The 72,089-nt window shown below is 34.6% G+C and overlaps 2 protein-coding genes and 2 pseudogenes across 5 annotated transcripts; 2 read left to right on the top strand and 2 right to left on the bottom strand.

Moving 5' to 3' along the window:
• LOC142637093 (UPF0481 protein At3g47200-like) overlaps positions 1-4,727 on the top strand; it is a 5,959-nt pseudogene extending 1,232 nt beyond the window's left edge.
• Positions 4,728-20,780: 16,053 nt separating this feature from the next.
• LOC142637084 (UPF0481 protein At3g47200-like) lies at positions 20,781-21,971 on the top strand (annotated as a pseudogene).
• A 2,303-nt stretch (positions 21,972-24,274) lies between these two features.
• On the bottom strand, positions 24,275-41,153 carry LOC142620375 (cullin-associated NEDD8-dissociated protein 1). 2 transcript variants are annotated; one of them, XM_075793752.1, is made up of 29 exons: positions 40,881-41,153; positions 39,889-39,965; positions 39,582-39,751; positions 38,003-38,213; positions 36,981-37,146; positions 36,137-36,266; positions 35,587-35,701; positions 34,920-35,077; positions 34,707-34,830; positions 34,527-34,577; positions 34,360-34,442; positions 33,958-34,042; positions 33,777-33,878; positions 33,544-33,642; positions 31,390-31,500; positions 31,225-31,308; positions 31,017-31,157; positions 29,667-29,759; positions 29,411-29,532; positions 29,127-29,289; positions 28,807-29,046; positions 27,861-28,109; positions 27,600-27,776; positions 27,344-27,490; positions 27,095-27,211; positions 26,469-26,637; positions 26,184-26,261; positions 25,962-26,100; positions 24,275-24,797 (listed from the first exon to the last, which is right to left on the bottom strand). In XM_075793752.1, the coding sequence occupies exons 2-29, from the start codon at positions 39,925-39,927 to the stop codon at positions 24,701-24,703; spliced, it is 3,660 nt and encodes a 1,219-aa protein (XP_075649867.1). In that variant the 5' UTR covers positions 39,928-39,965; positions 40,881-41,153; the 3' UTR covers positions 24,275-24,700. The 2 variants fall into 2 exon arrangements, with proteins under 2 accessions (XP_075649867.1, XP_075649872.1); XM_075793757.1 differs by having other exon boundaries at positions 39,889-39,961; positions 40,881-41,048.
• A 1,859-nt stretch (positions 41,154-43,012) lies between these two features.
• LOC142620349 (uncharacterized) lies at positions 43,013-50,101 on the bottom strand. 3 transcript variants are annotated; one of them, XM_075793743.1, is made up of 9 exons: positions 49,864-50,072; positions 47,753-47,821; positions 47,414-47,499; positions 46,982-47,269; positions 46,022-46,104; positions 45,837-45,912; positions 44,003-44,188; positions 43,644-43,772; positions 43,013-43,355 (listed from the first exon to the last, which is right to left on the bottom strand). In XM_075793743.1, the coding sequence occupies exons 4-9, from the start codon at positions 47,096-47,098 to the stop codon at positions 43,191-43,193; spliced, it is 756 nt and encodes a 251-aa protein (XP_075649858.1). In that variant the 5' UTR covers positions 47,099-47,269; positions 47,414-47,499; positions 47,753-47,821; positions 49,864-50,072; the 3' UTR covers positions 43,013-43,190. The 3 variants fall into 3 exon arrangements, with proteins under 3 accessions (XP_075649858.1, XP_075649849.1, XP_075649854.1); XM_075793734.1 differs by lacking the exon at positions 47,414-47,499 and having other exon boundaries at positions 46,982-47,092; positions 49,864-50,101; XM_075793739.1 differs by lacking the exons at positions 47,414-47,499; positions 49,864-50,072 and adding an exon at positions 49,181-49,255 and having other exon boundaries at positions 46,982-47,092.
• Between the last annotated feature and the right edge of the window lie 21,988 nt (positions 50,102-72,089).

Here is a 72,089-nt window from a genome sequence, read left to right as displayed (position 1 = left end):
AATTTGCCAAATGGATGTTTCATTGTCTATATTTTGTTAAACAGCTAGCGTAATCAACTTTTAAGCAACAAATATGAATACTTAGATTCGTATATAGAGTGACAGGGGTACAACGAATTTTAATATATATATATATATACACACACTAGCCTCTAAGCACGCGCATAGGCTCTTTTATTTTTTTGAGAAAAATTAATAATTTGCATTCATTATAATTTGAAATTACTATGTTTTCCAATCATAAAATATCTAGAAGTATGATGAGTATTATGGGTTTGTAGGTGAAATAATTTTTTTATCACACCTCTAGTGTCTTTGCACACGCGTTGCACGTGCTCAAAAGTTCTTCTATTTATTTTTTTTATTTTTTTTTTGAATTAGCATTAAAGATGGGAATTGAGGAAAAGGATGGCTAGACATAAGATAAAATTGTAACTCTAAGATTGCTAAGTGCTAACTGGTTGATGATAATGAGGACTTTAAACTTTAAATTTGTACCTGGGTGGGTTTGTACGTGAGAGTTGTTTTTTTTATTGTTAAATACAATGTAACCAAATGTGTATCTATTTAGTTTTTTTTTTTTTTTAATTTTTGATAGGAAGATAAACATGGGGATGATTTTTTAAAAAAAGGATAAAAAAACAACACTAACTTTGGGTTGTTTTTTTTTTTTTTTTAAGTAAATGTATTGTTGTTTTGAAGAAGTGAGTTAGTGGAAGAGTGTTACTATTTGTAAGAAATTTTTTAGTGCAAGTTAAACATATATTTTTACCCGACTATCCTTTAGTTTTGTCTCTACTTAAACCTAGGGGTGTAGGAGTATTTTGGAACAAAAAAAAAATCCGATCCAAACAAAAAAAGCCCTTTAAATAGTAGTGTGTGTGTGTATAAAAATTTTGGATAAACTTGAAGTTTTTTTTTTTTTTTTTTTTTGATAGGAAGATAAACGTGGGGATGATTTTTTAAAATAAGGATAAAAAAACAACACTAACTTGGGGTTGTTTATTTATTTATTTATTTAAGTAAATGTATTGTTGTTTTAAAGAAGTGGATTAGTGGAAGAGTGTTTCTATTTGTAAGCAATGTTTTAGTGCAAATTAGACATGTATTTTTACCCGACTATCCATTAGTTTTATCTCTACTTAAACCTAGGGGTGTAGGGGTATTTTGAAACAAAAAAAAATCCGATCCAAATAGGGAAAACCTCTTAAATAGTAGTGTGTATATATATATATATATATATATATATATATATAAACCTTATAAGCAAACTATTACATTTTCTTTTAAACACAAACCAAAAAAGTGAATTAAGAAATTGATTGATCATGTTGGAAGTCTTCAATCTTCTATCGTAATTATAAATTGGTAGTACCTTTTCTACTTTCTTTAGATTTAACAGCTAGGGTAAGTGGGAAAAAAAAGTAAAGAAACTATATAATATACACACATTGCATAAATTGACACAGAGACAAGCTGAAAATGTCCATCTACCATATAAAAAATGCATATTAACATATCTACCACTACCGGTATGTTGATGGCTCGTGTCGTTGAAACTAAACAGCATATATACCAATTATGAAAGTCGTGGACATTTTGAGAATTTTCCTATGGTATACCTAGTCTGTAATCGTGCCTATGCAATGTATCATGATTTAATAAAAAATAATAATACATAAATTAAACAGCATCACTATATCATGATTAATAATACTTTTTTTTTGTTTCAAGAAAAAAAGTTACAGTAAGTTATTTAAGTTAAATAATTACTTCTTTCAAGTTTCTTCAAACATATATTAAAAGACTACAATAAATGACATCAGAGCTACGATTAAGCCTCCATTGTCAACTGGGTGCCGCATCTACAAGGTTCCATATCACCTTCGCAAATTGAACGAAGAAGCCTACACTCCTCATGTTATTTCAATTGGTCCCATTCACCACGACAAAAAATGATTTCAAACAATGGAAAAGCATAAAGCAAGATACTTTGAGAGCTTCATGCAAAGAGCTAAGATAAATTTGAAGAAGTTAGAAAGCAGTATAAGGGAGATGGAAGATAGCATTCAGTGTTGCTATGTAGAGACCTTTAATCTTACAAGTGGTGATTTTGTGAAACTGATCAGGTTGGTTGCAAGCTTCGTTCTTGAGCTATTCTTGAGATATTATGAGGAAAAATGGGGAGCTAACGATTCTATGTTCGTGGAAGCATGGCTATTAGATGTGGTGTGGCATGAGTTGTTATTACTTGAAAACCAGCTTCGATGTACGGAGCCATTCATTGACTAGGGGCAGTTCCCCCCCCCCCCCCCCACCCCAATTTTTTTTTTAAATAATATAATTATATAACTATATATTTAGATACTAATTTTAGCAATTTCGTTCAATAAAATTACATTCCGTCTCCCTTATTGATCAGTATAAAAGAAATGGTATAGCTACAAACTTTTTTACAATATTTTTACAGACTATTGAGATTGCAAATTCTTACTAGTTAATTTGCATTTGGATCCACCACTTACATCACTTTTTTATTTACTAATAACCACTAATCACAATCAAAATTTGTAGATCTAGTATTTTCCTCCTTTTAAAGTCCATAAAAAAATAGATCTAAAATCTAACAAGCCCAAAATATCAGCCCAACCACAAAAATTACCCATAGGCAATAGCAAAGCTAAAAAATAAATAATAAAAATAAAAATAAAAAATAAAATTGAGACTAATCAACCAATTTTACCAAAAACAAACAATTTAGCCCTTTAAAAAACTTTAAACAAAATAATTTTATCCTTACCAACAAAAGACACACTCTACACACATAAATAATAATAATAATGAAAGAAAACTTTTGCCGACTAAGCAATAGAGCCAAAAGCTAAAGCCACTGCATATAGCTAACTATAAAACTGTGCCCCCTAACTTTAAGTCCTAGCTCCATCCCTGCCAGCTTCCATTCTTTGTTTTTGAAAAACTATACCAACTTGTCTTTCCCAATAACTCAAACTCCCCATCTTTAAATGAACTTACTGATAGGTCAAAAATGTATAAACCCCTTGTGATGGATTAAGTTGATTAATTAGTCAAGTTATTAATTAATAAAATTAACAAGCAAAATGCGTGGTATCACAAACAAATCACCAATTAAACTAAGTATGCAGCGGAAATTAAATGACACAATGATTTGTTTAAGAATGGGGAAAACCTACACGGCAAAAACCCCATCGGATGATTTTAAGGTCACCACTCCCGAAATTCCACTATTATCACAACAAGCGGTTACAAATAAAAGAATCTCAAGTACCTTACCAACCTACAGTTGAACCCTTACCCCAATACTCAATTGGACTTGTTCTGTAGTGACAATTTCTCCTTTCAATGCACGGCTCCCAAGTACGTGACTACCCAATTGCGCAAATCCCAGTACACGACTTCAATCACCAACTAAAGAAGATTATTGGTTGCAAAGTTCTTCAATTCATCCACACAATGAAGATCAAGAAGATGCTTGGTTACAAAACCCTACGGTGCACATTACACAGCAACTTCTTCACAAGAGAGATGAATTAGGGTAAGAACTTTGTCTCTGGTCACAACTTGCTTGAACAAGGATTTCTCAATGCTTGTACAACTTGTGTACTCTTTGACGGCCCTTAAAACAATCATTTTATATGTCTAGGGTTAGAAGAAAAGAAGGCTCAAAGACACATCCACAGATTGGAATCAAAACAAAACTCAAAATCTATTTTTCTTAAACCTAGACAAATAGGGGTGCCGAGATGCTGTCGAGCCACGGGGCTGGAACAGCTCTTTAACACATGCTAGCTGTCGAGTTTTAATGAACTTGCACTTTTCAACTTGTTTCTTGGACAGACTTGATGATTTCAACACTTGATCTTAATACACAATTTCTTGAAGTATAAAACTCATCCTTAATCTAATCAATCACAAGTAAAGTGCGTTTTGTCAAAAAATTAGCCAATTACATAAAAAGAATGACATATGTTCTAAACAAGTGAAACACATATGTCCTAACACTTACTTTTAACTTCTTTAAGACCCTGAATGCTCAGAACAAAAACACCAATGTGGAAATCCAACACTTCACCAATTTGCTTAGATTCTTTCATCTACCTCCAACCAGCAAGCTACCATATAGAGACCTTAAACTGACTTTTCCTAAGTACTCTGCAACACAGCTCCGTGAGGCAGGTGTAACGTTTAAGGTGATTTCAAGAAAATGTGCTCTGAACTTTGATTTCAAAAATGGAATGCTGAAAATTCCCCATTTAAAATTCCAGGATACTACGGAAGCTCTTATTCGAAACATTATGGCATTAGAGCAATGTGATCATAGAAGACACGCATACATTACGGATTTCTATTTAATATTGGATCATCTTATCAACACTAGCAAAGATGTAGATTTACTTAGCAATGAGGGAATCATTGATAATAGGTTAGGCGACAGCAATGCAGTGACATCTATGACATCTATTATTAACAATCTTAAGAAAGGAATCTTCAGGAGAGATATGAACTCTGATTACTACAATCTTTGTGACGATTTGAATGAATTCTTTGAGAAACCATGGCACAGATGGAAGGTGACATTTTTAAAACATGAATATTGTAGCACTCCTTGGGGAACGGCTTCTACCATCGCTGCTATCTTTCTTTTGGTGCTCACTTTAATAATATGCTCTATCATCCAAGTAGATTAGGTTCAATGCCTGTGTAATTCTGATGGTTGCTTGATTGTTGCTGTAGTGCTATAATGGATATGTAATTTCCAAGTAAGCGTTCAAGCCTTTTGTATTATATATTTGGTTGAGCATAGCTCGCAGTTATCTATCTTTTTTTCTTGTTTTGAATCTAGATTTCCTAATTCTCTCTTCCTTCTGCTTCCAACTTCATCAATTGCTTAGTGATAAAACTTTTATTCCTTTGTTATTATTGTCAATGCAATTATACTCACATAAGTGTTACAAGGTTGACTCTAATACCATTGGTAACACCATAAGTCCTTCAAGCCCAAAGAGTTGCTTCAATGTCATTATCATAATCCAAGTAAAGTGTTAGCCACATTTATGTTGAAAGACCAATATGACCATTCCAATTGCAATTGAAACTCCTCATAGTCACTTAAATAGTCCAATTGAACCTAGTAAACACCTTATATTGAATTTAGCATATACTCGTGCAATACAATGGGGAAGGGGTGCCCAAGAGTTATAAACTTCTCTCTCTCTCCATCAGTAGTCGACCCAGGAAAACCAAACCTTTAAAAAACCTGGGAATTATTTAACCTAGCTATCCTTAAGGTAAAAACAAAAAAAAAACAAATTCACTATGAAAGAATTGAAGTTTGTACAATAGAACTTAGATCACTAACATTCTATTGCTACCTCGAGTATAAAACTTACTACCACGATCCTATGATAGCTCCGAGTCCATAAACTGCTTCTTTCCTAGGCCATTGCAACACAAGCACCCACACTTGTGACTTTGAGACTCCACTTAAAGGTTTAGCAACACAAACTCTCTTGTTTGTGACTCCAAGACCACCCTTGAAGGTTTAGATCATCAACACCTTTGATGACTAGAGATGGCAGCAACTTCTACAACACCGGATCTTGAGATTCTTCAATAAATAATACTGATAGAAGGCATGAGAGAGTTTTTTGGGTACAAAACCCTAGATACAAAGGAGGCACACTTTTCTCTCTCTAAAAAGCTTTTTTTTTAAAATATCCTTAGGGTTTCCTTTATATACTAGAAGAAGTAGATCTGAAACCCTAATCCTTTTTAGGCTTAAACTGCTTTTGGGCCGAACTTAAAATTTTACGGATATGTGTTTCGATCAGTCGAGCCTATCTTTCGATCAATTGAACCAGGCAATTTCTGAACTCTTCTTTCTACAGCTTGTATATTCTTGAATCTTGACTTGTATCACCTTGAGCATTGTCTAATAATACCTATAGACTCTAGAATCTATATCTAGACAAGTTTGTGTTCACTATTTGTCAATTGTTCTAAACTTTTAGAACCTAACAATCTCCCCATTTGGCAATTCGTGACAAAACTCACATGCAAAATGAAACGCTCAAATACAAGAACAACCCAATACAATAAAATGCCTAATTACATCACAAATTCCAATCTAAGACTCCTAACCTAGAAGTTCCAAGAAGAGGTAGAAGATCTTGATCAGAATATACCTATCTTTCCTGAAACACTCAGAAGAACATATCAACGCATGTGTGGAAAGAAAGACATATAAACAATATGAATCAGTAAAAAAAAAGTAAATTCTAACTCTCCTCCTAAGTTAGATACATCAAAAATTTTATTTTCTCCCCCTTTCAAAAATAATTTCATCTCCCCCAAAACAAAACATTTTAAAAACCTTTTGCCAAATTCCATCTATTTCTCCCCCTTTTTGTCACGTATTGACAAAGACAACCCAATCAAAGAGCAAACAGAAAACATACACAACAAAAGATAAGAGGAAATAGAGAATCAAGGAAACAACTCCCCCTTATGATCAACATAGGTTTTAAAAACATCTTTCTCCCCCTATAAAAATAGAAAAAACAAAACATATTTTGGGAAAAAAAAAAGTGTTGGGAAAATTTAGGAGGTGGGGATAAATAAAAAGACACAAACCAAACTCAAAAAAAATTGAGGTTACACATGAACACAAATACTCTCTCTTTCAATAAATGCAAACTTGACACTATGTGACCCATAAACAAATGGTGTTTGAACTCAAATCAAACAGAAAAAATATTTTCACATTACTATCCATCATATCTCTTTAGAAAAATATATATTTTCTACAGTTCACACATAAAAATAGTATATACTAAAAAGTACATAACTCAAAAATTAATCAATTAATTTTTAAATCAAGTTGAGTACCCAATTTAGCAAAGTGTATTTATGCTATGTGTGAAAACAATGAGAGGTATGACTGCAAAAACTGCAAGATGGATACAGAAAACAATGGAATGCACGTGAATCCTAAACACAATTGATGCATGAAAAAAAATTGGTCAAATACTTAAAAACTGAAAATTTTTCAATTTCGATTAGTTGAAAATTGATCGAGTATCAATCGAGTCAGGCAGAAAGTAATGATTAAATATCAAGGGATTTTCGATCAGTCGAAAATCACATTTGATTGGTCGAAATTCTAAAAATTTGATTTTTTTTTTTTTTTTTTTGAATAACAATAGAAGATTGTGCAAAAACTACTCAAACCAAGGAATTTCATGAAAGAAATGCATGAGAATGAGTTTAAATGTAATAGGCCAAGAATGTATTGACCCATTGTGATGAATTAACCAATTAATTAGCTAAGTTGATTAATTAATCAGATTAACATACAATATGTGTGGTAGCATAAACAAATCACCAACTGAAATAAAATGTTGTGGAAAATAAAGTTGAAACGGTGATTTGTTTACGAATAGGAAAAACCTCTAAGGTAAAAACCCCACCGGGTGATTTTAAGGTCACCACTCTCGAGAATTCTCTATTATCACAACAAGTGGTTACAAGTAAAGGAATCCCAGTAGCTTATACCAACCTATAGTTGAACCCTTACCCTAATACCCAATTGGACTTATTCTGTAGTGACAATCTCTCATTTTAATACACGGCTCCCAGTACGTGACTAACCAATCGATACGCGAATCCCAGTACGTGACTTACTCACCAACTTGAGAAAGATGTTGGCTGCAAAGTTCTTCAGTTCATCACACAATGAAAATCACAAAGCTCCTTGGTCATAAAACCCAACGGTGTACAAACACAGCAGCTTCTTCAATTTGCATTCACAATTTGCTTCATGTTCTCTATTCACAATTTGCATGGTCTCCATCTTAATGCACCAACTTTACTCACCAACTTAATGCACGGTCTCCATTCACAATTTGCATGAACAAGACTTTGCTTCACACTTGCGCAACCTTTGGCGGCCCTTAAAATAGTCCTTATATATGTTTAGAATTATGAGAAACAAAAGCTCCAACATCTATTCATGAATTGGATGAAAATCAGAACTGAAAATCTATTTTTCATAAATCTTAATAGATAGGCTATCTATCAAACAGCTGTCAAGCATCGGGCTGAAACAGCTTTTTTAAACCTTGATAAATACTAACTATCGAGATATCTGTCGATATTTAAAAATCCAGCACTTCTTCACTTGATTCTTGGACAGACTTGCATGGCTTTAACACTTGAACTTGAAACCTTGTTCCATGAAGTATTAAACACGTCCTAGATCTACCCAATTACAAGTAAAGTGTGTTTTGTCAAAGGATTAACCAATTCTATATTGACATATATTCCTAACATGATTCACATGTCCTAACAAAATGTTTTTCAAAAACATGAATTTTCAACCCAGAACTTTAAAACAAAGTTTTTTAATCAACAAAAACATAATTTTTGCCAACCCTTAAACATATTTTGCATCAAACATCATAGAAAACATAATCTTGGATGGCCAAACTAGATTCTCACACAATTCCATGTACAAAGTTTAGCAAAGAATAACTTGTGAAGTGTGTGCAACTAGTAAAAGCATGAGATCCATATGGGATGATTTGTAGATAGTAATCAAGCACAATTTCTACATTATTCATCACATAAATTTGAAAGTGACTATCATCTAAAGAGTTACATCATATAACTCTCACATCTCCTAAAAAAAAAAAGCTTGCAGCCATGCATTTTTTTTTTTTTTTAATTTTGCCTTATCATATTTTTTTTTTATTTTTAAGCATATTTTCTTTTTCAACTTTTTCTTTTCTTTTAAAGGCAACACCTTATGATTTTTTATGTGCAAGTGCTACACTTTCTCGAGCACAAAAACTTTTTAGATGCATTAAGGCGTTCATGATTGGCTAGTAAACAGCAGTGAGATGGTTATCTATGCATTTTTCTTAGGATTTTTTAGTCCTTACAATCAAAGACATGTGACTTCAAAATCACGATCATATTATCAAAAACTATAAATAACTCACACACAACATGTACTATATAGCTAATACTAGCAAAGTGCAGAAAAATAAGCTCATCCAAGCTAACCAACGTACACAGGCATGGTATGCAAAGATAAAATGGTCAATCTTAAATACACATTTATGATGTGTAATACAAAATAAAAAACAAAATCTTTTTGGATTTTCAAAAAAAATATTTTATGATAAAAAATAAAAGGCACACATTATGCTTAATGAATAAAATGCAAAAATAATGCATGACAGTGCTAAACTAAGTTATAGAGGGTACACAAACAAGAAATATCAATTTCTTAATTAATCCAAGAGTATATGTACAAACTAGCACATACTCATACAAAATCGTATTTATCTCAAAATAATCATGCACTTAGTTGAGCAATACATACTATTTAAGTTTCTCCACAATGTCAAGCATGTTTTAAATCAAGAGAGAGATATCATAATTCATGTAATCCTCAAGAAAAATAAAACTAGACACAAAATAAAATATATTTTTCTTTTTGAAATTTTTCAATGTTTTTGGATTTTTTTAATAAAAAAAAAAACAAAACAACCAAAAACAGAAACAAAACATGTCCACAAACAATTGAAAGAATTAAAATTAGAGACACGTAAACAACACTCACCTTAGCAAGCCTTTTCTCACCCATATAGCACGAGTCCTTGACTTTGTAGGTGAAAATCCATGAGAAGCAGAGTGTATTTGAGAAATTACACCAATCTTCTAAGAAAGACTGAAATCCTACAAATTCCTTTCACAAGCCTCAAAAAGATCAATTGAAACAATAGTGTCCTTTTTATTCAAAACATTACAATCAAAAACAGTAAGACACTTAAAATTATCCATGATAACAGGGATCAAGGATTAACTCTAGGTATAATAATTTAAATCAAGAGCTAACCCACTCTGATACCACTTGTTAAGTTTTTAGACCCCTGTAAACTAGATTGTTTAACCTAATTAATTAACCAAGTGAATTCCTAAGTTTATTATTCAGATCTAGGTTTAAACAAAATTGCTAGGACATATGTAATTGATGTTAGAAACATGTCATTTAGAATTGGCTAATCCTTTGACAAAACGCAACTAACTTGTAATTGGGTAAATTTAGGATGTGTTTAATACTTCATGGAATAAGAGTTCAAGTCCAAGTACTGAAGCCATGCAAATATGTCCAAGAAACAAGTGAAGAAGTGCTGGATTTTAAAACTCGACAGCTAGCTCGACAAATAGCATCTATCGAGGTTTAAAAGGCTGCTTTAGACCGATGCTCTACAACTGCTCGATAGATACCCTATCTATCGAGATTTATGAAAATCAGTTTTTCAAATCTGATTTCACTCCAATCTGTGTGTTCATGTTTAGGCTTTCTTTTCTCACAACCTTAAACATATATAAGGATTATTTTAAGGGCCGTCAAAGGTTACACAAGTATAGAGCAAAGTTTTGTTCATGTAAATTGTGACCGGAGATAAAATCTTCTCTAGTTCATCTTTCTCTTGAAGAAGCTACTGCGTTTGTACGCCATTGAGTTTTGTGACCAAAGAGCTTCGTGATCTTCATCGTGTTGATGAACCGAAGAACTTTCCAGCCAACACCCTTCTCAATTTTGTGATTAAGTGATGTAATGAGATCCGTGCATCGATTGATTAGTCACGTACTTCGAGCCGTGCATTAAAAAGGAGAGATTGTCACTACAAAACAAGTCTAATTATGTATTGGGGTAAGGGTTCAACTGTAGGTTAGTATAAGGTACTAAGATTCCTTTACTTGTAACCGCTTGTTCTGATAATAGTAGATTCTTGGGAGTGGTGACCTTAAATTCACCTAGTGGAGTTTCACCTCGATGGTTTTTCCCAATCGTAAACAAATCACCGTATCAACTTTATTTTCCACTGCATATTAACTTAGTTGGTAATTTATTTGTGATACCACGATTATTGCATGTAATTGGATTAATTAATTAACTTAGCTAATTAATTTATTAATTTATCACAAAGAGTCAATGCATTATTGGTCTATCAAGTGGTATCAGAGCAGGCACACTCTGATTAGGGTTAATCTTTGCTATGTGATCCATTGACTCCAGTTTATCATGGATAGAGGGCAGTCTCTTATTATACTTCCTTTATTTGATGGCACTAACTATACATATTGGAAAGTACGCATGAAAACTTTCTTGCAGTCATTAGATGAAAAAGGGTGGCAAGCTGTGGAGATAGGCTGGACCAAGCCAAAGGAAGCGCCAGCCGATTGGGATGATGCTAAGACCAAAGCGGCTAACTTCAACAGTAGGGTATTGAACGCGTTATTTAGTGCAGTCACAAATGAAGAGTTTAAGAAAATATCCTCTCCTGAAACTGCCAAGGTAGCTTGGACCATTCTCGAAACAACCTATGAGGGAACCAAGGCTGTCAATGATTTGAAGTTTCAGAGGCTCACTACAAGCTTCCAAGAGATCAAGATGAAGGGGGATGAGTCGTTTGATGAGTTCTATGCCAAGCTCAAGGACATAGTGAACTCAGTCTTTAATCTTGGGGAAACCATTACCGAACCCAAGATTGTTAGAAATGTGCTCAAATCTCTACCTGAGATATATCATGCCAAGACCACCTCAATTGAAGAATCGAAGGATATCTGCCACTGTCAATCCTGCTGAGGGGATTGTTGAAGATGTGGATGAAGAAGAGGACTTGATGGAGTCTAAATTTGAAATGATTGATGAAAAAGATGACATCCACACAGCCTATGCAAAATTATACAAGGTCTACAAAAAGCATGAGAAGTTGTATAGGTTGGCCACCAAGAAGCTCAGTGATGTGGAGCTTAAACGAGAAGAAATCTCCACAAAGTTTGATAAGCAAATCAGACCATTGGAACATTGAGATTTGAGAATAATTTCTTGGCTAAGAAGACCAAAAAGCTTGAGGCAGAACTGTTCCAAGTCAAAGCTCAGCTAGAAAGGACTTCAAGTGCAAAGCTTAATGAGATGCTCAACCTTCAAAAATCTGCTTCTGATCGAACCGGTTTAGGGTATGATTTCTCTTCTTCCAATAATGCTTCCTCTTGTACTACTGCTTTTGTTTCTCCTGCTAACAATATTGAATCTGAGAACACTGATGTCAAAACTGTTTTAGCTAGTGAGAACATAGACAATGATAAATCTATCTTAGGAGCACCCCCTAAGCTTGTTAAGAAAGAGACTAAAAACCCTAGGTCTAAGAAGGGCAATACCCAAAAGTCTAAATAGAAGAAGCAGCATCTTTATCATCACTATGGAGCAACCGAACATACTCGACCAAATTATTATAAGTAGTTAGCCACTCAACAAAGCAACAATATGATCTCATCAAGAAACTAGAATCAATCTTCATCCTCTCTTGCTCCTTTTGGAGATCTACTCAAAGCCCTCATATTCCTTTCGAACTTGAACGGTTGCAATTCTTCCCCCTCTCTGCCAGTTCAAGGATTCGCTAAAAGGAAAAGATCTTCCAAGGTGTGGAAGGAAAAAGGCTCGAAGTGATTTTGTCACTTTTCTCTCTCTCCTTCTATTTTTTATTGCATTACTTGTGTTTTGCTTTCTTATTTTGAATCAGTCTAGTTTTTATACTATGCTTTTGTTTAACATGTTTTTGTTTGTTTGGTTTTTTTTTCATAAAAATTAAAAAAAAAATTGAAAAATCAGAAAAATACAAAAATAGTATGTTTGTGTACATTGGTACTTGTATACCTTGAATGGCCAATGAAACAAAGTTTTCTAAACTATGTATCTTTGTAGCTTAGATGAGCATCTCTATGCACAACTAAGCAAGTGAGATTTATTGCTCGTGTTTGTGATGAGTAAGATTAAGTAATCTCTTATACTTAACACTCATATCACTCTTTTTGATAGGAAAGACTAGAAAATCCTAAGAGAAAAGCATAAATAACCATCTCACCACTATTGCCTGACAATCATAAAATGACATTTGTATGCTTCGGCATAACAAAAGTGCAATGTCAAAAGCTTAACATCATTGGGTATTTCTTTTCTCTCCTTTATATGCCCATACATGATATGCTTAAAAAAAATATGCAAAGAAAATAAAAACAAAAAGAATCAATATGCTTTATATATGACTGCAAGCATGTCTCTTAGGAAATGTGGAAGTTATAAGATGTACCTCAAAGGTGATAGTCCCCATCAAGCAGTTATGATTGTGTGTGAGTTTAATTGATTTGCTCATATCTCAAATCTTCATAACATGCAGACAATTATGCAATCTTGTGATGTTTTTCACACACAACACGCAATATTCTTTGCTACTTTTGATACATGTGCAGGTACAATGTGATTTGACCATCATAAGGAATACATGTGTTAATATATGCCCACTAAACTGTCTTGACTTATTTTTGAAATATAAAATTGGTTAGAATTGTTTAGTATGTGTGTTTTGGATCTATATGCTTGACATTTTTCTTGTTGAGAGATATTTTTGAAAGTTTAAAATGTTGTTTGGATCCTAGATTAAGTAGTATGTTTAATTGCATTCATGTTTGTGTTTTTTTCTCCTTGAAAAACTATTTGTGAGCAATCTCGACAGCTTCTCAATACCTTTCAACAGCTAGGCTATCTATCGAGCTCTTGATCTTCCTTTCCCAAAAGATGCTAACACAATTTCGATCCACCAAAGTTTTTGAGAATTTGTCTCAATAGCTTCTCGATAGCTTATCCATTGAGAAAGTTTCTGTCTCCTTGATAGCTTCTCGATCCATCGAGGTTCTTTTGTTGTGGACACCTCTGGATAGCTCCTCGTTTGCTCTTTCTGTCACATTTTAATGACACCTCTTGATACCTGCCTATCCATCGAGTTGTGTATTTGTCTATATATAGGGTCAGCATGAATTTCTCTCATTTCTCCCCGATCTCTCTCGACAAAACTTGCCTCCTCACCTTCCCAAACTCATCTCTCTCTCTCTTTAAACTTCAGACCCAAAAGCTTTTCGACCTAAAGATCTTCTTTTTCCTCTAGTGTGATCCCATTTCACTCATCTTATCATGCATTTCATCTTTTTGACCTAACTTTTGGGATGTTTTTTGAAAATTTTGGGGGTTTTCAAATTGATGAGTTTTTCACAAAATTTTAGGGTTGGTTTTTGTTTAAATGAGTTTAAATCATCATGCATTGCATCAAATTGCATTTTAACAATGTTTCATGCATTTTAGAGGTGTGTTTACTTTATGAGCCTTTAGGAAGCGTGTTTTGCGCTTCCCATGTCTGTGTTTCCAGCGTTTTTTTCTTTCTTTCTTTCTCTTCAGCTGAGCACCTCTTACACTGTTCATTGTCCACAAACAGTGCATTTAGGCATGTGAACAGTAAAAATTTTGTGAAAAGTAACTTTTTTTATTATTTTCAATTTTCAGCAAAATAAGCGGTATCCAAATAGACCTTTTGTTGAAAGCTTGTGTGCTGGTAGGTTTGGTTTGGGCTGAGCCTATGGTGCTTTTATTGTTGCATGTCACATGCTTATGCATTTTTCATGCATACGTACCTTCCTTTTTCTATCTTTTAATATTAATTGTGTTGGTGCTTTTCTGCTTGTCTCTCTCTCTCTCTCTCAGTATGCATCATGGCACCTAAACGTAAGTCCACTCCATCCTAGAATCCTCTTCATTCCGAGGGCATCTTCTTCTGATTCTACCCCTTCTCATCTTCGGTTCCGTGATGAGAAAGCCTCAAGGACTTCTTGGAGAACTTTTCTCGACGAGGCATTCTTTCGGAACGCCAAGTCATCTTATCAGATTTTTCCGATACTAACCTTACCACTGTCATCTACAGGAGTTCTACTCCAATATGCACAGATTCGATTATTTAGTACCTCATTTTTTCACTCACGTTCGAGGCACACGCATTGTGGTCACTCTGGATCTTGTATCCGAGGTGCTTCACATCCCGAGGGTAACGCATCCTAACTACCCCGGCTGTGATCTTTTTAAGACTGTGTCTAAAGACGAGCTCACGTCTCTATTTTGTGAGACTCTTTCTTTTTGGGGTGGTCATTAGAACACCCGTTGCTCGGCTTTCGCTAAAGGTCCAAGGTTCCTTAACATGGTGATAACATTCGTTCTCCATCCATTGTCTTACTATAATTCTATCACAGAGCCTCGTACTCAATTTTTGTTATCCCTCTTAGAGGATCTTTCTATTGATTTTTCCTCTCACTTCATTCTTTCCCTTGTTGAAGTATATAGAGATACGACGACCCGTGATAAGTTTATCTTTCCTTCAGCTATCACGAGGATCCTTCGCCACTTTTCTGTCTCATTTCCCATTTCAGATCCTTTCTTTGTCATGTGTGTTATTAATGAGGCGACTGTTAGATGAAGTGAGGCCCAGCTTTGACCAAAGTGGCCACAGACCGAGACAGCGACTCCTTCAGCTTCTTCACCTCCATCCACATCTGCCCTTTCTTCTTCCGCGGATAGTGTGACCCTCGAGTCGATTATGGCACAACTTCAGCACATGGATGCTCGCCTTGACACACTTAGCGATGAGTTGTGTCAGGTGAACACCCATGTTGGTTGTATTGCACGACGACAAGCTCGTCTTGGTGGCTTTGTTGAGTCTCCCTCTCCTTCTCCAAAGACTTCTGAGGATGAGGACGATGGTGGTGACTCCGATGGTGATGAGGATGATGGTGCTAGCTCTTCTGGTGACGAGGAGATGATTGCTTCTCAATGACTTACCCTTTGTCATTCGTCACAAAAAGGGAAAGTAGTTTTAGGTATGAGAGTAGTCATGTACTTAGAAGGAGAGTTAGTATAGGAGATTTTTGTTAGGGGGAGTGTTTTTGTTTTTTTGAGGGATGTAGTGAGGACTAATGTATCTTTTTTTTTCTTCTCTTTATCTTTTAGATACTTTGTTCTTGTACCTTTAGTCTTATGACCACTTTGTGATGGCAAACCTTGTACTCATTATTGATATATATATATATATATTGAGATTGTTAACCTATTTCTTCATGTGTTGTTTCTTTTCTCTCTTTATGCACATGCTTCTTATTATTTGTATGCAATCTTTTATTTCTACTTCACACTAAGATGTCGTAATGAGTTTTGTTTAAAGTGTTTCAGAAATACAAGTTGTCAAAATCTTTTTTGCTATGAACTCTCTTTTTGCAAATTTTTTCAAGATTTTGTGTTAGGATAGATTTTATTGTTTTCAAGAGTATGAGTTGAGTGATTTATGACTTCTCTCATATGTTTATTTGTTTGTTGTGGTTTTGTCACTAATTGCCAAAGCGGAGATTTTTAGGACATATGTGATTAATGTTAGGAATATATGTCATTTAGAATTGGCTAATCCTTTGACAAAACGCACTTTACTTGTAATTGGGTAGATCTAGGATGTGTTTAATAGTTCATGGAACAAGAGCTCAAGTCCAAGTATTGAAACCATGCAAATCTGTCCAAGAAACAAGTGAAGAAGTGCTGGATTTTAAAGCTCGATAGCTAGCTCAACAGATAGCATCTATCGAGGTTTAAAAGGCTGCTTTAGCCCAATACTCGACAACTGCTCGATAGATACCCTATCTATCGAGATTTATGAAAATCAGTTTTTCAAATTTGATTTCACTCCAATCTGTGTGTACAAGTTTAGGCTTTCTTTTCTCACAACTCTAAACATATATAAGGATTATTTTAAGGGCCGTCAAAGGTTGCGCGAGTATAGAGCAAAGTTTTGTTCGTGCAAATTGTGACCGGAGACAGAATTTGCCCTAGTTCATCTTTCTCTTGAAGAAGCTATTGCGTTTGTATGCCGTTGGGTTTTGTGACCAAGGAGTTTCATGATCTTCATCATATTGATGAACTAAAGAACTTTGCAGCCAACGTCCTTCTCAAGTTGGTAATTAAGTCGCGTACTGGGATCCATGCATCAATTGGTTAGTCACGTACTAGGAGCCGTGCATTAAAAATGAGAGATTGTCACTACAGATAAGTTCAATTGTGTATTGGGGTAAGGGTTCAATTGTAGGTTGGTATAAGGTACTGTGATTCATTTACTTGTAACTGCTTGTTGTGATAATAGTAGATTCTCAGGAGTGGTGACCTTAAATTCACCCGATGAGGTTTTGCCTCGGTGGTTTTTCCCATTCGTAAACAAATCACCGTGTCAACTTTATTTTCTGCTGCATATTAACTTAGTTGGTGATTTGTATGTACTACCACGCTTATTGCATGTAATTGAATTAATTAATTAACTTAGCTAATTAATTGATTAATTTATCACAAGTGATCAATACATTATTGGCCTATCAAAAATAATCATATAATGCAAAGCAGTAGAAAAGTAAATAACACAACGATATAATGACCTAGGAAAACTAAATTAGTAAAAAACCTGGGGGAGGATTTAACCTAACTATCCTCAAAGTAAAAAATAAAAAAAAATAAAAAAAACAAATTCACTATGAAAGAATTGAAGTTTGTACAATAAAACTTAGACCACTAACATTCTATTGCTACCTCGAGTAGAAAACTTACTACCACGACCACATGATAGCTTCGAGTCCATAGACTACTTCTTTCCTAGGCCTTTGTAACACAAACACCCACACTTGTGACTTTGAGACACCACTCAAAGGTTTAGCAACACAAACTCTCCTATTTGTGACTCTAAGACCACCCTTGAAGGTTTAGATCATCAACACCTTTGATGACTAGAGAAAGCAGCAACTTCTACAACACCGGATCTTGAGATTCTTTAAGGAATAACACCAGTAGAAGATATGAGAGAGCTTTTTGGGTACAAAACCCTAGACACAAAGGAGGCACACTCTTCTCTCTATGAAAAGGCCTTTTTTTTATTAAAAAAAAAAAACGTCCTTAGGGTTTCCTTTATATACTATAAGAAGTAGATCTAAAACCCTAATCCTTTTTAGGCTTGAACTGTTGTTGGGCTGAACTTAAAATTCTGCAAATACGTGTTTTGATCGGTCAAGCCTGTCTTTCGATCGGTCGAGCTTGTCTTTCGATCGATCGAACTAGGCAGTTTCTAAACTCTTCTTTCTGCAACTTGTATATTCTGAATCCTGACTTGTATCACCTTAAGCATTATCTAATAATACCTATAGACTTTAGGATCTATATCTAGACAAGTTTGTATTCATGATTTGCCAATTGTTCTAAACTTTTAGAACCTAACAGATGGTAATATAATGACCTGAAAAAACCAATGAAATCAACTGTTTCAAGGTAAAAACCTGGAGAGGATTTAACCTAACTATCCTCAAGGTAAACAAATCCACTATGATAGAATGGAAGATTACAATAGATTTTCTCCCTAAAATCTAAAGCTACCTCTTGTAGAACTTACTAACACAACCATGTGCAACTCCAAATCCACGGACTCTTCTATCTTAAATTTGTTGCATACGACAAACACCCACCTTTGTGGCTTTGAGATCCCAAAAGGTTGTCGATAGTTGGTTGACCCAACTACACTCCTCACAATGTGAATATAGGACCAATAGGTGTTTCAAGATGATGACATCTAGGGTAGAGTTGATCTTAGGAAGGCAGAAGCGAGAGAGCACCGTTTTGGCAATGCAATTTGCTGCATTTTTTTTTTTTTCCTATGAAAACAATGCAATTTGCTGATTTTTTACCACTCCCAGTAAAAGTACATAAAAATAGGGATGTTTAAGGTAAAACCATAAAACCTTGACGGATGATGCCTTATATTTATAATGCACATTCCCCTAAGAATGACCGATCTAGTATAAACTATTTACATTGTTTGGATTCATGCGAGATAACTTTTTTTTCTTGAGACAAAAGGGTAAACTATTAACAACGTTTCAATCACCATCTACCACCATCTACTCTTCATTTAACAACGTTTCAATCACATGGTGCGAGACAACTTTTATTACAAGGAAAAAGACCAGTGTAACATGACTTGAATTATGTTAAAGACTACAACTTTTGTACCACAACTTACATAATACTATTCTGAGATACAGTTAACAACTCAAAAATGCACTAGCTTTAGGAAGCTTTCCATATAAAGTTTAAAATTTTCTTTCTTTTTTTTATTTAATTATATACTTCAATAATTATAAGAAATGAGATTTAAACCATGAACATCTCCACTAAAAACATCATAAAAAATGCTGGTTGAGCTTTAAAGCTCTTACCAATGAAGCTTAGTATTACTTAATATACAAAGACCTGAGAAAATGTGACGTAAAGTTAAAGGATAAGAGCTTACGTAATATTATTAGACTTAGTTGCAGTTGCAGTAGTAGACTTATTTATTATATATATCCTCATCGATTTATTTGATAGTTTGCAATTTACAAGGCTCATTCTTTCAGCTGCTACACAATTAACTGAGGTAGTTTTCGTAACACTTCCTATATATTCAAGTTACATTGTCTTTCTAGATTGAAAAGTTTGTGTAATTTAACCTCTTTTTTATATTTTATTTAACCCCTCGTTTTGTAACCAGATTTATGTTGTGTGCGTGTGTTACCATTTGGACACCAACATTTGAGAAAGTCATTATTTAAAATGTTGATGCATTTTTTTGGTTGTCTCAGATAATTATAAGCATTTTAATTATTATGTCTACTTTTAAACACAAACAAAAAAAAGGGCAACTAAGAAATTGATTTATCATGTTTGAAGTCTTCTATATATCTTCTATAATAATATTGGTAGTACCTTTTCTACTTTCTTTAGATTTAATTGGAAAGTGAAAAAAAAATATAGTAACAAAAAAAAAAAAAATATATATATATATATATGTATATATTGAATTAATTAACAAAGAGACAGACTGAAAATAAATGTCTATCTACTATTAACATATCTATCAGTATATTGATGACTCTAGTAGTTGAAACTAATTGTCTATTTCTATCCAGTTTATTTGGTTAGTTTTTAGTTTTTATGTACAACTTTTTAAAATTTCACTTTTTAAAAAAATCAATACACTTTCAATAAAAAGTTAAATAAGTTGATGCTAGATGCACACTAAACAGCATACCAATTCAAAAATTCATAAACATTTTGAGAATTTTCATTATACGTATCCTATAAAATCTTTCCTATGTGATACCTAGCCGGTGTATATATATATGTATGTATATATGGTCATGTCAAGTTACATTTACTATTATTTTAAGCAATATTACACCACATAACACTTTTTTATTCAATTAATAATTTGAAAATCTCTTTGTTAGATTACTTCTTCTCTATTTTCTTGGCACGGATGACAAATTTCATCTCAATACGATGTTATTTTCTATACAATCCATAAACTATTTTTTACATATAATTTTTATTAAAAAAAATTTGAAAATTTTACATTATATAAATGAGAGTGTTATTAATCTTAGATTATCTTGAAATCTATTATGCCTGAAGGGTATAAGAGGAAAATGCAATTCAATAATGAATTTATTAAAATTCGTATTCAATACAAATCAAAACTACATTAGATGTAACTTAAACTCTATGTTTGTATTTAAGCTTATACGATTATATATACTATCAGTCCTGCTTATGCAATGTATGAGTTAATAAAAAATCATACATAAATGAAAAGGAAACAGTAATATCCTGATTATTAATACTTGTTTTCATTTCAAAAAAAAAAGTTACAGTAAGTTATTTAAGTTAAACAATTACTTCTTTCAAGTTTCTTCAAACATGTATTAATAGACTGATAAATGACATCAGAGCCATGTTTAAGCTTCCATTGTCAACTGGGTGCCGCATCTACAACGTTCCATATCACCTTCGCAAATTGAACGAAGAAGCCTACACTCCTCATGTTATTTCAATTGGTCCCACTCACCACGACAAAACAAGATTTCAAACCATGGAAAAGCATAAAGCAAGATACTTCGAGAGCTTCGTGCAACGAGCTAAGATCAACTTGAAGAACTTAGAAAACAGTATAAGGGAGATGGAAGATAGCATTCAGCGTCGCTATGTAGAGACTGTTCATCTTAAAAGTGATGATTTTCTGAAACTGATCAAGTTGGATGCAAGCTTCATTCTTGGGCTATTCTTTAGATTTTATGAGGAAAGATGGGAAAATGACGATCCTATGATTGTGGAAGCATGGCTATTAGATGTGGTGAGGCATGAGTTGTTATTACTAGAAAACCAGCTTCCATTCTTTGTTATTGAGAAACTATACCAACTTACCATTCCCAATTACTCAAATTTCCCATCTTTAATTCAGCTTGCTTTTTACTTCTTTAAGTCCCTGAACATTCATAATAAAGCCCCACATGTGGAAATACAATACTTCACCGATTTGCTTAGGTTCTTTCAACTACCTCCACCCAACAAGCTTCTACCTTACAGAGAAACTAAAATGGTTTTTCCTAAGTACTCTGCAACACAGCTGCGTGAAGCAGGAGTAACATTTAAGGTGGCTCCAAGCAAATGCGTTCTGGACTTAAATTTCAAAAAAGGGGTGTTGGAAATCCCACTCTTAAAATTCCTGGATTGTACAGAAGCTCTTATTCGAAACACTATGGCATTAGAGCAATGTGATTATAGAAGAGATGCATGCATTACGGATTTCTATTTCATATTGGATCATCTTATTAATACTACAAAAGATGTGGATTTACTTAGTGATGAGGGAATCATTGTCAATAGGCTGGGCGACAGTAATGCAGTGACATCTATGATTAACAATCTCAGCAAAGGAATCTTCAGGAGAAGTATGAACTCTGATTACTGCAAACTCTGTGAAGCTTTGAATGCATTTTATGAGGTAGAATGGCACAGATAGAACGCCATACTAAAAAATCAATATTTTAGCACTCCTTGGGTAACGGCTTCTGCCATTGCTGCTATTATTCTTTTGGTGCTCACTTTGATACAAACAATATGCTCCATCATCCAAGTAGTTTAGGTTCAACGCCTGTGTAATTCGGATGGTTGTTTGATTGTTGATGTAGTGCTATAATGGATATGTAATTTCCAAGTAAGCATTCAAGAGTAGCCATTGGAAGATTAAAGTCAGTTGGAAATATGTGGTCTTAGTTATTTATTCTTTTATCTTGAAAATAAACTTTGTAGGAATTAAGTCGTGTTATGTGTGTCTCGTAATTTTATTTGTCTTGTGAGTTGTTTTTTCTGCTGTTGGAAGTTATGTCACGATGGGAGTAGTTGTTTCTTAAGATTTTATATATGCTAGAAATGTGGGATTCCAAATCAAGCCTTTTGTATTATATATGGTTGAGCGTAGCTCCCAGTTATCTATCTTTTTATCTTATTATGCCTCTAGAATTTAAATTTCCTAATTCTCTCTTCCATCTGCTTCCAACCGCATCAATTGCTTAGTGATGAAACTTTTATTCCTTTGTTATTATTGTCAATGCAATTGATCTTGCATTTGTAAAATATACGTCTATATTAATACCTCAATACAACTAATCAAGTTGCAATTAGAACACGCCGTAATCGCTTAAATAGCCTAATTCGACCTAGTAAATATCTTATACATACAGAATTTAGCAAGCACTCAACACAAAACAATAGTAAAGAAATGTCCAAGAGTTATAAACTTCTTTATCTCTCCGTCTCTAGTCAATATGGAACACCACCATGTTTCCGCACACATTTACCCTCACAAGCGTTAGCCATAGCTACCATTAAGGCACTGGAGGTGTAGACATGTAGTACCATGTGCCCCTGTCTATAAGCATGACTACAGTCTACTTGTGACATGGTTGTGTCGTGTGTGTGTGGGGACAGGGGGCATAAGGGCAGCATGCCGGCTTGGCAAGTATGTCCACAATATTTTATTTGTATTTGAAAAAATAAAAAATGAATGTATTGTTAATTTGTTATGCTACTTTTTTAAGCAATGTATATAATGAAATGAAAATGAAATAGAAGAATCGTTCTATTCCTTCTCAAGGCAACTCTTCCCTTAGCTAAGGCCTCTAAATAAAAAAGTGCCTCTTATATAATGAAATGATATATATATATATGTGTGTGTGCGCGCACGAAGTTTAGATTTATTTCCATACTTAAAATTTTTTTAAAAGTTATACAAATAGAAGAAAATATTCAAAATAATGTATTAAAATATATTTTTAAAACTAAAATGAATTATACAAATAGTATTTACTAAATTTAATTGACAATACTTGTTATAGTTATTTTTATGTATTTTTTTAAGTAAATAAAATAGATATTAATTGGATTAGTTTGAGGAACAGGTTTTCAGCAAAACTTGAAAACAAAAGGTGAAGTAATTAATAATTTGCATATCAAAACATAAAAAAATAAATTAAAATAGAAATTACTCAAAAAAAACATTAAAAAATTTAATTTTAAATAGGCAACTTATTTATATATATACACACACACATTATTGAATAAATATTTAAATATAAGAAAATGCCTTACTAAAAGTTATTAATTTAAACCTCAATTTATATTAATTTACCATATTCCTTCCTACGAAACTCATATTTCTTAAAAAATTCCATTCCATTTATTAATTTCCCCTCAAATAAATTGTCATGTCACTCCTATATGGATATCCATTCCATTTAAAACTATTACCCCAATTCTTTTATTTTGCTGCCTAAATAAAAATATTTATAAAAAAAAAAAGTAAAATGCTTTGAGACCCTGACCCTGTAATCTGTGGGGTAGTTGCACTTAGATAACCTGTACTTCCAAATTTAGCCAAATTAATACCTAAACTATATGCCTTCCCGTAGGAAGCCGCAATTTGCATAACAAATTGGGCCTGGAGAAATGGGCTTACAGGCATAACTCAGCCATGACTGAGCTAGGCCATGGTTGAGAGTAGAACCAGAGGCCCTGATTACGTTCTCTCAATTAAGTATCGCCCAAAATTTTCATTTATGTTCTCTATTTTTATATTCTACAAAACTGTAGAAACTCATTCACTATTTAAAATGGGAGCATTCAAGTAATTTCTATAAAGAGCTTAATTACGACAGTTTGATATGTATATTAAATGTCTATTTTGGTTGCAATTAGTTCCTAGTAATCCGATTTTTGCTAATTTATTTACTTAAATGGACATGTTGAATAATATATAAATCCAATATACTGCTCGGTGAGAATGCTAAAAAAGCAGCACAAACTGCTTTCTCATTAAAAAAAAAAATAATGGTAGAGCATTTCAAATTAAGAAATGAACCAAACTTGTAGAAGCTGATAGCAACAACATTAGAGAAGGGGTTATAAGTTCATTCATTATAGCTACAAATGACAATAATCGTATGTAAGTTGACAATCAAGCTCAAGAGACAAAAATATCTATTGGATTGCATTTCCATATCTGTTCATCAATACAAGTAATTGTATACTCAACTTTACTCTGCCTCAAATGCAAACAAATATTCTGCATTTTCAACCCAAATCATGGGGCCTGGGGGAAGAGTAATGGTCAAGCCATCATATAACCAAATGACAGATGCATAGCCTATACATGTCTTCCCTGTAAGAACATGGTGACATGATCCTTACCACTTCAAACCTTTGCTGACCAAAATAGCTTATCTTCTACGCATCATTGGAGCAATTTTCTATTCCAACATTCCTTGCAGGGAAACTCCGATATAACACTATGACAGCTAGGTCTTGATATGTCCATCACTCATTCTTAATGGAATAGTACTTGTCCCATAGCGTAGGAGATTTTGATATTTCAGTCATAAGGTTCTTGAACTTGAGGCTGCAATCTCCTCCACTGCAGAATAAAATAATATAGTAGAAGCATTAGAAGAGATTCATTCATAAGACACTCACATATTCAGGGGCATAAACAAGAGAGAGGTGTAGGCAAAAGAAGGAAGGCCTGCGCTTATCATTGATGTCAAATAATGAAAGTTATATTAACTCCATCCACAAGATTAAGGATGAGACAGGCTACTCAAAGTGGAGTCTCAATTCTCACTTCCCAACTTACTGTTGCATCAAAGGTTTTTTATTTATTTGACTGATAAGTTTCACACGCACCAAGTGAGTCATGAACTCATAACCTCACCCTCCAATCAATTGTAATGGGAGAAGGCTCATTGGCCTTGCATCCAAGCAATGTAATAGCCAACTTAACCACAAGTTTTATTACAAACCCAGCTACTTACACTATCACGATATCTAGATTGTCAACTGACTCTCCCTAAGGCACTACAGCATGGTGCAAAGTCCAATTCACAAGTTGACAATCAACAGGTTGAAAAAAGTCACTTAGGTAAGAGTATTAAAAAGACGCAGGGGGCAGGTGGGTTCTTCAGGAGGATGAAATCTCCACTAAACATGATGGGAAGTATATATATTAAGCTTCTTGGATAAAGTGGCAAGAGAAAACAGCCCCCAAAAAATCTTCCCAAAAAATGGATGAACTAAAGAAGAAAAGACAAATTGAAGCATTAGACAAATCAGTATTGCAAAACCCTGCCCCCCAAAAATCTTCTCCCCGCAAAAAATAATAATAATGAAGAAGAAAGACAAATCAAGTGTATGAGCCAGTCCAAGTTATCAATAAAAGACATTCTTGAGCTTTATTTCAAAAAAGCTTTTCTCTAAACTTGTCTATATAGTAGAAATCTTAATTCAAGCAGTGTGAAAATTACAAACAAATGAACCCTCTGTGAAATGGATCAATTAAGGCAAATATATTGATTAAACAACCCTTTCCTCCCTTAGGCTCAGAATTTTGGCCTACAAAGCTGAGTTTGAACAAGATTCTAGTTCACATGGCCTCTATGACCACCCCCAACTTTAAAATAAAGGACAGTATTACCTAATCATAATAAGGGGTTAAACTACCTGAAAAATTAGAAATGGATAAGAAAACCACACAACAAATAGGACACCAAATAAAGTAACCCAATAAAGTAAAGAACTAAACCTTATGCGATTCAACGATGCAATTGCTCTAAGAGCACTGCGAATCATGTCTTCATTACGATCTACTTCTTGCTTGACAGCGTCTTGCTTTGGCTTAAAATTGATAGTCTTCTGCAGAGGATCGACCAGTGAATCCAACACTGAAGAGTACAAAACTAACATTAGATAGAAAGTCCAAAGCTCAGCTAAATCTTAGATAAGAAAAATCAATGAAATCACTAACCAGCCAATACAGCAGACGGACACTTATCCGCAAGTTTTGAAAGGATAAGGTGGCAAGGCATTTTGACATCATAATGATCTGAAAGAGAATCCAAATTAGTTGTTGAAGCAATAAAAACCATGAACACCATTACGTTACCAATCACAGCATTTAATTTGAAAGATAAAATCTAAAAGCATTAGAAAGTTGAATCTAACATCACTGTCCAACACAAGTCTAACTGAATATGAAAGGTACACTAAGTGAGAATAAAAAATTATAGGCAAGAGAAAAAAACCAACTCACCATCCAGACCAGATTTCAGGTATGGAACAATAAAAGATGAAGGATTCACTTGGTCAAGACAACTATCAAGCAATGTGTCCACACATTCAAAAGCAGCCTTTCTCAACTCAAGTCCATCATCCACAATGTGCTTGAAAGGACCAAGATCAACTGTCCTTATTAATTCTTGCTGCGCCAGAAATTTAAAAACAGAACACCATGTCAATACATCAATATATCACTGGTGAACAATAGATATACAAACAAGAGTAAGAAAGAAAGGGAGAGGAGCACAGACTAATTGGAAATAAAAATAAAAATAAAAAAGGAACGAAATGTCCAAGCCACATTAATACGTTCAGTCATAGGTCTACACATGAAAGCCCAATAATAAATCACAATAAAATGGAAGTACAACAGTTAAGCGAACTAAAACATTAGTATAGCCAAAGCATTTTTAATGGAATGAAGATGTGTACTAACTGCACCAAATAAGTTCCAAATACAAATCCAGCGAGCAACTAACTAGTCAATAATAAATAAAATCCTTTACCCCAAATCATATGCACAGGAATTATCAATAACATACTACTTCAGATTACGGAAAAGAATCGTTTAATATGTACAATGTCAAAATCTGAAGTTACCTTAACAATTGTCTGATCATAAAGAAGCGGCAATAATTCTGGAAGAAGCCCCTTGATTAGGTTTGGCTTATTGTGAGCAAACGTGCTTAAAGCCAACACTGCTGCACGCCTAACATGCTGCACGCCCATGAAAAATCAGTAATTATATGGTTCAAAGCCCAAACCAACCCACTACAACCCAGAGAGAATGAAGGAAAGTTATAAGGTATTTTAAAGAGGAATGATGAGATGCCAAGGTATGAGACTCACCCGGTCATGATCCTTTATAAGCATCAAGAATGATGAGATCTCAGGGTATATAATCTCGTCTATCTTCTCAGGCCTCTCAACTATAGAATATTTTACAGCAATGACAACCGTAGCTCTAGTGAATGCAGTTGGACTGGTTGTTCGTACCTATAGGAAATTAAGAGTATAAAACAAACACACAGACCCCCATCAAATGTAAAAATAAGGAATTCATCAAAACTTGAGGAGAAGTCAACAAATTCATTTGATTAAATACCTTAAGTGCTGGAACAAGTTTTGAAGGTTCAATAAGTGCAATTTTCCCCAGACACTCAGCTACAACATTACGAACACCCTCTTCATCACTTTCACAGTGGTTGAATAGTAATTTAAGAATCTTCTCAACACTAGAATCCTGGAATTCTGCTTTATCTACAGATTGTCGTACAATTACCTGCAACATGAGATAAACAGAAATTAGAACAATGTATAGGAAGGTATCCAGCTCCAAGCTATACTGGTAATTTAGGGCACACACCTCCTTCAAGGAATGAAGCAAAAGATATTGTTTCTTCTGCTGATTATCAATTTGGTCCAAGATAAAAGGCAGATACTTGGACAGATTACCAACAGCAATATTTCCAAGAGCATAGGAGGCTGCAGACTTTATCTCTTCAAAAGGAGATTGAAACGATTCAATAACAATATTCTCAATATGTGCATGCGAGCTTAGATCTTTCCTTCTCCCAATTTCGCCAAGACATAGCAAGGCAAGGTGCTGCTTAGCCTAAAAAGGAATAACGACAGTGATTGTAATTGGCAGAAAACAAAAAAGATTAAAAAATTAGTCTAGTGAAGTAAAATCAGAATATGAAAGAAAGTGGGGGGAGGGCCAAGGGAGGAGGCAGGAGAACATGAAAGATTTATTTAGAGTTTATTACTCGACTACAGTCTTCATTGTATTACAAATGGTTGCATGCACATGCACCAAACACAAGCCACCTGTCATTCCAACGCAGTTTAAAAACTGAAATCTTGAAAATGTGATCAAATCTCATAGAACCAGGCAAACATGATGCACAAGTCTGGTACTAAAAATGAGATAAAAGAATCCAGCATTCCATTTGATTTCGATACACGTGTTTGTGTACATGCATGTGCATATGCATAAATGCATGGAATACAGATTTACAAAGATAAAACCAGCCTACCCAATAAACCACATTGTATTTTACACATTAATTCTTTTAAGAAAATTTCATTATCATTAATACGTCTTTACATTTCTATCTAATCAAACATCACATGAACTCCATAAACTTCAAGCAACCGCAACAGAAGACTGACTCAGTCAAAAAAAAAATCTTGAACAGAGAATCTACAATGGAATAATCATCAGTCAATATCTAACATCCAACAATGACGTCATTTCAGGTATAACATTGACATACAAATGATGCCAACACCTAGAAAAAAGAACTTACTGAATTGGAACTGCTGTCATCTTTCAGGATTTCAGTAAGCATTTCAACAGTCGATGAGCATTTCTGATCACCAGCAGCAAGGCAGAGAACAGCCACACATTGCGCAATTGAATACAAAGCCTGTTTTGCAACGCCTCCCGACTGTGGAGATGGTTTAGCGCTTGAAAGAAGAGATTCTAGTAAGACATCAAAACTAGTGTTTGCTGAATAAACTAATGCAGCAAAAAAGCTTTGCAAAGCCTGCAATTACAAGAAGGAAGGTTTTTAACAAGCATATATTCTGGATCAAAATGCAAGTCCAAAAATGCAGATTGACATACCAAAAGGGCTTGCCCCTGTAGCAATGAGCTTTTGATTAATGTTAGTGCTTGTGGAAGAACTTTGTTTCTAACAGCCAAACCAACACTTGGGCTTGACCTCCTGTCAGCCATTAGGGTGCAACATAGTTCCAGGGCAAGAGCCGTCATATGCAAGTCTGAATCACTGGAATATAGATTATTGAGAATCAGCAGGATTAGAATGTAATCAACATGGGTACGAACCATACCTGACTTTGAAATAAAAGAGAGTGGGGGGCTAAAAAGGTGAAGCAACAAGAGAAAACCTTATCAGAGATGAAAGTTCCACAATGATAATTTCATAAGCAGATGGACCAATTTTATCACCATAAGCAACTATCAGGGAATTCAGGGTTCCCAATGTAGCCTGCCTCAAAGCCCGATTAGCCTGTTTTCCAAAACAAACAAAAAAGTTCAGAAATTCATTCAGCAGATGTTGAGTGATTCTTAAAAATCATTGCAAGAAATTGAGCGTCATTAAAAATATCATTAAGAAGACAGCAAACAAAATAATCTTCATACCTTCCGTAGAAATGCCGTCAATTCTGCAATTACATGCTCCAAAACACATGACAAATCTATTTGAAGTGGAGAGGCAGCAATGACAGCAAATGCCTGGATACAAAACACATCAAGTCTTTAGATTACCATAATCCAGTGACGGGCATGTGCACACACAAACATGAACCACACATCCACATATATTATAAATGACTACCTAGTGTGATGCACAGATCTGATAATCAACTATATAGATAGAAATACTGTTCAGTTGAACATTTGAGTCTGACAAATAGATTGCTCAGACAGCTTCCCATATTCAGCCCCAATCCCACTGACACACATGCACACACACAAATGGTAGTCAGAAAATAGGACATGGAACTTTTGCTCCTTTTCCAACTTGACTCCAATTCTAACATTATTTAGCACAACAACCATTCAGAAGTTTAGGCATAACTTACATTTCTTTTTTCGTTTTTCATCAGTAGCATAACACTTACATTTCTAACATTTAAATAGTGCATCTAATAAATGCAAATGAAGTTGACCAACAAATACGAACTCATTACATGTTGTGGGCAGTTAGAAATGTCAAGGAAATGCATCCAACTATAGATTCTGAGCTCATTTGGGACAAAAAAGGCTTCATTACATATATATATATATATATATAGAGAGAGAGAGAGAGAGAGAGAGAGAGAGAGAGAGATACAAAGGTTGTGGATTGGTGTTATATGCGCAAGTGTAATAGTGAAACTGTTGACAATCTCTTCCTTCATTGTCCGGTTGCTATGAATCTGTGGGCTATGAGCCTAGGTTTATTTGGAGTATGTTGGGTTATGCCAAAGTCTATTGTTGACCTTCTTGCTTCTTGGCAAGGTTAGTTTGGTCGCCATCATAATGGATATGTATGGATTGTTGTTCCTTATTGTTTGGTGTGGTGTATTTGGAAGTAAAGAAATGGTAGGTGCTTTGAAGATAGTGAGCATTCTTTGCCTAATCTAAAGTTATTCTTTTTTAGAACCTTAATGGACTGGTTGTCAGCGTGGAGAAACCAATCCTTTTCTTCAATTTTGGATTTACTTGATTTATGTAATTTTCGTATTTGATCCATATCCATGTACACTTGAGTGTCTCTTTTTTTATATCAATAAATCTTTGTTACTTATCAAAAAAAAAAAAGGTTGTCTACCAACCACTTCAAATTGCCTAGACTCACAAAAGCAAGAGCCTAGTGCATTGAGTACAACCTTTTTAGATAATAAAGCTCAAACAAGTGACACTGACATAGACAAGCAACTGCATATGCACATGCACAAAATCCAGCTAAAAGACCTTAAATACGTACAACATATGCAACAAACCAACCTTCACAGCTGTAAGCCGGGTTATCTCATTTCCCATCCGATCAACAAGTACAGGAAGGCATGCAGGCAACTCTGTGCTGAGGTTATCACCAAATGTTGCCACAACAAGTCCCATGCAAGAGATAGCACACTCCTTAACCTCCTGCAAAAGAAGACACATGAGACAATCGAAACATTCAAGGAGAACTCCTATTAGAAATTCCACTGACCTGATCTTGATCTTGGTTTGTCAAGCGTGACATTATAGCATTGTAAATGGGATGAACATATGCTTTAAAATCAAAACCGAAACCCTACATAATAAAAAAAACCATTCAAAGATTAGAAGATGACCAAACAAGATCCCAAAGTGTAAGAGTGAATAAGAAAGTCACCTCAATATCTGGCCGCACAACACGGACAAGTTCCCCACATACTTTTAATGCCTCAGCTGTAACTTTATAATAACGCTCACCAACAGCAGATAAAACAGGACCAGAAAGGGCCTGCAATAACATAGTTTAAAATGTAAATGAACCAGACAGTACAATCAGTGTTTTCTATTTTTGTGTACTCATCAAGACGATACACATAACAGTGGTCATACTGATTGCATGAAACATGTTAACAGAGAATTACTCAAGAAACATGTTACAGGAAAGTGTATTTTAACATAGCAAAAAACACTAACACCACTACAAGTAAGAATATGACACATACGATAGAAAAGGAAATCAAGTGTCTCAAACTGATCGAGGACTGCATGACATAGCATAACCCTTTCACTTTCTTCTAAGCACTGACTTCCAAAGGAAACCAAATTGCATATATTCGTCATTGTGAATCTCCCCTATGTACAAAGAGGATTCCTAAAATGAAGATGGCCCTTCTTTTTTTTACACAAGTGCAATGAAGGTTAAGATGTATGTCATAGTACATGAACATGGACTGAGATGGGGCCTCTTTTTTTAAATTATAATTTGCAAAGCTTCACTTTGGTTTGCAAACAAAACCTCTTCTACAAATGATACACTGGCAAGTAAGAAGGTCTACGTACGATGGAAAAGATAATCAAGTGGCTCAAACTGAGACAACTACTTAAAAAACAAACAGGGAAAATTGTAAACAAATGTAGGAATTATTTTTCCATAAGGTATTAAATTCTAAATGCAATCGAATTAAAGAGATTGATCACACATTGATCATCATGTGTGCAAGTAGGATACCAAGAATGAAGATGATGAAGGGGTTATTATAAAAATATGGATTGAGATCAGCCTCTCTTAGAAAAAAATGGAACTTTGTTTTGAACATACAATTTGGACTTTAGCTAAAATCTCTAATAAGGTCTCCAGAAAATATGAACACAAATATTGTATCTGTACAATGGTGAGTAACTTATGGCAGGAAATCATCAAATCAAATATAGATCTCCGATTTGGAAAAATGTTGAGGAGGCAGTAAAAATCAGTCTTATCACAAAAAATCCAAAATTCAATGATTGGACAAATAAGTAATATCGCTCTTAAGATATATGATACTCAAACCCCACCAAACACACTTAAGCATCAACTACTGATTAAACCTAGAATGAAGATGGAGGGAGGCCCAATTACAAGAACATGGACTGAAATCATTCTCTTTTTTAAAAAGATAAACTTTGATTTGAGGAATCAACACATACAATTTCGACTTCAGCTAGCAAAATCTCTAATAACATTACCAAAAAATGAGTTCACAAAAAATTGTAGCCAGACAATTGGTCGTAAGTAGGAACTTCTGGCAGAAAATCATCAAATCCAACATCAATCTCTGATTTTGATAGATGTCTAAAAAAGATAACTTTGATTTGAGGAATCAACACATACAGTTTAAACTTTGGCCATCAAATTCTCTAACAAGGTCACCAGAAAATATGTTCACAAAGATTGTAGCCAGAAATACGTTCAGAAAATCATCACATCATACATAGATCTCCAATTTTGACAGATGTTACGGAGGCAGTAAAAATCAAATTATATTATCCAAAAAAATCAAATTTCAATGGTTGGCCAAACGAGGAATATTGCTCTGAAACCATAACATACTCAAACCCCACCAAACAACACCCTTAAAGCATCAACTACTGATTAAACCCTTTTTTTCCAGTGGGGGGTGGATTTTGGTTTCTGGATACTGTTTACATTTCAGACAATGTACCCAAAAATTGAATAGGCCCATATTATTAACTCTCGCCCTGAGAACACGCAAGTAAGTAGAGTGGGAGAGGCAAAAAAAAAAAGGTCTTCATTGTGTAGCATTGACCTACCAAGTCTCAGTTGAGTCAGTCCATCCTAGCCCCTTAAAATAATACAGAATAGAGGCAAAAAAAATAGGTCTTCATTGTGTAGCATTGATCTACCAAGTCTCAGTCAAATCAGTACATCATAGCCCCTTAAAATAATACAGAATAGAATCACCTCTATTCAACATCAGAATACAGGAAAACAAATGATTCTTTTCTCATGCTCACGTAAGACAATTAAAACACACACGGCAATTGCTAATACCTTAATGTGAGGGTGGAACACAGGAGGAGAATGTGAAGCTAAAACCAATCGAGTAAATATAAGAGCTTCAATCTTCAAATTCGAGGTAGAGGATTTATCCTGGAAATGAATAAAGAAGAAACATTAGGGAAATGGAAAATTTCAGTATCAAGGAAAAAAATAAACAAGTTTCAATACACTTTCAACAGCAGGCTATTTACTCTTTTTGGATAAATAACAGGCTATTTACTCACACTTAATGCTTTTTCAATTCCTGGAATTAGTGATCCAATGTGCTCAGCAAGGCAGTCTGGCAAGACAACCACAAGTTCCTTCAAAACAGAAAATGCCCCAACCTGCAAACAGACAAAATGAATGCTATCAAGACTAATGGGTCCATTAACTATGATCCACAATGATATCAGCAATTTCTACCTTTGTCTTGATGGATTTCTCACGTAACTGCCTATTTATAGATTTAACAATCTTTGGCACTTCCTGCTTCAATAACCATCTTGGACTGGACAAAATTTCAAAATTTAGCATTAGTTTTTTATTGATAACATTTGCAGTAATGCTATCAAGTAAAAGCAATTACCACAAACAGAAATCAAACAAGTATTGAAGGAAAAAAAATGCCATGGCTTAAAAAAAACACAACCACTAAACGAACAAGGCCTTCAACATAAAACTCTAAAATAATTAACTATTTTCTCTACATCAGAGAAGTTAAATAAATAAAATAAATAAATAGAAGAAGAAGCCAGTGAGCAAAATGAAAAGGCTGGAAGTGGTTCTTTAACATTTGACACTAGAAGAACATAAAAATTAACTTGCCTCAATTCATTCATGTCATTCTGCCCTTTTGTCACATTTCCAGTTTGACGCAACAGCTCAATGAATGTATTGAAGACATCCATCTGCAACATTACAATTTACAATATTAGATAACCAACAACATAATTAGTAATTAAATATCCAACAATAATCCATTGAAGCTATACCTTCACATTTTCTTCCCTCTCTTTAAATCTATCAATCAATTTTGGACAAGCCTGCACAAAAAAGAATCAAATGTATTATGAATTATATGACTAACAAGACTCAAAACTATATTAGAAATTAAGATCAAAACGATGAACGATTTCCTGCATTTCTGAACAAATTTATAATTTTAAAGATACCTCCTCATATAGCTTTGAGAGCAGTTCAGGACGAGATACGATTAATGCTGCTAAGCATTTGGCTGCTGCTCGTCGGACCTTCCAGCTGACATCCTCATCATCTGTGTATTCATTTGCACTCTCGCTACAATAAATATAGTGACCACACATAATTAAACAAATCTATCCACAAAATGTCATGTATTAACTCAAATAAATCAGAGCAAAACATACTCATCTTCCTCCTCCTCATGACTCTCATCATCAGTATCCTCCTCCATGTTATCAGTGAAGTTTGGATCATAACTTAGATACTCCAGGGAAAGGCGAAGAATTTCATCACAATACGAAGAAATATCCCTAGGACACCTGAGCAAAAAACTTTCCAGTGCCTGCAATCAAAATTCAACATATATGAGAAGAATCACAGGAGGAAAATATCAAAAACAAATATACCTTCCGTCCTGATTTAAATGCCTTGCTTTCTTTTGGGATGTCCAAAAAATAGTTGAACACTTTCTAAAAATAAAATTTCCTACTTCTTCAATTCCCATAGTACCCTTACCTTCTCTTGAAAAGCAAACAATATTTTCATTTGTAGTCATGCCACCTCTAATTAGACATTTTAGAAAAACAGTATTTTACCTTCTATAAAAAAATGGTGTTTTTTTTCTTTTTGTGTAAGTTTGTTTTGGCAAGGGAGTGGAGGAAGGGAGAAGAATTATATTGCAATTTCAAGACAAGGCATTTAAACAGGGAGGTACCAAACAAGATCATACACTCTACATACTTATCAAAAAAAGAAAAAAAAGAAATATCATACACTCTACATGTATTTGCAGTAATCTAAACAAAATGAAAAATCTCAAAAGAGAATAAACAAAAAAATATCAGACAGTACCTGCAAGCTATACTCACGAAGCTCCTCATCATTCTCCGATGCACTTGTGCAGTAGTTAATCAGCACTGGAACAGTGTCAACAAGATGAGGTCCAAAACGATATCCAACAGCACGACTGAGACACCATGGTTGATTAATAACACGTCAGAAAAAGATCATTTTTCATAAGTAATGTGAGAATAATAATAATAATAATGAGGTGGAAGGCTAAATAAAGAGTTCCATTTTTATTTCAAAGGAGAGTGACGCATCGCATAAATGTAGGCTAATGCAGCCAAGGTTCGTGCTTTCATATATAATTATGAATTTAAGGAATTTCAAAAAAGAATATACTTCGTTACTCCATATAGGGAATTGTGGCCCATCCCAACATCATAAGTATCTTGTCAAGTTTTTTTTTACCCCACAAAGTGCAGCTTTGCAGCAAAGAAACAAACAGTTGACATGCCATAAGTACTGAGCCTCAAACTCACCAAGGAAAACAGCAAAAAAAATGTCCTTTTTAATTTTTTGGAAAATAATTATGTAGAGAACACATTATAAAGCTCACCTCAAAGCACCGATCATCTGAATGTTTGTACGGGTCAGTTCTGATTTTGTGCTCTTATTTCTCAAGTTCCGAACAACTTCATCTGTAGCCTTAGCCAACAAATCCTCTGACAGACTAGAAGCAAGAGATGCTGAAGACAAAAAAATGCTGCATGAAATCTTTTGTACCCTTTGGGGAAAAAAATTGTAACAAATTATATTTTTCCAAAGGGAATGGACTGGACTGGCATCACATTAGTTATACACAATTCTAGGCTATTCCAACATAGTCAAAAGAAATAGTTATTATATGCCCTGAGTATTATCTTTGTAAATAGGACAATAACGTATGTTAGTACATTGTATTGTTTGCCTGCATACCTACAAATCTTTAGCTTCTTTAGCTTTAAAAGGAATTGACAATACGAATAATATGCTGTTCACAGTTCATTTAAAATACAAACACACACCCAAAAAAAAAAAGATATGGGAATGGATTTCAAACAAAGGTGTACCATTTCTACTTTCCACTTTCCATAATAAAGTGGAAAGAGAACTTTCCACATTAAAGGTCACAAATTGCAACAGCCACAGTATCTCCAATTGAATATTCTAGTGGCACTCCATCAAATCAAAAGCCATGTTCAATTGCATTTTCAGACTCCAGACACAATGAAAATCAAAACTAGAAAACCTATTTTCTAAAATTGACCAAAATGACCAGCTGAGTTATGACTGGTGAGAAAGGTTTAAGTCCAGTCACAGTCTTCAATATAAAGCAACAGAAAAACAAAAACATTGAACAAACACCACCTCAAAGTAAAAATTAATACACACAATCAATGGAACTAATTAATAAAGCTTACCAATACAAGACACAGTCTTCTTTCTGACACTGGCTTGATTTGAATTCAACTGGGACAGAAGAGCACTTAAAAGCAGTCCGTGGTCAGCTGCCATTAGATTACCAAATTTATGGAGAACATCACATAAAATATCAAGACATTCACATTTGATCTCAGTGCTTTTTCCCTAATAAGAAGATGGAGGCACAAAGTTAGCAGGAAGCCTACAATTTATCAATGAAAATGATACAGAAAGAAATAAATAAAATACCAAAATGATAGCATAGGGGATATAACATAAAATAAATCGTACATTGCCTTTGAGGAGCCATATTATATAACTGAACCAAACCAAAAAGATAGAAAATGGGGAAGCCAAGATGTTATCCCAATTCAATTTTCTCTTCATTTCAATGCTTTCAGCTACTTTCCTTTTTCTGAGTTTTTAATGTTGGCATACTCTGTTCTATTGAGTGATGCGTTCTTATCTTCTTTTCAAGTTACACTGTTCATTAATATGTACAAGATCTGCTGACCAACTAAGCACGTTAAAATTATTTAAGTCTTTTCAGATGCATTCCATTTTTTTAGGTAAATAAATTCGTTAAAAAAGAAGTGCAATCCCAATACACAGGATGTGTACTGTAACAGCACAAGGATGCATTCCTTTTTCTGAGTTTGTAGTGTTGTCATACTCTTCTATGTTATTCCTGAGTGAAGTGTTCAAATCTTATTTTCAAGTTTCACAATTTTTTAACATTGTACACGATCTGCTGACTTACCTAAGCACATTATTCTTGGTATACATTATTTCATTTCCTAATTAAAATTACTTGATTCCCTTTGTCAAGGGTATTCACCTTTTTTTTATTGATAAGTAACACACGTATTCAGAGGGTCTTGAACCCACAACGGGAGAATGAGCCATTTGAACTACAGCTATTGGCATAAAAGGTTATTCAGCAGATAAGAACAAATTTTTCATTTCAAATCCAAAATCTCCCATTTGATAAGGAAGTGACATTTAAATTTTAGTTACTCACTGGACCAGTAATTCCTTTTATCAATTGTGGAGTGACTGCAATAAGAATAGACTGTGCAAGAGATTGTGTAGAAACTTCAGCAACTATTGTCTTCAAAGCTATGCTAGCAATGTCACGATGCTGATCCTTCCCATTTAGCAGTTTATCACAAAGTTTATTAGCTATCTCCACAACTTGTGCCTCGCTGACCTTCTTGACCAAGGGAGCAAGACTGCAACACCACACACCAACAAGAAATATATATCAAGTAAAGAAATGAACAACAGAAGTACTGATGTTATTGCATCTCTTTACACAACTCTTTTTCTACATATTTTCCCACCACTTGCAAACAAGGTAAATAGGGAAAGGGGGCCAGTGGGATTCAAACCCTAGTGCCCAGGCACCACAAGAGGTGCTGGAACCACTTGGTTATCCCTCAAAACCTTTCACTTGCATATACTTTACACATAATCAGTCGGACTAATAACATAATTCCTACTAAGGTTTTCATTATGCATGCCTTGCTTGAAAAAATAAGGAATTAATTTCATAACAAAATTGGAAACCCCACAATTGCACCCAATCACCAGAATACCACTTTAGAACTTCATAGAAAATGAATTGTGGCTATCTACAATTATAACTCTACAGATCTTTAAATCAAAACTGTTGCATATTTAAAATACTACAGTGAATACCACCATCTTCAACTAAGTACATGCATCAACACATGGCAACAATAAGAGTTCAGCAGGTTAAAGTTCAACAATTTCATCAAAACTAACAAATACTCTTCATGCAAAGCAATATTAATGAACAGGGTACGTGGCTACCTCCCACTGTGAATGAAGATCGTATGCGATGGAAGTTGACAAAGAATAGGGATTTTGTTGTCCGATCGTTTTACAATAAGTTAAGAAGCCCATTGCCCATTACTTTTCCTTGGAAAGGTGTATGGAAGGTTAAGGCTCCTCGATGTGTCTCCTTCTCTGTGTGGACTGCTGTGTGGGATAAGATTCTTATAGGTGATAATTTGAGGGGTAGAGGGATGGTTTTTGCTGACCGGTGCATTATGTGTCGTTGTAATGGAGAGACGGTGGATCACCTGTTACTTCATTGTGGTAAGGCTCATAGGTTGTGGAGTTTGGTGTTTAGATCTTTTGGGATTTCGTGGGTCTTGCCAAGAACGGTTGCAGATACTCTCTTTGGTTGGTGGAATACATTCCTTAGCTCTCTTCTTTGTATTTAGTATCTTTACCTTTGTTTTTTCTCTCTTCTTTATGTAAGGCAGTGTTCTTGAATATATATCTTTATTACTTATCCAAAAAAAAAAAGTACTTCTAACACAAGAAGACAGAAACTAGGATGTTAAGAAACCTATCATCACCCATGCATTTAGTACAAAAAAGAAACACACCACCAATAGAAACACTGAATATGACGGTCAAGGAAAAGATGCTATCATTTTATTTTTTGATAAGTGAAAAAATAATAATGATACTATCATTAAAATATAGAATTATTGAAACAAACATCATGCAGCTAAGCAAGAGCATCTCTGATCAAGTAAAAGGGGGATCCGCAACAAGTCCAATACCATTTCACAGCCAATCCTGAAACATCGCCAGCCGCATCATCAAGCTGTTGAATGATTATATTTGACAACTTTATCTCCAGATCAGCATCCGCTTTAAAACTCGGTTTGTTTAACTCATTTAGCAAATCTGATGTCGCCATATATCTATAATCTTTATCCTTTCCCGTCATCTGCAAATGAACACAAAGCAGCCAACACATATCAGGTAAAATACTTGGTCCACATATGTTTTCCCTTGCACAAGAAATTAACTCAAATGAGTCATCACACAGAGAACTACAAAAACAGAAGCTCAAAAACATCATACCTTTTCTAGTATACTGGTCATCACTAAATTCGTCGCCATCTCGGCGAGACAAAATCAAGGTGTTGTATGGTACCTAACTGACAAATACCAAATCTCTGTGAGGGGAACAGAAAATATGAAACCAGCAAACACAAATTTAAATGTGCATATGCAAAACAGAATTCAAAAGTCGAAACGAAATATCTTCAAGAATTCCTGAACTCCAAGAATGAAACCCATTAGCAAAAACAGCAACAAAAAAAAAAATTCAAATTCAAAAATAGCAAATGCCTCCTTAAACACAACACACAAATCTACATATAACATACACTCATGGTTGAATCACTAGCACGCAAACAAAATCACATAATAATCCAATACCAGCTACGAAACTTTTTTTAATAATTCATAAATGCCAAGAAGAGGAACAAACATAAGCCAAATCATCAAACTAAAGCTAACCCAAACCACACATACATTCACATAAACATATCATCAACTGCAATGTGAACCTAGCCAAACAATGTGAGAACCTACAATTCTACATTAGATTAAACCCTAAAAAACCTTCGTTTTTTTCAAATACTATCAGAAACCCCAGAATTCAAAACAAACCCTACACCAACCAATACATACACACGTATATAACGTATCATCAAGTACAACGTAAATTCAAAATTATTAAACCAAAAAAAAGAAGAGAAATTAGACGATCCTAAACCCAACTCAAACAATGTGAGAATCTACATTAGATTAAACACCGAAAACCTAAATGAAAATCGTACATAGCTTTTCACAACAAAAAACCCTAAGAAACTTTCGTTGATTTTGCAATCACGATAAAGTTAAGAGTGAATTGCAGTATTATGAACCCTAAAAATCAAAGAAGGAACGAAACACAGAGGAAAATGAAGCGAATCGAATCGGAGACTTCAAAGACATTGAAGAACAAGAAAAGGAAAAAAAAAAAAAGTTCAGGAGAGGAATGGAGTTTGAAATCGAATGCAACGTACCTGAGATTGTAGCAGTCAGAGACTGTGAAAATCACACACACAGAGATACAGACTCTCTCTCTCTCTCTCTCTCTCTTTTTCTCTCACTCTCGTTCGCTCTCTCTCTCTGGCTCTGTGTGTTTGGGTTTGAGTGGTAATAGTGATAAAAAAGAAAAGCTGAAATGGAGTGAAGGAGAAAGCTAAAACCCTATATTTATGTTAAGGTGTTTCGTGTAACATAGGGAACTTATCTAATATCTATGTCTAATTGCTCATGTCACCCAAACCCGTTAGAGTGAGTAATAAGGTTACCTTAAAGATTATATAAAAATAAAAATAAAATAAAATAAAAAAGCTATCTTTATTAATATAAATAAATAAATAAATAAAAATAATAATAAGTAAGAAGGTTACCACATACTATTGAAGCTCATGAGTGGGGTGGTATTAGCTCGAAGTTCTCATTATAAATAACTAAGTTGGGCTGGCTTAAGCCTGGAATTTAAAATATCTTTATGTCTAATCCACATGTGGAGATGCTCACACAACCGCATAGAAAATGCACCATTTTTTCTTCAACAAGTTTTTTAAAAAAATAAAATAAAATTGTATGTGAGCAAACATAGTTGGGTTATTATGGACGGCCTTCAATTCACTCTTCTTTGGAATTGGAGGTAGGGCATAGCATATTCTCATGTACTTTGCATGTGTATTTAATTTGGGCTTATATTTTTTATATTTTGTAAGGAAAGATTTTAATTGAGAAATTTTTTATTTTTTTGTGAATTTAGATGTTCGTGAATATGGCCAGATAGATTTTTAAGCAAAAATAAACTAATGAAAATAACTTATCAATCCATGTAAACATCTCTATTGTTAGGCATCTTGTCAATCACTTGACTACAATTCATTAATGGATCCACCTTTAAAATACATAGACAAAACAACATCTAATATCGAAAAGTTGCACCCATATGATACCTTATTTTCATTTGTTTATTAAGTTTTAAAAATAAACTATACAAAAGTACAGGTGTATCTATAAGAAAAATAGACTTAAAAAATTGTAAATAAGCCAAATAAGTAGGAAAAAAAAACTCCCCCAAATAAGGTAGAGAGAGGAGTAGGTAGATATTTTATGTGATGGCTATCAATGAACCAAAACTGAAACACTAGATATTTTAGTGGTAATTAACTCTTTTAGGGTTCTTTTGACACATCCATGTTGACCGACTTCAAGGGAAAAATGGATATTTTTGAATAATTTTTACATAAAAGAATGTGAGGCATGTATGCATTTTGAGGAAAAATAATTTTTTGTTAGGCCACTTGAATAATGAAAAACGCTTTTGCTGAGGTAAATGGATTTGTGGTTTTGGTTAGACAAAAACAGTATCAATTAAATCAAGAAGAATAAAAGTTTTTTTTTTTTAGGAAAATAAGAATAGAAGATGAATCATGAATTGGGTCTATGGAGGAGAAGTATCCATGGGTCAAGAATGAGTATAATCTTCTAGATCCTTCGACATTAATATGAAATTGATGATTGAAAGTGACTTTGGGGATATTTAGGGAGTCAAATCGTGTAATAAAAAACCATTAATAGGAAGTATTTAGTCGATGTAGGATTGTTTTAAGGTTAAATCCATAAAATTTTTACATAGTAACCAGCTAACCATGCCATTTCCCTTGTTTGCAGATGGCCAAATCTCACATCACAATGAAACATATATAATTTTTCAACAAATTACCTAAATATGATTACTGCAAACTGGGCAGTCGTTTTTTGAATATTCATTGAATTAATGAAAGAACGTAAGGTATAATTTTGTTGAATTAAATTTAAGTTATGAAATAAAACTTCTTATTTTACTAATGAATTTTAGTATTTAGCTAGTCCCTTTTGGAAAATTTGTAGCTCCGCCACTGCCCACGCCCAAACCAAAATCCTGTGACCCCTGCACAGGATGCAATGTCCTATGAGTGGCCTTAACTTTTCATCTCAACCGTTCCATCAGAGAAGAAAAAATACTTAACATTTCATCTCGGCCATACAATACCAGGGGTGTGGCACAGGATATGATCCCACAGACACAATCAATAACAGCAACAACCAGGAGAGAAGAAGAGATTTGTCACATACAAACACCAAATTTAGAAAGCAGTCTTTTTCTTCTTCTTTTTTGTGATAAGTACAGTTTGACCCCATGCTAAGCTTGAATTTCAAAATATAAATATAAGAAGAAAAGCTTAACACCATGCGTTTAAAGACTCTTGACTGTTCGGTCATGAGCTAGGTCTTGCAGATACAGCGAAACTAGGAACTCTAACCTATTCATCAGCACCATCAACAGTCGCTCCCTTGAGATGCAAGTGTTTTTCCCTTTTTTGGAACTCGGTCAAACCCTTTCCACTTCCTGTCACACCAACCTTGCCTTGTGGGTCTTCTGGAGACTTGAAGATGCTTTCCCGCTTGCGACCCGAAAAGAAACCAATCTGACAATGCAAGGAGGGAATTGAAGGTTAGGGTAAAAAGAACAATATAAACACTAAAACAAAATATAAGATACATGCTCAAACTTCCAAATTTGTGGGAAGGAATCAGTGTGTGAAATTGTACATAATAGTGGGAGTTGGGGGATCATTCAGAAGATAAAGGAACATGCAGTTCAATAAATATAAAAGGTCCACTGATGCATATTGCAACAGACAACAACAGACAAAGCCATTGGTCCCAAAATTTGATATTGCAACATATCAAATGCAAAATCTGTCCAAATGTACCTTCTTAGTCTTGCCTTTGGTTGTCTGGAACTGCTGCCAAGCATTCTGCCGCTTATTCTGTGTGACTTCAAGTTGCTCCATCCGCACCTTTGACTTAAAAGCATGTATCTTCTTACGCTTGGCGACTTTCTGTAAATATTATAATTAGCAATCAAATCATCACAGCATCAGAACATGATTGGGGGATGAAAAAAAAAAACTACACATATCTTAAGCATTCTACCATAACTATTGACAAGATTGTTTAAGCTTATCTATAGCTAGAAACTACAAATTTCAGAATGAGCAAAAACAATTGGTAACTCCAGTTATATTGGATATCCACTGTTCTTTAATAGTACGTTGCATACACAACTTACCACATCCTCTGGGTCATCAGGCTCTATTCGAAGCTTTGCGGGTAAACTCCGCGACTGGAAATCCATGGAAGCAGCCAGTGCAATCTTCCGTTTTATAGCTTGCTTGGTAGCTTCAGCCACTCTCTCAGCTTCTGCCAAAGTATTGACAACTCCTTCTTGAATTGGCCTTACATTGTCAGGATCCACCTAGAAATAGCAACTGTCAGTGATAACCAATGCTGCTGATATCTAATTCTAACCCACTCAGAATGAATATATGACTAACAAATTGCAGGCAAATGATCGAAGCAATAAGAATAGACTTGGTTTGCAATGGCAAAGTGAAGTCATAATCTGTAAAAGGGATTTATAATCTCAGGCATTTAGATAATGTTGATAATGATTTTTTTTTAGTCTATCCTTTTTAAGTATTATAAGGGACAATAACCCATTGTTTTGTAAAATCAATTTTTAAGAGAAATTAGCCCCCTTTTTTGGATTGGGTGATTGTAAAAGGACGAGTTATTCAATGCATACATATCAAACAATCCAAATGGCTAGTGACATCCCACCCATGGAAATTTAACATCTAGAATCCTCCAATTTGCAAAGAGTTACTTTAGCAAATGGCACATGTATCTTCTCAGTTCTCAGCAGTTGGCATATTTGTTTCTATCCAAATTTTATCACAGTTGAATGTTTATTTTTATTATTTGAGGAAGTTATCTTCTTAACGTTTGCAAAATCCTCTCCTCCATTACAACTATTCTTCATTTTGTTTCACATCTTCTAAAATTGTACGTTTAAATATATATATATATATATATATATATATATATATATATATATATATATATATATAAATGGGTGGGCCACTGATGTTACTAGTGTAAAAGCATTACCAGCTATAATCCTCCATATGTTCTAAATTTATCAGCATAAAAAAGGTTTGTTGTACAACTAGTTGGCCAAGATAAAGAAGTTGTAATGCTGGTTGTGGCATGATACAGCTAAGTGATTATAATAGTTGATGACGATATGGCTAAAGTGAAGATGGAATTGGAAAAAAAGGTAACAGTACACTGCTGTGGTTCACAAGGTAAAATTGCATTACTGAGTAACAAGGGAAAATTCCATGTACAGGGTAAATAGTAAAAAGAAAGCTAAAAAGAGGAAAAGAAGAGGTAATAGTTAAGGCAAGATGAGTAAAATAAAGTGCCAGTTAACTTAGCTGATAAAAATTTCACTGTGTCATTCAAAACACTTGGGATCCATTTTTCTCTTCCCTAGGGAGGGAAGAATATAAGGAATGAGGACTGAGGAGGGCTGTCCTCAAACTGTGTAGCCCATGGGACCAAGTCACGTGTTGAATGAACCAAAGAGGGGAAGAGGAAGAGGAAGAGGGACAGGGGTGGGTGGGTATTAATGGCAGCAAGCAGCTAAACTCTGAATTCCCATGACAGTAGCCTCTAAAATTTGTTTAACATTTGAAGGCACTTGATGCATGTTTAATAGCAACTTTCAAATAAAGATATAGGATATTAAGGATGACATTTGGACAATTAATATACTAGGATAAATGATCTAGAGCTAGCAAACAACTTTAATGTTTTGCAGTAAAATTATACATCTCCATCGTAAGTATGAAAATATGTGCACGGTCAAAAAGGTAAGCTTTACTTCTCCTGATAAACAATTGAAACAACAAATGTAAATGCTAACAATACCTGAACAATGTAAACTTTATAAACAAAATACATGCAGCAACCTATAAAAACTTGATGAGGATAGAAGAAGATGATGCATTAAGTAACAAGGAGTTAATGATTCAAAAATGTGGCTACAGAAATCATACCTCTTCTTTATTCCCCCATCCATCATAACTAACGAAATAGCCATTTGGAGAATACGCCTCAATTGTTGCTTCATACCTGAACATTCAACTAATCAAATACAGAAAGACAAAGGTAAAACAAATGGAATAAATATATTTTTTTTGAAATTCAGAATCTCTACTTTTTTTTTCATTTTGTCACATACCATTCCCCATCTTCACTCCAAACAGCTTGAACTTTTGTGCCAATGGGAAACTTTCCTTGATGATCCAACATGCTTTCTGAGTCCTACATGGGGAAAACACAAAAGAACCCATATGATCACCAGAGAAAGTGAGAAAGCTCCAACATTACCAAAAACACACAATTCGGTTACGAAAGTAAATAAAGGGTAGTACAGGTCAACACAAAGTGATAGATGAGAATATATATGACACTATCCTCAGATGCAATGGCAAAATGATGCAAGGACACCACTCTGTAGCCACACACCAGCCAAACTGCACAGTCTGTTACAATTACAACTACAAAATTGAAAAGTGATGACAGATAAAATGTCCCATCTAAGACATGGCAAATGACATGACAAGTCTGACACAACATGACATGCAAGACACCATGTTACATCATCATTCATATAAGTAAAAATTGTGAAAACAGAAACCAACCACCCCCAAGAACCAAAATGCCAATCCAAGCAACAGGCGAACCATAAAGCTTGCAGAAGAATTAAGACTAATAAACAAACAACCGTTCATATAGTTTCTGAATTCAATGGTGAGGCACCGATATTCTAATTTCTAAATAGTATAGATGTTGAAACTATTGTCCGATGCTATGCAATAGTCTTGGGCTGCCAACTGCAAGTGTGCAGATTCAAATTCATGAGTAGGACCTTACTTACGACTTGGGTGGCTTGGATTGGCATGTTGGTTCTTGGGCTTGTTTAAAAGGATGAGGCCATATCCATGGCAACCCTTTTAGGACCCTTCTTACGATTTTTTTTTCATAGCTGTCAAGCATGACTTCTGCCTTCAAGAGGATACAAGATTTGCAACCCAAGACAACCAAACACAGTTTTTTGGCCAAGTAACCAAACACACACACACACACACACACACACACACACACACACACACACACACAAAAAAGGATGTGGAATTACCATTTTGGAATGAGGCAAACTTGGAGATGCCCTACCACTAGTCCCAATATCTGATCCTGAAATATCATTTTGCTTTGCAGTTGCAAGAAGTTCTTCCGTCAAAGCAATCACCTGCATCCACACAACTTTAGCCCTTACTCAAAATTTAAACAACAAAAAATGCATATCCATATTATCAGTAACACCATAAGGACAAATCAACGTCATTCGAACTTATAATCTCAGTGTGAACATCTGAAATGAGGTGATAGAGAGAGAGCAGACTGGCCATCACAACACATAGCACACCTGCACAAGAACCAAGATAGAAGTGATGTGCATCTTGATGAAGTTCTCAATTTTCACATATAGATCCAAATAACTTTCTGATTCTCCATAGAGTTCCCATTTCTGGAGTGTACGAACTTTATTTAACATAATAACCATCCTCACCTTTTTAGTCAAGAAACGAAAAAAAAACCTCCATAGGTGCCATTAGAAGTTAACTGATGTTGCTTGTTTGAGCAACATTTTGATTCCTTCAAAAGAGAGAAGGGAGAGATAAAAGAAAGAAAGTTGCATAGAAACTAGATATCCAATTAAAATTATATGGAATTGGTTATGTGACTAGAAGTAATTTACAAGGGGCTGACTCTGTTTCTCAAGACAATCATTCAAAAAGGGACACACCAAGGATAAGATTATAAGAATCATATGTGTATTTCCAATAAAAATTTATAAGGGATAGAAAATGAAAAAATTGAAAGAGAACAATCATAAGCAAAGAAACACCTCTTTAAGCTCCCTTTCCATGTCTACATATTCAGAGTTTCCAGGATCATCAACCAAAAGCTCTCTGACCTGTTCCACAGAAGACAGAAAGTCATTACGCAAAAATAACATACGGGCTATGGGCAACAATGTATAGAAAAATTCAGCCCTCAACCCACAGCATATGTTTAGATTATATGAAAAAGAAGCTTACAAACTGGGTAAGTGGGCTTTAGGGAAGAGAGAAAAGAAGAATAGGAAACAACTTATTCTCATATTAAATTTTGTTATTACACCTTTGAATATTTCTGTTAACATAAGTATCCTTTTTTCCCTCTCCTGATAACCAATAATTAATTAAGGAAAGCCAAGGGAGGACCATTTTTTTTTTTGACAGGTAAGAAAGAAAATATTATTAAAAAAGGAATAAGGAAGGACCAATTATACTCAAGAATGGAGTACAAGAAGATTTAAGATTTAACAAATTAATTCAAGGAACAGAAATATTGGAGGCAACGGACTTTAGTTGCCATTCCATTGGCATCTTGAAGAGAATTCAAATGTACTCAACTCCATAACACTTCACCTGTGCAGATTTATTTAAACAAGTAGTGTTTGGGAAGGAAATGTTAATAACAGAAAAGAAGTGAGGAGGGGGGAGGAGTCAATTTTCCCCTCTGCTGCCTAACCCATCATGTTAACTGTAAAATTGTTACTCCAAAACACACACACACACACACACACACACAGAAACGCAGACAGGGAAGGGATTGAAAAATAGAAAGAAGGTGGAATTGTATCCAGAATAGAAACCAACGATGTAAAGAATGTTGTTGGGCTACTATCATTAAGTTTCCCTTAACATCTACTGTCTATGAAGATGAGAGGAGAGACCAGAAGGCTCTGCCAATTACCGTGAAATTAGACGAGCTCATCTTAAAATTTATAAAATGTAAATCTTCACCGTATAATGGTCTGTCTCTATATTAAGAACAAATGGAGAGAGAATATCCTAATACTCTCCTACAACTCCATCACTCTCTAAAAGTCCCCAGATGATTGCTTATATTGGCCAACATCATTTTCTGCAACCATAAATTGCTGCCTGGTAAATATCCTTTTTTTTTTTTTTTAATTCTACAGGTTCTTCAACATTCATCTTTTTACTACTTAGTTTTTAATATGTAAACAATCTAATTAAGAAAATGCAAAAGGGGGTGCAACCCCCAATTAGCAACCCTAGTACACGGGACATATACAAAGGAAAATCATTTATTGCATAATTTATATCACTATAATGCATCAAAAGATAAGTCTAGGATACAAAGGAACTCGTAAAAACTATTTGTCAATAAGCTTTAACTCAAATGCCACTTATTCCCTCCATAAAGAATAGGATGCAGGACAGGGTTCCAAGTTCAAGACCAACTGGGCATGCATGAAACTTACCAATAAAAAGGACAGCTAGTCAAGATGTCACAACTCACGACACGCAAGCAAACTTTCCCCAAAAGCAACTTTGTCTTCCAAATCAAAGGCAGATGATTTTGCAGCAGTGACAAGGTTAATTGTTCCATTTCAAACACACACGCACACGCGCGCGCGCACACACACACACGAAACAGTTGAGTTATACACAGTCACATTGAACTTCAAATACCATAACTAACAAAACACAGTTAGAGTCACTCCAACATCAAATTAACCATCAATCACTTCGTCAAACATTTCACTCATTTTTTTTTTCTTGCTATATAACAAAATACAAGCATATATGTGTATGTATATATACTTCCTTAAATTTTACAAAAATTCAAAATTCATACAAATCCAACTGTCATAATTGTTTTAAATTTTCACTAGACTCAGTTTGTATTTTTATCAACCACAGTATATATAACATCAAATTTCAATTGTTTTAGTTATTCTTCCAGTTTCTCAGCTACCAAACAAAGTATAAGAAAAACCCCAATTCAGAAACTAGGGTTTTTACTTCACCATCCCCAAAAAATTAATTGCAAAATAATATATAAAAAAACAAAACGAAAACCCTAATTCGACTAAAAATTGATAAACCCTAAAGCATGAAACGAACTTAATAGTGAAAAATAAATAAATAAAATAAAAATTACCTGATGAAGCTGATCTTTGTAGGTGGCAAGATTTGAGGCTAGCTCTTCTATACTTACCTCTTCTCCTTGCATTTTTTTCTTTTCAAATTTTCAAAATTTTTATTAATTTTATTTCAAAATTCAAAGAGTTTTTCGAACAGTGAGAGAGAGAGAGAGAGAGAGAGAAGATTTGTACAGAGAAACGCAGAGTTTAGAGAACAGAGAATTTCGAAGAAGAACGATATGTTCTGCTCTGTTTGGGTCTTTTGGGAGTTTGGACTTTTAGAGTTTAGGCGCAACAACTGGGCCGGACTTGGGCTCAGCCTATGGACCATTTAGGGATATCCATTAGCCTGGGAAACCCAACCCACCCGACCGACCCGAAGGCTTGCGAATGGGTTCGAACAAGTGGCCGGGTCGAAAAGCATGTCTTGAGAAAAATCGATTATTCGGGTGGGTGTCAGGCAACCCGACTAGCCCAGCCCATCCAAATGTTGTAATAATTTTTTTATATATACAATTCGATAGCTACAACATTGGAAGAGAAGAGATTTGAATCTTGATTCTCTTGATAAAGGACATCAAATTATGCCACCGAACTAGTATAAAACTATTGGTAATATATTAACATGTGTTTTTTTTTTTTTTTCTATTGGGTGTCTTATAAACTTATATGCCCCATCTACGTCACAGTCACACCCTCTGGTTCTCAAAAATGTCAAATGAAGTGTGTTTCATCTTGATTTTTATGTTTGTTTAAATTTTCTCATTGGTGTTTTGAATACGGTTTTGTTTTGTTATTGAGAAAATAGAAAGGAATAAGAGAATATTTGTATCTGTATATATTAAGAGGATTTAGAAAGTTAGTTATTGTTTTTTTTACTGCCAAAAATATTCCTAAATTAATTAACCAACAACTTCAAAACGGGGTTAAAATAGTAAATTAACAAAAGAAAGTTAGTTATTGCTTTTTTTTGCTGTCAACCCCTACCTCAAACTTTAAAATGGGGTTAAAATAACAAATTGACAAAAATAATAAATTCCTACTTCTAAGTTGAAATGTCTTCCTACTTCTAATAAATTCCTACTTCTACATTGATATAAATTCCTACTTCTACTCAATAGCTAAAAAAACTCTTCATTCATACTTCTACGTTAATATAAATTCCTACTTCTACAGTTCTATTCACGTATACTCCCCACGTATTTACCTTCCCCACATTTTCTGAATAGAATTTCTCATAAAATAAAAAAGGTGTAAAGAAAAGTGATGATTGATTATTCTAACCAATTTTTATCAAGCCTTAAACGTGTAGGTGTAAGGAATTTTTAAGTTTTTAATTATCTAAAATTTTAAAATTTAGTTAAGGAGTAACCGAGTAAGAGAGATTTCTAAACAATTTTAAAAGTTTTATTTTATTAAAAAAATAAAAGAAAATATAAGGATTAGAAGTTGAGTATTTTAAATTTTAAATAGTTAATGGATGTCTTTCCTATGCACAAAATAAAAAAAAAACAAACGAACTTTCATGTTTATCTTAATCTATAAAAAAAAATTAGTGTTTGCTATTTATTCATAGAATATTTAAAGTCCATCTATTACTTCTTCTTTTTTTTCAAATTGTTGCAAATCCGTATAATATTCTATTATGTACCATCAGATTTTTATAAAGTACTACAAAATACTTATTAGATTTTCATCACACCCTAGGTTTTTTTTTTTTTGTGATTCAAAAGTAATCCCAAATTATAATAGATGTAAATTATTAAAATTTACTCAAAAAATAAAAAAGCCTCTGAGTGCTCAGAGACTAGTATATATTATTTGAGTGTTGTGGGATTTTATACCGTACGAAGCATACTTTTTCTTTTTATTGTGCATTAGATTGTTACTATGAAAAACAACTTTCTAATTTCTTTTATTAGATTGTATTTTCTATCAATACTCTTTTTGGGTGATAAAACCTGTAACAACTTCCATTTTTCACGTATCCAATAAACTTACATTCCCTAGTCTTCCCTATAAATTTATCTCTAAATGTTTTTCCTGTATTCATTGATGAGCTTTACAACCCCAAACTCTCAAATTTAACAGATTGGGTTTGTGAATTCGAAAGGTGTAAGCTTCTTTATGTTGGTTCTGACTCTATCCCCATATTAATGTGGTTGTACTTGTAGACAAGGCTTCTCCCCAGAAAGTGAAGGGTAGATTTGTGTCATTACCACTGGAATCCTAGTGCGTCTTTTAGCAATATCAGATATTGCTGAGGCTTAAGGCATGGTTGGACTGCCATCCACACTTCCAATAGAAGTTGGACAAGTTAGGCATGGTTCTCCCTCCAACATGATCAACTTTTCTTCATTGATTTGTGAGGCTTCATAAAGTTAATATTATTGACTATTGAGAACAATTTAATAAACATAAAATTTTGGATAAAGTGGTATTTTTATATATAATATTAATCTTTATATGTTATATTGAGAACTTAATTGGACTCTCCCATGTGTTTTTTTTTTTTAGAGAGACTCTCCCATGTGTTATCTTCCCAATAATATATAATCTTGAACAGTTGAACCTATCAACAAATAGCCATGAGAAATTTAAAGAGACAAATATTGACAAGAAACACGTGACTTACAAATAACTAAAAGATTTAGCTCAAGTTGTACTGGCAGGCTAGCCAACCTTATCATATATTGCCAATGGTTCCAAAAACTTTAACTATTTTTTTTAAATGATTAATTTACTTATTTGAGCCATAATTTTAATTCTCCTCCTTTCGTGTGGATCCATAGTCCCCTTTAATAAGGGAGGTCTAACACATAGAATTTTTAACTTTTTATCATCAATCTATCTATCTATCTATCTAATATATTTTTTTGAGAATTTATGTATATAATATATTTTTTCTTTTTTAAAGTGTAGCACTTAGTATTGCTATGCTCATATTGAACCATTTCAGTGCATTTGGTCCATGTTTGTCAATTTCAGTCTTATTCGGTCTACTTTGGTATATTTCTATCCAATTCGGTCCACTCTTTTAATGCTGTCGATCTCAGTCCACTATAGCCTAGTTCAGTTCAGTTTGGTGCATTAAGTCCAGTTCGGTCCACTTTAGTCCAGTTTGGGCATTTGGTTTAGTTTAGTCCACTTAGTCCACTTCAGTTCACTTCAGTAATGCTTTGGGAGGAAATGTTTGTGTGAAAATAGGAACTGTTGTTGTTAGGACATACGTGGAGCTTGTTAGAACATATGTTGTTATAAATTGGTTAATCTTTTAACAAAACGCACTTTACTTGTAATTGGGTAGATCTAGGATGGGTTTAGTACTTCAAGGAACAAGAGTTCAATTCTAGTATTGAAGCCATGCAAATTTGTCCAAAAAATAAGTGAAAAAGTGTTATTCATTAAAACTCGACAAATAGCTCAACAAATAATATCTATCGAGGTTCAGTGACTAATTCTCGACAACTCTCAACAGAAACTGTATCTATCGAGACTTACAAAATTCAGATTTCTAGATCTGTTTTTCACACATATCCAAGTTATTTGTGTAGGGTTTCTCTTCTCACAACCCTAGACATATATAAGGATTATTTTAAGGGTTGTCTCAAGTGATGCAAAGTTTGTTGCAATTATTGTTGCACTCATATTGTGACTAGAGACAAAATTTCCCTAGTTCATCATATTCTTTGTAGAAGTTACTGCATCTTTGCGTTAAGGATTTTGTAACCAATGAGCTTCTTGACCTTCATCATCTAGATGAACTGAAGAACTTTGCAGCCAACATCTTTCTCAAGTTGGTGTGTTAGTCATGTACTTAGATCTGTGCATCGATTAGTTAGTTACGTACTGGGAGCCGTGCATTGAAATGAGAGATTGTCACTATCTCACAAGTCCAATTGGATATTGGGGTAAAAGTTCAACTATAGGTTGGTATTAGATACTGAGATTCCTTTTACTTGTAACTGTTTGTTTCGATAATAGTGAATTATCGAGAATGGTGACCTTAAATTCACCCGGTAGGATTTTGTCTCGGTGGTTTTTCCCATTCGTAAACAAATCACCTGTGTTAAATTTATTTTCCGTTGCATTTAATTTAGTTGGTGATTTGTTCGTGCTACCACGCTTATTGCATGAAATTGAATCTAATTAATTAACTTGGCTAATTAATTGATTATTTTACCAAATATTCAATACATTTTTGGCGTATCAAGGGTATTAGAGCAGGCACACTTTAATTAGGGTTAATCTTTATTGTGTAATCCATTAACCCCTTTTTGTCATGGATAGAGGACAATCTTTAATTATCCTTTCTTTATTCAATGACACTAACTATGCATACTGGAAAATACGCATGAGAGTTTTCTTGCAGTCTTTAGATGAAAAGGTGTGGCAAGCTGTGGAGATTGGCTGGACTAAGCCAAAGGAAGCATCGGCTGATTCGGATGATGCCAAGATCAAAGCGGCAAACTTCAACAGTAGAGCATTGAATGTTTTATTCAGTGCTGTCACTAATGAGGAGTTCAAGAAGATATCCTCAACTAAAACTGCTAAGGAAACACGGACTATCCTCCGAACAACCTATAAAAAGACTAAGGCTGTCAAGGATTCAAATCTTCAAAAGCTTATCACGAGTTTTGAAGAAATTAAGATGGAAGAGGATGAGTCGTTTGATGAGTTCTATGCCAAGTTAAAAGGACAAAGTCAATTCTGCCTTTAATCTTAGAGAAATCATTCCCGAACCCAAAATTGTAAAAAAAGTACTCAGATTTCTACCGGAGAGATTCCATGCCAAGATCACCGCCATTGAGGAATCAAAGGACATTGACCAAATTCCTTTGGTAGAGCTGATTGGAAACTTGCAAACCTATGAATTGGGTTCCTCTGATGATGAAGATTCCAAGATGAAATCCTACATCACTAGGCAATTCAAGAAATTTATGAAGAATGACAATGCAAAAGGATTCGATAAAGAGTGTAAGCAATCCAGTTCTTCACAATTCAAGAACCAAGACAAAGGAAAGAAGGATGTTAAGGAAGGCGATCAGTACACTGTTCCTTCCAGACCAAAATGCTTCGGATGTCAAGGTTTTAGACATATGAAACAAGAATGTCTAACTTATCTCAAGACCATTGGGAAAAGTAAGGCCCTTACTGCTACCTTGAGTGACACTGAGCTTGAGGATGATTTAGATAACAAGGATGACGAAGGAATCTTGAATGCCTTCACTGCCACAGTAAATCCTACTAAGGGGATTGTTGAAGAGGTAGATGAAGAAGAGGACTTGTTGGAGTCTAAGTTTGAGAAAATCGATGAACAGGATGACATCCATATAACCTATGTAAAGTTGTATAAGGTCTCCGAAAAACATGAGAAACTGTATAGGCTAGCCACCAAGAAGCTGAGCAATGGAACTTGATCGAGAAGAGCTCTCCACAAAGTTTGACGAAGCTAATTAGACCATTGGAGCACTGCATTTTGAGAACAATTTCTTGGCTAAAAAGACCAAGAAGCTTGAAGCGAAACTGTTTCAAGTCGGAGCTTAATTAGAGAGGACTTCCAGAGCAAAGCTTGATGAGATGCTTAGTTTTCAAAAATCTGCTTCTAATAAAACCGGTTTGGGGTATGATTTCTCTTCTCCTAATATTGCTTCTTCTAGTACTATTGTGTTTGTTTCACCTGCTAATAATGTTAATTCTAAGAACAATTAAAGTAAAACTGATATAGCTAGTGAGAACATAAACAATGGCAAAACTATTTTAAGTGCACCCCTTAAGCTTGATAAGAAAGAGACTAAGGGTAATAAGCAAAAATCTCAACAGAATAAGTAGCATCTTTGTCATCACTGTAGAGCTTCGGGGCATACTCGTCCATATTGCTACAAGTAATTAGCCACTCAACAAAGCAACAATATGATCTTGTCTGGAAATCAAAATCTATTTCCATCCTCTTTAGCTCATCTTGGAGATCTTCTTAAGGCCCTCACGTTCTTTTCGAACTTGAACAGTTTCAATTCTTCCCCCTCACCATCAGATCAAGGGTTCGTCAAACGGAAATGTTCTTCTAAGGTGTGGAAGGAAAAAGACTCAAAGTGATTTAGTCACTTTTTCTCTCTCTCCCTCTTTTTGTTTATGCATTACTTGTGTTTTTTGCTTTCTTGTTTCTTGAGTCAGTCTAGTTTTATGTTATGCTTTGTTTTACATGTTTTTGTTTGTTTGTTTTTCAGTTTTTGCTTTATTTTGTTTTTCATAAAAATAATTTTTTTTTGAAAAATCAGAAAAATACAAAAATAGTGTGTGTTTTGTGTACATTAGTACTTGTGTACCTTAGATGGCCATTGAAACAAAGTTTTCTAAACTTTGTATCTTTTGTAACTTAGATGAGCATCTCAATGCACAACTAAGCAAGTGAGTTTTGTGGCTCGTATTTGTGATGAGTAAGATTAAGCAATTTCTTGCACTCAACACTCATATAACTCTTTTTTATGAGAAAGACTAAAAAATTCTAAGAGAAATGCATACATAACCAGTGGCGGCCATGTATAGCTCAAGGTGTTCCCGGGAACACCCTGGCTTGAAAAAAAAATTGTATATAATAATTAAAAAAAAATTATATTTGCTATGTATTAGGAACACCCTCAATCACAAAATTATGAACACCCTCAAATTAAAAAAAAAAAAAATATATTTGTTCTACTTTCAAGCCAAAAAAAAAAAAAACTTGAACTAAAATCTGGAAAAAAAAAATTTTGTAACAAAGGCAAGCCCAACAGATTATAGAGGTAGCAAACCTACGGATTCTCAAAAAAAAAAAAAAAAAAACCCAATACAAAGCAAATCACTAAATCAGAAATCACTAAAGGCCTAAAGTAAACCTAAAGACAGAGCAAAGCCTCAGCTCGCTTATCGTCAGAGATCGGTCACGTCGTCGAAGATCAGTCCAGTCCAGAGCACATTGTCGCTCGCCCCTCATCGGAGATCGCTTGTCATTGCCTCAGCGGCCTCAGCCTTCAAGCCTCCCTACTCGGCTGCTCCGATGCTCCCTCCCTCAAGGTATCTCTCTCTCTCTCTCTCTCTCTAAATCATTGAAATGAACATGAAATGAATGAGTCTCTCTCTCTCTCTCTCTCTCTTTATTTTTTTAAGAGTCTAACTCTCTCTCTTTTGAACTATGAGTCTGTGATTGGTTGGCCGAATCGTTTAACTTTATTAATATTTTGCTTGTTTTTTGACTTTTTGAATTTGGCTTTATCTTATCCATTGGTGTTTGTGTGTGTTGGTGTTGGTGTTGGTGTTGGTGTTAGTGAGACATTAATTGTCTTTTAGTGTAATGTGTATTGTGATTGTAAAATTTTCTTAATGGCAGTTGGCTCTTGTGTTTGGGGGTATTAGGCATGAGGCTTGTACTTGTCTGTTGAGTAGGGTGGGAGTGGATGGGTACATGGGGCCGGGTAAAGTGGTAAACAATAATTAAAATAGTGTAACGTGTTGCACATTACACTGCTTTAATTATGATTGATTAATTAAAAGCATGTGACTTGAGTTTCTAATATCAATTCAATTAGTAAAGTTACTTATAATTGTCAAATGTCAATTAAAGAATTAAAATAAAAAAGATAAGAGAATATTGCTCGGAAATGAGAGAAGAGAGCCAAAAAACTGATCAGTCTATTCATAATTCAATCAAAAAGATAATCACTTCAGATAGTACTTATCAAGAAAGCAAAGAATGTATGCCTGAATGTATGGCATACAGGCATACATGAGACACCAATCATAACATTATCAATCAAAAATCCTGTGGTCCAGCCATATATGCAAGTTGACCATATAGGCATACGCGATACACGAGGCATAACATTATCAATCAAAAATGCTTCAGCAAAAGTAGGCACTAAAGTCTTGTGGGCCACCTTGGATTGAAACTTATTTAACAAAACCCATCCAAAAATTGATACTTTGATCTGATACGTGTTTAGATTCATTCGCTCTATAAAGAATTAAGGATCTTATAATAAAAAATAATAAAAAGACTTAAGGATCGACCATAGTCTTTGATACTCTGACCCGATACGTGTTTTAGATTCATTCGCTCTATAAAGACTTGAAGGATCGACCATAGTAAGCAAATTACTGAAGAGAGAAGGACAATATTCCTCTTATATATATTACCTATATTAAAAGCACCTTCTTGTTTATTGTTTCTGGGTAAGCACCTTTTCCCTCTATCTTTATTGTTGTTTCTTTATTGTTTGATCGACTTTGTCCTACTCTATTCAAGGAAATTACTCTTAAGTTGTTGGATATATTTCAACAATTTATTTTTGTGATAAAGTAAAAAGAACAATACACAGATTTAAGAATAATTAATAACACTAATAAATGTGATAGGCAAAAGTAATAAACAAATATTGTGTTTGACACAATCTCCTTAAAGTAGATTTCGCCCCTCACACAATCACTGTGATGTTTTGAGACTCACGGACGTCTGTCTCCCAGGATAAAATGATTTACCGCACGAATACGAAGCACACAAGGTTGTGCTCTATGAACTACTCAATATCTATTTCTCTCTCTTTGACACAAAATGAAAATGCACAAAAATATTCTACTGGTAGTTTTCTGAAAAATAGTTTTTATGAATGAGGAACTATGAAAAATTATACTTTACTGAACAGTCACTCTATTTTAGTAATAATTGCTGTGCACAGACTAACTGACTCAAAAAATTAAAATAATAAAATATTATTATTTGGACAAGTAGGCCCAGTCCACATATGCCAAAAGCCCAACCCAATGTCCAACTCATGAGCATATAAACTCATATATTATTTTTTTCATTTCCCATGTGAGACTTAGGATTTTTATCACTTTTAATAACATCTTCAAGTGAATATAGAAAATATCAATTTCTTATTCACCTCATGCTATTTTCCAACATAAATTTTGTAGCATATACTACCTTTTTTTTTTGGCTAACTCACATGTGGTTATATTACAATTGTAGGAAAAATATTCTGCTTTAAAAGAGTTTTACTATATATTAAGTTTGTTGGAGTGAGAAAGAGAGAACTTAGGGTCCGTTTAAATACCGCTTATTTTACTGAAAACTAAAAATTAAAAATAGTAAAAAAAAATTGCTGTTTATGTGCTTGATACTGTTCATAAGCCTAAATACTATAGACAATAAACAGTAGGAGAGGCGCTCTTAACAAAAAGGCGTAAATGCACTTTTAGTCCCTATATTTTGACCCGATTTCTATTTTAGTCCCTACATTTTATTTTTACCACTTTTAGTCCCTAAACCAATTAATGCGTGACGTTTAAGTTCTTACCGTCACCCAACTAACAGAAATTGCTGACGTGGCTAACGGAAGCACTATTTGCACAGTAAATACTGACGTGTTCATTAAAATAATATTAAAAATGATGACGTGTCCATCTACGTCAGCTTCCACATCAATATCTAACCTTAAAAAAATAAATTTACCAATTTTAAAAATTATAAAAAACAAAAAAACATAATTAAAAACAAAAAAATGGGGAACTTAGATCTGTTATGTTATGTTCGTCCCTAGTTTCTTTTTCTTCTTCTTCCCACTTTGCGACTCTGTCAATTCATTCTTCTCTCTTTTCACAAAATTAAATATACCAGTTTTTAGACACAATTTTTTTTTTTTTAAACTTTTGAAACCCCACAAACCTAGATCAAAATCCCAACCCACTGTCTTAAGCCCTTTCTCTCCAAACTGGTTTAAGTTCAGACTCTCTCTTTAACTCACCCTCTCTCTTTACCTCTCTTATTGACCCTTCATATTAGATCATGAAGAGAGAGAGTGGGCTTTGTTTTCCTCTCTTACTGGCCCTTCAAATTAGACAGAAAAGAGAAAGAGTGGGTGAAGGCGAGAGAATTAGAGAGGGAGGTGTGGGTTTGGGAGCTACTGCCTAGGGTGGCGGTGTTGGTGAACAGTAACGGGCGAAGGCAAAGAAGATAAGGATAGTGGCTTAGGGTGATTTTGGAGTGGCGGCTTGGGGTTTTGGTGGACAGGGATGGATCTTGCAGCGGCGCTCTTCTTCAGATCCTAGCGAGTCCACCTCCACCACCAAAGCGGCGGCGCTCTTCTTTAGATCGGTCAGATCGGTCATTCTGTTTGGGTCTTGCTGGGTTTTGCTGGGGTTTGTCTTGTGGGTCATGTTGTTAAATGAAGAACAAGTTGAAGAACGTGAATAAATTTTTTGATCTCTATTTTTTTTTTTCATTTGTGTTGTTGTGATTTGGGTCTGTGTTTGTGTTTGATCTCTTTTTTTTTTTTTTTTTTTTTTTCCTTTTTTGGTTTGTGTTGTTGTAATCTGGGTTTGAGTCATTATTGGGTTTGTGTTCTTGTAATATAGGTTTGAGTCATTGTTGGGTTTGTGTTTTTGTAATCTGGGTTTGAGTTCTTGTTGCTGGATTTGATTGGGAAAAACAAGAAGAACATGATGTAATGTTCTTATTAAAATTATTAATGATAAGTGATTTTATTTTTAAAATTAAATTAGATTTAAGGTTTTTTTAAAAAAAATTTTTAATAATATTTTAATTACCACGTCAGTGCCACATCAATGCCATGTCAGCATTTTTAATATTATTTTAATGAACACGTTAGTATTTACTGTGTAAATAGTGTTTCTGTTAGCCACGTCAGCATTTTCTGTTAGTTGGGTGACGGTAAAGACTTAAACGTAACGCGTTAATTGGTTTAGGAACTAAAAGTGGTAAAAATAAAATGTAAAGACTAAAATAAAAATCGGATCAATATATAGCGACTAAAAGTGCATTTACGCCTAACAAAAAAAAAAAGAAAAAAAAGAAGAAGGAAACATAGACATGCAATACGCGCTCCTTTCAGCTATCCAATCCACACCTTAATTAAGATTGGGGCAAGTTAGGGGTGAAAAAACTTTAGTTTGAAAAGTTTATGACAATAAAATACCCAAAATCAAACATGACGTGTGTGTTCAGACCGTATCTTTCTAAAAAAGCAAAAAAATCCAAACATGATGACCTAATCATCTACGTTACCATCACAAAAGGCTATTAAAAAGATAACCCATCAAATAATAATAGTACGTACTAAGCAATGACTACAGGAAGACAATACTTATTGTTTTTGCTAGTTGAATGATAATGTTGTTGGTTAGAAAAAAATAAAATAGTACGGACCAAGCTATACATATATTATGACTTATATATGTTATAGAGACCTCGTTGTAAGTGTTAGTCGATTTTATATTACGTTCATGTAAACATTTTCTTGTTAATTACTCGTACTCATTGCCACAGGCATGGAGAGAAGTTATCATGTTGGGAGAGAAGATACAACCTCACAAAATAGAGATCGAGGAAGGTTAGTCAATAATCAATATCATATAATATTATGTTCATTTAATCATTAATTAATTTTCTTGTTTGTTAATTACTTGTACTCATTGGCTCATTTTCATACCTGTAAGAGTAACTCTGGATGCCTAATCGAAACCATTGAGCAGGCTTGGACTATTAGACCTGATTAAATGTAGTAGTTACTAGTTAGGCTTAGACTTAAGTGTCTAACCCAAATATTTGATTTATTATAGCTTCTTCTTTTTTGGAGAGAATTTATTACAGTCAATTGATTTGTTTAATATATATTTTTAACTTTGAATAAAATTTAGGAAAGATCATAAATTCATTTCATTTATAGTATACTGTTCAGTGATCAATAACCGGAATATGTTTTTTTTAAATTGTTTTTCGTTTTCAGTGTACCGTTCAGTGTTCGTGAGGATGTAAAATTTATATAATTTTTAAATCTCTTCTCTCTCTTCCTCTCACTTCAGAGTCTGACCTCTCTAGTCTTTTTCTTTTCTTTTTTTCCCTAAACTCTTTCTGTCACGCTCTCTACTCTCTTCCTCTCATGGCTGACAGTGAAGCCTCTTTGGGTGGCTTCAGATCATCGGCGTGGGTAGCAGATCGGGCCCTCTCTCATGGCTGACGATCAAGCCTCTTTGGGTGGCTGACAATGAAGCTTTTTTTTTGTGTTTGTGTTTTGCTCACAGTCCCAGAAACCCCACGGTGGTGGATGGGTTTTGATGTGGGATAGGCAAAATGTGGGTTTTGGTGGTTGTTGATGTTTGTGGTGGATGGTGATGGTGAGTTGCAGTGGTTGTGGTGGTGGGGGTTGAGTTTTGATGGTTGTGGTTTGGATTTTCAATTATTTTTGGGGGTAATTTTGGTGGTGACAAATTGGGGTTTGTAGAGTTTTGGTGGCGAAAATAGGAAATTAGCCATAACTTTCCAACTATATAATTAGTAGTTACTGTTTACAAACTATATTTTTTACTAGTATCTCGAGTCTAAGAGACTCGATTTTGGGCTTAAAAATCGAGTTTTTTGGAGTCAATTTTTATAGTCTGCTCACGTCTGATGTGACATTTTTTTCACGTGGCATCTGCCTGAAAATCGAGTCTCTAAGACTCAATTTATAAGCTAAAAAAAAATTTAAGTCATCAAGAACTTCTCATCTCATCAGAGAAAAAAGAAAAAAAAAAACCAAAATCCCAAAAAGAGAGAAAAAAAAAAACCCAGATCGTCGGTGTGGGAGGGTGGGTTTCAAGTCAGCGTGGGGCGTGGGTGGCTTCAGCTCGGCGTGGGGTGTGGGTGGCTTCAGCTCGGCGTGGGGTGTGGGTGGCCGTCGGTGCTCTTGGCTAGCCGTGGGTCAGGTTCAGATCGTCGTCGAAGATCGCGATCAGAGTAGGTGGCCGTGGATCGGGTTCAGCCGTGGATCGCAATCGTCGTCGGTGAGTTTTTTTTTTTTTTTTTTCTCTATCTTTCTTCTCTGGTGGCATATCCGATATGTTTGGGTTTGGTGTTGTTGGATTTTAGGTGGTGGTGGTGGTGGCTGTTGTGCTGTGGGTGTCTTTTTTTTTTCCGATCTGTTTGGGTTTGGCGTTGTTGGATTTCAAGTGGTGGCTGCTGTGCTGTGGGTGTTTTTTTTTTTTTTTCCTCTATCTTTCTTCTGATTCTAATAAGATTTTAGGGATTTTGAAACATTATAAATTGAGTCTTAGAGACTCAATTTCCAGGTAGATGCCACGTGAAAAAAATTCCACATCAAACGTGAGCAGACTATGAAAATCGACTCTAAAAGACTCGATTTTTAAGCCCAAAATCGAGTCTCTTAGACTCGAGATGCTAGTAAAAAAATATAGTTTGTAAACAGTAACTACTAATTATATAGTTAGAAAGTTATGGCTAATTTCCTATTTTCGCCAGTTTTGGTGGTGGCTTAGTTTTGGAAGAGAAGAGAGAGAATGTATTTTTTTTTTTTTTTACGACATTATAGTTTATATTTTAGTCGTAAAATGAGATAGCAAAATAGATAAAATAAGTTACGATGTTAGCTAACTTTCTTGGAAGATTTTTTGTGTACAATTATCAAACATGTTAATTTTATTTTTAAAAAAACATAAATAATATAATAGTCATTTTATTTGAATATTTTTTAATAAAAAGTATATTAAATTTTTTATTTTCTATAAGAGCATTATATATATGATTTATAGTTATATATACAAGCCTGAAACACCCCTAAATGGTAGGGCAGAATAAACTGATACCATTGTATAACGAAATGAGTTTTGAAATGGTTTTTACAACATTAAACTATTGTCGATAATAGTAGAATGTTTCATTCATTGAGAATGGAAAAAATAATATGTTATTAAATTGTTAATCTCTTGGCCTAGTATCGCATTCATTGTTATAGTTGATTGAGGGAAAAACCTAAGAGTTCAATTTGATAAAATTTTAGTAGATTTCACAAAAAGAAAAAAAAAAAAAAAAAGTAGATTTTTTAAGATTTTAATTATGCTTTGCAAAAAAAAAAAAAAAAAGAATGAATCTTGTTTCTGTCTGTGTGTTCAGTGATGCCAGTGGTGAAGATCGCAGTTCACTTATAGCATTCCATCAGCCTTTTGTCTTTCTCATTACATTGCTTGCTACCTTAGTTGGACTACACTTTCAAGTCTTGGACATCTCTCCACTCACAACACATTTTACAATAACCTTACTTCTCATCGTGGCTGCAATTGTATTCAGCATCGCCTATGCGAAGATAAATGTACAACCTCACAACTCGGACTACCTTCTCTTATTTTGCCTCACTTATGTGGGTTCTGGAATTCTTACTTGTGAGCTACTTGTTGGATTACTCATGTCTCCCTTCTGGTGGTTTACAGTGAATCTATGCACAATCCTAACTGTGGAGATATTGCGTCGCTGGCACCAACCAATTCATCAATTTGTTTCTCAGTCACGTGACTGGCTCCAACAGAAATTCGAAGCAGTTCGTTTAGCAGCTTCTGAGGCATTTTCTTTGACTTGTGGCACAGCTGAACAACAAAACGGTGGCAATCGGCCTCCTGTATAAGAGCATCAGCAATGGAAAGGCTATATGCCAAATGTAAGTTTATTTTAGCATTCAGACCCAATATTTTCAACGATGGAACGGCTAAACATGTAAACTTGTAAATTTTTTTGCAATAGTGCTACAGTACCGTCCTAAAAGTAGGACGGCACTGTAGCACAATGGTATAAACAAAAATTGTTTTTAATCGGTTTGGTTCTTCTCTCTCCTCTCTTGTTATTTCATAATTTTCATTATCTTTCTCTCTCTTTCTTTGCTCTCCCTTCTTCCTACTCTCTCTTCTTCAACGGTATAGAGGCAACGGCGTGGAAGCTCGATCAGCTTCTGTGGTGGAGGAGTGGAGGTCATGAGTTTGTTCATAGGTTTCCGGCGTGGGTTTGTTCATGAATTTTTGGCGTTTGGGTCAGATTTGGGTGGCGTTTGGGTGGTGCTTGGGTTGGCGTTTGGGTGGTTGGATTTAGGTCCGATGGATGTGATTTTTCCGATGGGGGGTTTCAATGTTTGCTAGGTTTGTTTGGCAGTGGGTTTCGGTGAAGATGATGATGATGATGATGTGGAAGAGTAGGTGAGAACAAATGGGTTTGGGATGAATAGAGACGGTGATGGGCTACGGCAGAAGTAGGGGATGGTGACGGTGGTGGCAACGGCGACTTGAAGACTGGGTCAGTGGCTGTTTGGTAGTTGTTGTGGCGGGGAGATCGGCGTAGCTGTGGGTGATTTTTTTGATAGTTGGTTAAGTTTTTGTTGATTTGGCTGATTTTTTGTTGCGATTTGCTGGGTATGGGTTTGCTAGAGGTTGAGGGAGAAAGAGAGGAAAAGGAAGAGAAAAAGAGAAATAGTAAAAAAAAAAAAAGATTAAAAAAGAATATTTAAATAAAATGGGAAAAAAATAGAGTTTTGGAATGTTGGGTGTATTGTAAAATGGTATGGTATAATTAATAATGTAGTTTTTGAGATTATAAAATAGGATAGGATGGCATTTCGGGTTGTGGATGCTCTAAGCGGCTCGTTTTTATTCACACTTCACAAGGAATTGAATTTGAAAGTGAAACTACCTAGATTGAAATTTAAATTATTATACTTTTACTTTTGAGCAATTTCAAAAAAAAAATTACCCTTAATTGATATTTGTAAATGTGGATTTATTTTTACTCTATTAACTTTATTAGATTTGGTATATGATTTTGAAGTTCACTAAAGATCCCTAGATGCAACTGCATAGATACTAAAATTTTGCAATGCTTTCTTAATTAAATGCTATATATTTATCTCGCTTGGCATAACTTTCTTTTTGGATGAATATATATTTTTATCCAATATAGAAAACAAAACACCAAAGTAATATCTATTTTCCAAATGGGAAGCACCAGAAGGGAGACGTGTATAATTCTTTTTTAGCCTAAGCTAGTCTCAGAATACTTGGGTCCAGTTAAGTTTTTGTATTCTGAGTTCATCACAATACATAGGAAGCACATTTTTGTTCAACTTGGTATTATACACCGTTAGTTTCCCATTAGAAGTTAACTGATGTTGCTTGTTTGAGCAACATTTTGATTCCTTCAAAAGAGAGAAGAGAGAGATAAAAGAAAGAAAGTTGCGTAGAAACTAGACACCCAATTAAAATTATATGGAATTGGTTATGTGACCATAAGTAATTTACAAGGGGCTGACTCTGTTTCTCAAGACAATCATTCAAAAATCGACATACCATGGATAAGATTATAAGAATTGATGGGACTGACGAAATCAACCACAGACGAGGTCAATAAGACAGACGAGACCGCTCTCAATGACGAGCCTAAACAAATGTCCACGTCATCGACAAGGATATCAGGATCATTCAATGCCACCAATAATGTCCCGGACGGTTACAAAACCAGTTGGACAGACCGTTGAGAGCATATTAAACCTCATTACTAAGCAAGAAGCGTTATCAAAGAAGGCATTAACATCACAATATCAACCACAACGGCTAGAATCCAAAACAACATATATAAAGCCCTCACATTGCCAACACCAAGTACAAATACAAAAAAAAATAAGATATACTAAAATATTCTGTATTGTTATTATAAGCTCTCTTGTACTGACTTTGGCATCGGAGGCGTTGTGGCAGGCACCACACCGATGACCATTTTAGGGAGCTCTTACTTCCACGATGATGCAAGCAAGCACCCGGCCCCATTTGGACAATCTCACTGTAACTGACGAACCTTTGCTTCATCAAGAATAATATGCGTATTTCCAAGCAAAATTTATAAGGGATAGAAAATGAAAAAATTGAAAGAGAACAATCATAAGCAAAGAAACACCTCTTGAAGTTCCCTCTCCATGTCTACATATTCAGAGTTTCCAGGATCATCAACCAAAAGCTCTCTGACCTGTTCCACAGATGACAGAAAGTCATTACACAAAAATAACATATGGGCTATGGGCAAAAATGTATCGAAAACTTCAGCTCTCAACCCACAGCATACATTTAGATTATATGAAAAAGAAGCTTACAAACTGGGTAAGTGGGCTTTAGGGAAGAGAGTAAAGAAGAATAGGAAACAACTTATTCTCATATTAAATCTTGTTATTACACCTTTGAGTATTTCTGTTAACATAAGTGTCCTTTTTTCCCTCTCCTGATAACCAATAATTAATTAACGAAAGCCAAGGGAGGATCTTTTTTTTTATTTAATTTTGTTAATGTGTGCCCTAAGGGCACACAATAATTAATCATTTTTTGAAATATTTTCTCGGGAATTGAAAAAGTTTTGACAGTTTTTTCAATTTCAGAAAAAATGTTTCTAAAAATAGATGGCTTAATGTGTGCTCTAAAGGCACACATTAATAGGACTTTTTTTTTTGTTTTTGTGATAGGTAAGAAAGAAAATATTATTAAAAATGGAATAAGGGAGGACCAATTATACTCAATGTATACAGGTCCTCTCAAGCATAACGTACAAAATTCAGTAAACATTTGGCTCTTGACCTGCAATACCTGGACAACTAGCAAATTTACTCACATCATATGAGAAACAATAGTATCCACTGTCTATTGATGTAGACATCAACAGGCAGGTGTCAACAGGCAGGTGACATTGTCACTACAAAACCTCCTTGCCTTAGTTCCTAGTCCAACCAGGTATTAAAAGTCAAGGATGTATGGGTATTTTGAGTGCTCTCTCTTTGAAATTTAAATACAATAAGAATGGAGTACAAGAAGATTTAAGATTTAACAAATTAATTCTAGGAACAGAAATATTGGAGGCTACGGACTTTAGTTGATTTTAAAGAGAATTCAAATGCACTCACAACTCCATAACACTACCCCTGTACAGATTTATTTAAACAAGTAGTGTTTTGGGAAGGAAATGTTAATAACAGAAAAGGAGTGAGGAGGGGGGAGGAGTCAATTTTTTCTTTGCTGCCCAACCCATCATGTTGACTGTAAAATTGTTACTCCAAAACACACACACACACACAGAGAAACGCAGACAGGGAAGGGATGGAAATGATTTGAGTCATGAAATAAAAACTGAAAAATAGAAAGAAGGTGGAATTGTATCCAATATAGAAAGCAGCGATGGAAAGAATGTTGTTGAGCTACTATCATTAAGTTTCCCTTAACATCTACCGTCTATGAAGATGAGAGGAGAGACTAGAAGGCACTGCCAATTACTGTGAAATTAGATGCGCTCATCTTAAAATTCATAAAATGTAAATCTTCTCTGTATAATGGTCTGTCTCCATATTAAGAACAAATGGAGAGAGAATATCCTAATACTCTCCTACAACTCCATGATATTTTGTTGTAAAGCCCATGATATTTTGTTGGGTATGTTTTAAAATTTATGCCCATGATATTTTGTTGTAGAGCCCAAGCCCATGCTCTAGAATTTTCCTTGACTGGCGTGGGAATTTTTGGCAGCAAACAAAATCCTCAATCTTCTCATATTTCCTTATAAAATAGTCAGCCACACCTTCTCATGTTTTGAAGAAAATACATAGCAGCTTGTGACGAAAAATTCTTAAGTAGTCCCGGAGTATAGTGAAATGGTGCTCCCTCCTCTCACATTCATGGTAGACCCCACCATAAATTTAATGAGCGGACCCCACCATGAATGTGAGAGGAGGGAGCACCATTCTCCGTGCTCCGAGAGTACCTAAGAATTACTCGCGTGTGACATCAATGGGAAAGAAAATTCCTTTGTTTTTGTCTTTCCCTTTTCACTCTAATCATCTTTAGCTACTTCCTTTTTAGAGCTCTTAGACTATCAAAATTCTGCATATACAAAATTAGTTAAAAACAATAAAACATATATTACTTTTGATACTCTAGCTACTTCGTTTTTGCAAAAAAATTTCTCTTGGACATTTGTGACGAGTTCGAAACTCTGTTTGTGACTGCATATTAGCAGAGTCGCCGTTGTATCCTGGAGAGCGACCGTCTGAGCCATTTGCACCGATTGATTCATTCCAGTGGGGGCGAAATCGCTTCTTAAGGACAGCGGATTTATTCTGTGCATCGGCGATAAGTTTTACTTATTCCTTAATTTTATACGCTTTTGTACTTGTGTATTTTGCTTATAAGTTAATTTGAGCATATCTTGTTTTATTGATATATTATTGATACTGCTTTGTAACTTTGTTAATTAATTTGGACAATTTTCCAAACTATACTTCCAACAATCTTAAGAAGCGATTTATGTTCTTATTGATTAACAAAATGTATGTTGTTCCTAATATTGTCTTAAAATCTGAGGTAGCACTTGTTTTGGAAATGAAGTTAGTCAATAACATAACTGATTGGGTAGTGGACACTGGGCTACTAGACACATTTGCTTTAGCAATGAGTTATTTCTTAATTATGCGGAAGTAATCAGGGATGGACATAGGATTTCAAGTTGAGGGGGGCTGGAGTTAAGTGAATTTTTTTTTTCAAATAAACATCCATATAGTATTAAAAAACTATCAACCAAGACAAATACACAAAAATCATTGTTTTTTAATATATTAAGATACAATCAACTACCAACAAAAACAAAAGACATGAAACACTATTACTTCTTAATACAATCATCTATGAAAAAGGAACTCGACGCTCTTTTAAATCTTCAAAATCATCTATGATTGAATCCAAACTAAATGTCAAAGCTATAGTCTTTTCAATTCACAATTACCAACATCAGTTCATCACTATCAGTAAAAACACAAATATCACAATTACATAACTCATTAAATAAGTCATATGACTATAAATACACACATATGCTTTTATTAATCGCCAAGTAACAGTTGGAGGAATTTTCTTTCAAACCGATTTGGAAGTAAAATCTTTGGGCACTTTGGCCAATATTTATAGTAATTCATCAAACATATAAATACAAAATACCCAAAAGGCAATGCCCCACCTAACAAACAAACTGATACATTTCTATAAGTAAACAACTTATAACAAACAAATAGGAATCAAAGTAACTAATAAACATTTACTAAAAAAAAAAAAAAATATATATATATATATATATATACACACTAAAAAGAGTAAAGCTAGAAAGTGCTGCTTAATACTCGATTTTGTTTTTCCATTGGGTTTTCTCAGGAACCAAACAGAGTATATAGCCCCCAAAAACCAAAACGAGAGAGAGAGAGAGAGAGAGAGAGAGAGAGAGAGAGAGAGAGAGAGAGAGAGAGAGAGAGAGAGAGAGAAATAGTACTCGCCAACCTTATCAGGCGTAATCATTGGGAAAATGTAGACCTCGCCTTCAAAGGCGATGGTGAGCTTGCTCGTGTGAGAAGCCGAAGTAGAACCAGAAGCGCCATTGGCACGAGCCTCCACTTCTACTCCTCCTCCTCCTCCAACTCCACCATTCATAGTCTTGTGCTAGGCATTTCATGTACTCGTATTCGAATCCACCTTTGTCTCCGTCCATCTCTATCGGCACCTAAACAAGCTGGTTCTCTCTCCCCTCCTCCTCCTCAATTCATCAATTCATCAGTTCTTTTTTTTTAATTCGTTTTTCCGTTTGGTTTTGGACTACTGGGTTAGTGGGTTTACTCTGTTTTTTTTTTTTTTTTTAACATTTACATGGGCTCTAGGGCTAGCCAACTTAGTGGGATGGATGGTTCAGGATTTTTGGAGGGGGCCTGGGCTAAAAAGAAAAGGGGGCCCTAGTCTTCTTCTTTTTCTTTTTTTTTGGAAAATTTAGTTGCTATTTTTTTTTTGGCCTGGGGGGGCTTGGGCCCCCTTAGGCCCCCACCTGGGTCTGTCCCTGGAAGTAATAAATGAAGAAAATGTTTATTTGGGAGACTCTAGTACTGCAAGAGTTGTTGGAAGGGGAAAGGTACTTTTGAAATTTACTTCAGGTAAGTCTTTAGCCTTGCACTCTGTTCTTTATGTTCCTAACATGTGTAGAAATCTAGGTGCTGTTTGGATTTATGTTTTTCATCACTCATAACTCCGTTTCCATCACCCATAACTCACAATAAGTGGGACCCATGAAAAAAAAGTCTGTTTGGATTTGTTTCCTGTTTTTGTTTCCATCACTCAATTCTCTGATATTTGAGTGATGAGTTATGGAAACTGAAAACACATTTTGGGTGTTTTCAGTTTCCAAAACTCAGTTTCCAATGGCATTTTTGTAATTAAACAGTCTCTAAGGGTCCTACGATCAGAGTAACATCACACCAAGCGTGCCTTTTCATGGATCTCTTCAACAACTCTCTTCACTAAACTCACTCTCATCTCCATTAACAGGTCTACCAAATTTCCAGTTGCTAATATAAAAGTATCAAACAAGATTGGGGTATTTTCAGGGCAATATTACTTTAGCAATGACTGAGAATCAACAGTGGGTAAGCATAATAATAACATATAAACAAACAAAAAAACCAAAAAACTTCTCCTTTATTATTTTCTCACCAACCAAGCAACTGGGAAAAACAAAGGCAAAGCAGAGTTCAAGCTAAAATCTAACAGTTTGACGGAGGAGATCACGCTGTTAGGCTTTGACAAAGGAGATCGCGTTGTTAGGCTTTGACGGAGGAGATCACGCCGTTGGGCTTTGAAGAAGGAGATCGCACTGTCGGACCCACATCGGAGAGATGGGTGAAGCGACCTTGGGAACGATGGAGACTGGCATCCTTGCTTCTTGTAGTTTTATGGGTTTGGGTTTGTGTTTTGGGAGAGGCAGTGTGTTGAAGGGATTCCAGAGAAGTGAAGGAAATGGTGTGGGAGAATGGGTTCCGCGGGAAACCAAATAGAAGGCTCTGACACTCAGCTCAGGTGTAGGACCTATAAAATGGTAGAAATTTTTGAGTGATGTGAAGTGAAGACAAAAAACCAAACGGGTGGTATTATGAAATTGGGGTATTTTAACGCTCTGTATGTTTTAACAATGATGTTTTCTAGAAAATGAGTCATTTTCTAAAAAGTATTTTCTATAAAACTATCTCATTTTCCAATGTTTGGTAGCAACTTTAAATGAGTTGAAAAATAACCTCCTAACTTTCCTTATTTAGTTTGCTGTGAGATAGAGTTGTTTTCCAAAAAAAATTAATGGAAAACAATCTCCAAAAATAAACCATACTTTTTATGTTGACCAAAGATAGTTTTTCTTTTACTCATCTTTTTTTTATGCTATCAAATATTGGAAAATAAGGAAAACTATCTTTACACAAGGTTTTCTATTGAAACAAACGGAGCATAAGTGATGAGTGACGAAAATTGAGTGAGGGGTGATGAGTGATGAAAAATAAAAAACCAAACAGCCCCCTAGTGTCTAGGTTCTTGCTCAATAAGGTAA

The sequence above is a fragment of the Castanea sativa genome, chromosome 1, assembly GCF_040712315.1.
Source record: "Castanea sativa cultivar Marrone di Chiusa Pesio chromosome 1, ASM4071231v1".
Lineage (NCBI taxonomy): Eukaryota > Viridiplantae > Streptophyta > Magnoliopsida > Fagales > Fagaceae > Castanea > Castanea sativa.
The sequence above is the reverse complement of the archived record's forward strand: the minus strand, read 5'-3'. Positions and strand labels throughout refer to the sequence as shown.

Bases quoted from the DNA above. Each gene is read 5' to 3' on its own strand.
- LOC142620375 (XM_075793752.1), bottom strand. From the start codon at position 39,927: ATGGCGACGAATTTAGTGATGACCAGTATACTAGAAAAG. The intron at 27,777-27,860 runs GTGTGTGCCCTA...CTCATGTTGCAG, and splicing joins TGCTTCATTCCTTGAAGGAG to GTAATTGTACGACAATCTGT. The intron at 27,491-27,599 runs GTATTTAATCAA...AATTTCCTATAG, and splicing joins AACTTGTTCCAGCACTTAAG to GTACGAACAACCAGTCCAAC.
- LOC142620349 (XM_075793734.1), bottom strand. From the start codon at position 49,935: ATGCAAGGAGAAGAGGTAAGTATAGAAGAGCTAGCCTCAAATCTTGCC. The intron at 47,093-47,752 runs GTGTTTCTTTGC...GTGTGGATGCAG, and splicing joins TGGAAAGGGAGCTTAAAGAG to GTGATTGCTTTGACGGAAGA. The intron at 45,913-46,021 runs GTATGTGACAAA...TTGAATGTTCAG, and splicing joins TGGAGTGAAGATGGGGAATG to GTATGAAGCAACAATTGAGG.